General features: G+C 34.1%; 4 protein-coding genes, 1 long non-coding RNA gene and 1 pseudogene across 10 annotated transcripts in view; 4 read left to right on the top strand and 2 right to left on the bottom strand.

The window, feature by feature from the left end:
• LOC142640153 (putative serine/threonine-protein kinase PBL8) overlaps positions 1 to 12,032 on the bottom strand; it is a 12,121-nt gene extending 89 nt beyond the window's left edge. Inside the window, exons 1-4 of the mRNA XM_075814244.1 lie at positions 11,838 to 12,032; positions 11,493 to 11,723; positions 11,076 to 11,159; positions 1 to 445 (exon numbers count right to left, since the gene is read on the bottom strand). The exon at positions 1 to 445 is cut by the window's left edge and continues 89 nt beyond it. Of these exons, the coding sequence (XP_075670359.1) occupies positions 1 to 445; positions 11,076 to 11,159; positions 11,493 to 11,723; positions 11,838 to 12,032 (955 nt within the window). The remainder of the gene's footprint in view (positions 446 to 11,075; positions 11,160 to 11,492; positions 11,724 to 11,837) is intronic.
• Positions 12,033 to 21,656: 9,624 nt separating this feature from the next.
• Positions 21,657 to 23,984, top strand: LOC142640152 (uncharacterized; annotated as a pseudogene).
• A 4,295-nt stretch (positions 23,985 to 28,279) lies between these two features.
• On the bottom strand, positions 28,280 to 32,005 carry LOC142641692 (serine/threonine-protein kinase PCRK1-like). Of its 3 annotated transcripts, none has more exons than XM_075816169.1 (5): positions 31,745 to 32,005; positions 30,406 to 30,811; positions 29,802 to 30,062; positions 29,526 to 29,648; positions 28,280 to 29,199 (listed from the first exon to the last, which is right to left on the bottom strand). In XM_075816169.1, exons 2-5 carry the CDS (start codon positions 30,784 to 30,786, stop codon positions 28,681 to 28,683), a joined length of 1,284 nt encoding a protein of 427 aa, XP_075672284.1. In that variant the 5' UTR covers positions 30,787 to 30,811; positions 31,745 to 32,005; the 3' UTR covers positions 28,280 to 28,680. The 3 variants fall into 3 exon arrangements, with proteins under 3 accessions (XP_075672284.1, XP_075672286.1, XP_075672285.1); XM_075816171.1 differs by lacking the exon at positions 31,745 to 32,005 and adding an exon at positions 31,629 to 31,647; XM_075816170.1 differs by lacking the exon at positions 31,745 to 32,005 and adding an exon at positions 31,376 to 31,614.
• Positions 32,006 to 38,497: 6,492 nt separating this feature from the next.
• Positions 38,498 to 48,484, top strand: LOC142640634 (ABC transporter G family member 24-like). 3 transcript variants are annotated; one of them, XM_075814816.1, is made up of 14 exons: positions 38,498 to 39,207; positions 39,607 to 39,683; positions 40,448 to 40,720; positions 41,054 to 41,117; positions 41,209 to 41,355; positions 41,663 to 41,697; positions 41,938 to 42,011; positions 42,322 to 43,232; positions 43,445 to 43,741; positions 45,122 to 45,616; positions 46,115 to 46,263; positions 46,544 to 46,833; positions 47,510 to 47,643; positions 48,199 to 48,484. In XM_075814816.1, the coding sequence occupies exons 1-14, from the start codon at positions 38,969 to 38,971 to the stop codon at positions 48,353 to 48,355; spliced, it is 3,342 nt and encodes a 1,113-aa protein (XP_075670931.1). In that variant the 5' UTR covers positions 38,498 to 38,968; the 3' UTR covers positions 48,356 to 48,484. The 3 variants fall into 3 exon arrangements, 2 of the variants coding, with proteins under 2 accessions (XP_075670931.1, XP_075670932.1); XR_012845215.1 differs by lacking the exon at positions 48,199 to 48,484 and having other exon boundaries at positions 46,544 to 47,292; XM_075814817.1 differs by lacking the exon at positions 41,938 to 42,011 and having other exon boundaries at positions 41,209 to 41,351.
• Positions 48,485 to 55,019: 6,535 nt separating this feature from the next.
• On the top strand, positions 55,020 to 56,237 carry LOC142640151 (uncharacterized). Its single transcript, XM_075814243.1, has 3 exons — positions 55,020 to 55,232; positions 55,581 to 55,820; positions 55,935 to 56,237. Exons 1-3 carry the CDS (start codon positions 55,020 to 55,022, stop codon positions 56,235 to 56,237), a joined length of 756 nt encoding a protein of 251 aa, XP_075670358.1.
• Positions 56,238 to 64,886: 8,649 nt separating this feature from the next.
• Positions 64,887 to 69,982, top strand: LOC142641188 (uncharacterized). 2 transcript variants are annotated; one of them, XR_012845323.1, is made up of 5 exons: positions 64,887 to 65,462; positions 65,935 to 66,004; positions 67,535 to 67,687; positions 68,418 to 68,483; positions 69,778 to 69,982. It is a non-coding gene; the product is annotated as an uncharacterized LOC142641188 (long non-coding RNA). The 2 variants fall into 2 exon arrangements; XR_012845322.1 differs by lacking the exon at positions 68,418 to 68,483 and having other exon boundaries at positions 64,895 to 65,462.
• The last annotated feature ends 2,107 nt before the right edge of the window (positions 69,983 to 72,089 follow it).

The raw sequence follows: 72,089 nt of genomic DNA, 5'->3' as shown, positions 1-72,089 counted from the left end.
GTCTCTCCATTAAAACAAATTCATTATGAATTTTTTTATATTCTTCCACAATTGGGGCAAGCTCCTTAAGAACTTGACTCATGCTGGGACGCTTTTTTGGGTCTTCCTCCGTGCACTTGCAAGACAATGCCAAAACTCTCATAGCAGAGTTTCTACACCCAGATGTGCCTTTAAGGTTGGGGTCCATAATCTGTGCGAGCTTGGTTTCGTCTCCAGATACAGAAGATTTGATCCACTCCACTAGATTCCTCTCACTCTTAGGCCTATTAACGTCGAAAGCAGGCTTGCCAGTGATTATTTCCAGCAGAATAACACCAAAACTGTATACATTGTCCGTGGATTTGATCTTATTAAGAGGATCAACTTCTGGAGTCGTATAGCCCATGAAACTCCAATCAAGTTGTCCAGCACTTTGAGTACTGTTTTGCATCTCAGTCTCTGCAAACTGTTTCACACATATAGAAAATGTATTAGTTTCAGTTACAAATTTGCACAAGCTTAATGAGTACAATATTTAGTTTAAGGATAATGAGTGTACAATATTTGTTATCTAGATCTTGGTTGAAGTTTCTCAACATAAAATACATATAAAGTAAAGATTATATGGTGCATTCATTTAAGCTATACCAACAGACAATAAAAAAGAGAGGTTGAATATTATATACTACAAAAAATTTGAGTTATAACAGTGGTCTTTTTTGTAGCGCTTACAAAAAATGCTACTAAAGCGGGTTTATAGTAGCAGATTTTCAAATGCTACTATAAATCTCTTTGTAGCAGTGGCTTTTTTGTAACCACTACAATATACTTTGTTTTTTGTAGCGGTCTCTCAACTGCTATAATATACTTTACTTTTTGTGTTTTTATAGGTTTTTTTTAAATACAAAACTACAATAATTTTATTTTTTTTGTAGCAATTTTCCAATAGCTACAATATATTTTATTTTTTGTTCTTCTATAGGTTTTTCCTAAATACAAAACTACAAAGTTTTGTCCTTTTGTTTTTATTATATATATATATATATATATATATATATATATATATATATATATATATATATAAAATCCAATGTAGAAAACTTATCTCCAGAATGTCCATAACTAGAGAAATAATTTTTTAAAATTTTCAAAATGAACAATATACCCCTAGACCTCCAAATTTACAAAATATATTAGGAATGATTAAAATGAACAAAACAAAAATCCCTAAAATCACAAAATAATAAAAATACCCCCCAAAGTATTACTACTATTATCTATTGGTTTAAATTGTGAAGATGTTTATCCTTGGCAATCTTAGTGTGGTGTCAAACACCTATTGAAAATTCCATAATTTCCTAACTCATTTTAGTGGCATATAATATATAAAGTGACATATAATATATATATATATATATATATATATATATATATATATATATATATATGTGTGTGTGTGTGTGTGTGTGTGTGTGGGGGGGGGGTGAACAAACATTTTATTATTTATTCTATGTGATTAGAAAGATTACTAATAGAATAAATATGTTTATTTTGTTATATTAATTATTTTAAGCATAATGAATTTTTAATATCATTGTTCTAATATTTATACGAAAAACAATTGATTTTTTTTATATGTGAGAAACAATTGGTTTGAAATATGATATTTTTGCTCAAATTAAGTTTTTTTTTTTTTTTTTTGCAAAAATTGAAACAATGTCCAACAAAAAGGAGAAAAATAAATTTAGTTACACACAATCAAGAATGTAAAAAAAAAAAAAACAATTAAAGGATATTTGCATTTTTTTTTAGTAGGCATGAAACATGCCTATCTATATTAGCCACTATATCATGCAATTTTCAATTTGTAAACACACACACATATAATAAAATTACTAAACTATACTTACTGTCTTTCTATTTTGTATATAAAATAACTAAATATTACAATTTTTTTATTTGAATAATTATTGAAATAATTTTTTTTATAAATTGATTGTTGGGATGAGAGATTTGAGCCTTGGATGTTTCTGTTGGAAATGTGCCAACCAATTAATTTACAAGATTCTTGGAGAAAACTAATAATAAGAAATGAGAAGAGCATAAATTCCAAGCTATTGGACCATGTATAATGCTATTTATGTATTAGTCTAATAAAAATTTTGAAAATAAAATGGCTCATACACCATGGCAATAGTAGCTGAGAAAATATTATTTTAAATCCACAATTTAAATATCGCAAGTAATAATATTGTTTTAGATCCAAAATAGTCACTAGACACATTACAATAAAAACAATATAGATAGACTGGTACTTAAGCAAGGATAAACTAATTAGGCAAGCTATAATTAAAACTAATGCCATAATATTCTCTTCCTTTGAAAGGATTAATCACCAAGAATCATTCCCTCTCGTGGAAGTGGCTTGATTTCAACATTAAGCCCAACCTGTTTTTTTGCCATATTTATTTAGAAAAATATCCATATAGATAAGTATCAACACAAATCACATATTCATTATACACAAATCCAACAAGAAATTATAGCATATCATCACTAACAGAATTTCTAAGATAAAGAACTGATGTAATGCTCAAAGAACTGTTGTAAGCCTCATCTTTGAGATAAAGAACTGATGTAATGCTTAAAGAGGCTACCTGAAAAGTTTAAAAAGTCAATTGGGTATAGAATAAGTGATCAAGAAGAAAAATAAAATATATTATGCTCATACAATGCACGACTTCTAATTTAATTGAGAAAATATAAAATAAATAAATAAAATTTGACACTTAAAAAACATAAACTTGAACTGTTATAAATAAATAATTTTAAACTTATACTAACATTTTTCTTAAATTTAAGACCCCTACACCTTTGAAGAGTTGTAGAAGACAACTATATATAGTTTATCTATGACATTCAAACATCTAAATTTAGATGTTTATAGACATATAATGTTGTTTCTGTAAAAAAAAGGCATACCATATATTTCAAAAGAAAGAATTGCATACTCGTATATATGACATATATTTCTAATAAAGTACTCAAAAAAAAAAATATATATATATATATATCTAATAAAGGCCTCCACAAATGTATCCAAAAAGAAAACAGAGTGACAGAAATACATACCTATAACAATAATAGATAGGATAGGTAGAAGATACAACATTGTCTTGAGGATTTGGGGGTGATGAGTCTGACTACATAAAAGAAAATAGAGAATGTATAAAATTTTCTATCTAGGAATTATAAGAGAATGTAATTAATGGTGGAGAGAAAAAGTTGATATATGAAGATACAAAGGTAGAGTTTAAAGTTTATATATATTACAAGAAAGTTGAAGTAGCCGTGTGTCAGTGAAAATAAAAAAGAAGTTGATAAACTTCAGTAGATAACCTTCTATCCATCTATCAAAAAAAACTTCTATCCTTTACTAAAAAGAAGCATAATAGATTAACCAAAATAGGGAGAAAAAGTGAAGGGAAAAAATAAAAGAAAAGTATTAGAAATGAATAAACACGAAGGAAAAAATAATTACAAAAAAATATTAGAAACATTTTTTTTTTAATAATCCTCAATATATATATATATATTGGAGAAACACACACACACACACACACATATATATATATATATATATATTAGGCTTTTGTGTCTATCCAAATTGTTTTTTTGGCCTATGAGAAGTCTATTTCTATCCAAAGAAGAGATTGATATATTATTATTAAATTATAAAGTTTTGTGTTTATCAAACTTTATCCAAAGAGGTGATAAAGTAGTAGATGGAATCCTGATAATAACAAATAATTTACAAACTTAAAAATTCTACAATTTGGTGAATTCATTTGGCACAACCACAGCTTTTAAGCCCAACTTTTATTATATAGTATATGATATGATATGATATTGTGAACAAATAAATTTAGCTCTCAAGACTATAAAATAGATGGAAAAAATTGAGTATGTTACCAAATTTATCCAGCTAAGAAAAAAATCCTAAGAATATGAGGAAAATAAATTTATTTTTGAAATCTCCTTTAAAAAAAATAGTGAATAACGAATTTTTTAATAATAAATGAGGGTACAACTATGGTTTTTTGAAATTAAAACCATTTATATTGACCATTATAAAAATATAATAATATTATAATTAGTTATTTTGATTAAAATTACTCATATAAAGTAAATAATAACATAACTATATGAAGGTTGGCAAATTCTATTGTTCAAACTCCATTGTTCTTATTTCCCTTAAAAAAAAATCCATTGACCTCATTGTTGATTTATTGTCATGGGTTTGGACCATAGTGAGGCCAAGTGCAACTAGGAATGACAAAAATTGCCCGACCCGCAAGTACCCGACCCGACCATAATGGGCGGGTTTTACCTGACCTGCAAAGCAAACAGAGCGAGTTTGGGTTTTAAAAACCCAACCCGTAGTGGGTTAGAGTCGGGTGCGAGTATTATGCATACTGACCCTGAACTCGACCCTTATACATATATAATATTAAAAAAAATTTAAAACCCTAACTTTCTCATTTCTCTATTTCACTTCCCTAACCCTAATCACTCTCTCAGTTGACTCCCTCTCCCTCACTCTTACTCTCAGCCGCCTCCCTCTCCCTCACTCTCACTCTCACTTGCTGCTGCCACTCACTCCTCCACCATGCCGCCCACTCTCACTTATTGCCGCCGCCTCCCTCTCCCTAACTCTCAGCTGCCCTCACTCTCACTTTCTTATAAAATCTCAATTGAAGAATGACCCTAATCACCATTTTTGTGATGTATTCACTTGGCAAGGATTGGTACAGTAGAGAGCTTGTGGGGACCTTCATGGGGGTGTTGGATGATTACGATTTGGGTCTTTGTTGGAATGGGCTGAGCCAGAATTTTTTCGCAGAGACACACTATGTTGGGTCTACTGCACTTTCAGCAAATGGGTCACCACGATTGTGGTGGTTTTGATTCGGCCTTGATTGAAAAAATGAGGGTTTTTTTTTTTTTTTTTGAGTTTCCAAGTGTTTTGTGGTTCTGATTTTGGAGTGTTTTAGTGTTTTACTTTTTATTTATTTATTATTTCTTCTTGAACTGTATTTAGGTTTGTGATAGGATTTGTGTTTGAATTTTTTCTTTTGAAAGGAAAATCATAAATTTGAAAGGGAACTCATAAATCTGAAAATCATAAATTAGGAAAACATAAAATTGATTTTTATTTTTATTTTTAAGATTAGGTCATGGATTGGGCCAAGGATTAGGGACTTTAGATTAGGTTCTGAAGCAGCAAGGCAAGGCCCAAAAGGGCGGGTTTTGGGGTTAAAAAAACCCGTTTAGTTAACAGGGCAAGAACGAGTACCAAAATCAATATTTGGAAAGACAATCGGCTCCCACTTTCTCTTGGTCAAAGATTAATCTTTCCACGTTCTATTCTACCCTAGGAAGCACGAACATAGGTACGAGTACAACACACAAGGGCGAAACTAGATATTTTATTTGGGGCAACAACAAGCTCCCACCTTCTCATGGTCAATGAGTAATCTTCCCACGTTATATTCTAGCCTAAGAAGCGCGGACATAGGTACAATTGTGACACATAAGGGCGGAACTAGGAATTTTCCTTTAGGGGGCCGAGCTATAATACCGATACATTACACACACACACACGAGGTTGAAAATAACTTATTATCTTCTAGCTAGACTCTAGTGATTAAATAAATGTTGTTTAGTTTGATATGAGATATGTACCAAAAAAAAAAAAAAACTCGGTATCTTCAAAATATATAGAATAAAACTCAATAATGATATTTCATACAATAATATTCATCTATTATCATATACATAATAAATTCTTAAAATTTTCATTTGCAATATAAATTACTAAGCTATCTATCAAAGTGAATAAAAAAGTTCCAATAAAACCAAAGAAGTCTTCAAATTATAAACCAATGCTTTAAGTGCATTGTTGAGAAAAAAGTGAAATTATTTTTAAAAAAGAAACTAATAAAAAATACATGAATTCTATAATTACTAGGACTGTTACTCTGCTAGTCAATTATTTTTTGTTGTATCATTGTTTGATAACTTAATTTCTTTTTTTTGGGGGGGGGGGGGGAGTGGGGTAGTGCAAATGTAGTTCCACCCCTAATGACACGGCGACACCTAATATAGCATGAAACAATGGGTAAGGCACGGTATGACACCTAAAACGACACGGGTATGACACTTCAAATGAAGTGTCCATACTTCCTAGATTTTACATGTTGAAGCTACAATAGCTGATTTAATTTATTCAACCTCCAATCCACCAAGATGGAAAGAATTTCTCATTAATTCTATTTTCTACCCCTTTTAAGCTTCAGTTATCAAGTCTATCCCTTCGAATGCTAAATACCTCAAGACTCTCTAGTTTGGACGAGTAATAGATCATGATTTTTTTTTTAGGGGTCAAAAATGCATATTCTCAATCATATATAAGAAACTAAACCTCGGACCTGCTCAGAGAGGGCATTATTCTCAATCACTACTTGAATTACACCTCTCTATTACTCTAGGCACCTCGGCCTTAGACTTGGACTTAGCTTAGCATTACACTTAAATTGTTTTCCCACTCTCTATAGAAAATTTATTGTTTGGGCTTGATTTGAAGGACAATGCATCATTGTTCTTAGTGAGCTTGGGCCATCAATCTCTGAGTACTTACAAAAAATATAAAGAAATAATTAAATTTTAAATATAATTTCATTAATTTGTTATTATAAAAATACAAAAATAATAAAGCATATAAAAGCTATTGAAATTATAATTAATCCTTCAGGACTATTGGTTATAATGAGAATGAATAAGTACCTTGCAAGTATACAACATAATGATTAATGCTAAATATATTATTTATAATAAAATGTAATATATAAGATTTTGTATTTTATTGATAGGTGTCATGAACTATTTTAATTTACCAAATTCTTTAAATTGTAATTAATTACTATAGTTTTCCTTTTCTTAACTGAGCCAATAGCTCAACTTATTGGTCATCATTTTGGACACAAAGGATCTTTGATAAGACAGGTTCGAATCCTGGTTGAAAATTTTACAACCTCCTTTTTTTTCTTTTTTCTTTTTTCCATAAACGTGTGTGTTTGTTTAGAAAAAAAAAAAAAAAAAAAAAAAAAAAAAAAAAAAAACTGTTTAAAACTAGACATTCAGCACAAAAAAAAAAGGTGAATTAAAGTGGCAGTGTGGCATACGCATGTGGAAGGGTGAATTAACCCAACGGCTTAGCTTATCTTGTTTTTTTTTTTTTTTTTTAGAAATCCTTTTCTTGGTTTCTAATAGTTTAAGATTTAGCCGCCTCTTTATCTTTAATTCTTTATCTCAAAATTTTAGTTGCCGCTCCCATTAAAAATATTTTTTAGTTGCCGCCATGTTTTTAAAAAAAACCTTTAGCCCCTCATAATCACTTTGATAAAAAATAAAGGAGTTTCTAGTTACCTAAAAAAGCAAAGGAGAATACAAGAAGTTTCTAATCTCATTAAGAACCAATAATAATAATAATAATAATAATAAAATAAAAGCCTCTTGCAGAAGGAAATCAAGGAATCATACCAAGAACCCACGGGTGAGTCTCTCTTTCTTTCTCTATCACATCACCAGTTTTCTTAATCTCTAGTATTTTTTACATTTGAGAGTTTGCTATTTTCTCCAAATCTAATCTCCAGTATTTTTTTTATAGTTTTCTTTTAGAGTTTTCTCCAAATCTAATAGAGTGAAGATTAAATAGTGACTGCATGTGGTTTTTAACTATTACTCCCCAGGTAAACATCATGATTTATATAAAGTATTATGCATTTGTTATTAAATAAATAAATAAAATAGTATATAACATATAAATAAAATAAGCTTATTAAATTTATAAAAATATACAATATATATTATAAAAAATAAAATAATATTAATTAGTTATTTGATTAGATTTTTTATGCATTTCATGATTTGTTGAGACTTAGCATTTTTTGAAGGCGTTGAGACTTAGCATGTATATTAATAAAATGAGTAATGAATGAATTGAGACTTAGCTTTGACTTTGAATATGTGCATGTGATTCTTGATTTTCATGAATCTATACTAATTTAATCTAATATCAGTGAAAATTATTCTTTTTTCCTAATTAATTACTAAAATTTTTTGTAAAAATAAAAAAAAAACCAAAATGTCTTTTTGGGACACCAAAAAATACAATGAACAATTCTAGGAGCCTAATACAACTATTTGGCACACCTAACAACAATTTTTAGACTATGATCATTATCCTCTCACACTAATTTACTCTCAAAATTTTAGTTGGAACCCATTAGTTTTTTTTTTCCATGAATATTATCACAGTTCCATTGGGGACTTTTGTTGGGCACCTATAAAACCTTAAATAATGCATAACTTTGAAGAGAGAGAACATAGGTAAAGATCCAATGCACCATAATAACCAACTGGTATAATATAATAATCTTAATAAATTAAGTGATTTTTAGTTTCAAGAGTTGAGTCATTTAACTAAAATTAAATTTTCCCTCTTTTTAAAAGGTTGTCATTTGTTCATAGAGTTTTTAACAGTATTCTATGGGTAGTGTGCTCTTGCTTTTTCAAACATTAATTTTATTTGCAAACATATGTGAGTAATTATCTATAGTAAATTTTCAAATAAATATGACAATGAAATGGTTTGATTTAGTTGAGGTTGAAAATCAATCCCAACCATGAGGTCCATCACATGACTCATCAACACATAATTAATCATATGACATATCACGACCTGATCATTCACTTGACCCATCAACTAATCAATCAAGGGCTCTATTAGAGACTCACCCTCAAGTTGATGACTATTCATATGGAGAATATATGGAAGTAAAATTTCAAATTACAAGTAGCCATGAATATGATTACTTATGTTTGTAGTCCTTGTAGCATATAACACATTATTATAAGTACGATTGTGTTGTTGACTACTCCTTTTTTTTTTTGTGCATAAACAATGATGCAGGTATATATATGATACTTGGAGTAACAAGTATGTATGACATATGGAGTTTGCCCCTAAAAATAAGGTTAAGTTGTCTTTTGATCATTATTTCCAACCTGCTGAACATGAACGTTGTAGGCTTAGTCAATTTATAAGATTGTTGCAAGGAAGCCACACTTATGTCCTATTAACGTTCTTAGTTGGCGTACAATGCCAAATGACTACAAAGAAAATTGTTGGAATATCATTGAGGTATTAAAATTTTAGTGACATATATTATACTTCTTTCCAGAATTTCAATGCTTCTAACATTTTTTTTTTTTGAAGAAAAAATGCTTCTACATAGTGGTTATGGTTTTTTATATGTATTTGTGTTTCAGTATTGCAAGTTGGATAATCAAGCGTCATACTTTAAAGAGATTGGGTGATTAATGAAGGAATTGGAAGCATGCTTTGAAAGAAAAGCATTTTGATAAGTCAAAAACTGCAACACAAGTAGTGGCTAAGGCTCCAAATATGGTAAATCGTCAAGATTATTCTGAGCTTGTTGACTCTTGGTTTAGAGGTAATACAATAAAAATAATGCATATGAGAAGATATGTATTTGTCATCATTTGACTATATAATTTTTACTAATGCAAATATATGGTTTATTGTATTCCAGGAAATTAAGACAATACATTGGAATATAAAAGGAGACCAAGTTTTATTGCTAGAGTGACTTTTGGCGTACTTCGAAGGGAATATTTATAGTCTTAGTTTTTATTGTAGGTTGTCTACAATTATTTTATCCTTGTCTATCTTAAGTACCAAAAAATATCGTTTATACTTTTATTTGGCTATTTGCGATTCCAAACTTCGAATTGTAAAGTTTTATATCTTCATTTGGATCAATATTATTAACTATTTGCAATAATTTTATTACTTTGAGTTTTGAAATTGTGGATTTTAATAACATTCCAAACATGTTATAGCACCGTTGTATAAAACTGCTGTTAAAGAATATCTAGTAGTAATTCACAAATCTGCTATTAAAAATAATTCATGCTAGAAATAAGAGCTTTATACTAATATTTTTAATTTTGTTTAGCAGCGGTTTATAGAATTGCTGCTAAAGAATCTACAGCAGCAATTACATGACTGCTGGTATAAATAATTAATTCCAAAAGGAAGACCCTATGTACTAGCGGTTTTTTAACTCTCTAGAAGCAGTTCTATGAATTGTTGCTAAATAATTTATAGTAGCAGTTACATAACTATTGGTACAAATAATTAATTCCAAAAGGAAGGGTCGTATGTACTAGTGGTTTTTAATTATCTAGCAACAGTTCATAGAATTGCTGCTAAAGAATCTATAGCAGCAGTTACATAACCGTTGGTATAAATAATTAATTCCAAAAGGTAAGGCTATGTGTACTAGCAGTTTTTAATTCTCTAGTAGCAGTTCTATGAACTGCAGCTATAGATGTTATCTATACCAACGATTCCTAAAACCGCTGCTATAACCTATAGTGACCTATAGCGACGGGAACTTAATAGCGGTTATTCAAATTGTAGCAGTGGTTTAGAAAACTGCTGGTATAGACCTAATTGACTTTTAACAGCAGTTTTTAATAGTTTTAGTAGTGGTTACAACCGCTACTAAAAATCAAGTTTTTTGTAGTATCTTGCTAAAAATAAGTATAAAATATATATATATATATATTTCGAGTCATTCTAAATTAAGAAGTTGGTTGGGACGGGCACTTGCAAATGGAAGGGATATGAGGGGATTGTCCCTTACCAATTCTCTCTATAGGAAATGGATCTATGATTTTAAATGACGTGACATATTGTTAGACATTAAAAATAAAATTTTAACCTTGATATTTCTCAAATTCTTTCAAAATTAATAAGATCTTTATTTATTTTTATATATTGTTTTACAACCACTGAGTTGACATGTTATGATTGATATATAATAAAAGTGTTATTAATTTCTAGCTCCAACATTAATCATATGTTTTTATAATCAATTTCACAGAGAAGAAAAAAAAGTATCATATCAAATAAAAATCAAACTTGCAGATATTTATATACTTACTGTAGCAACTGCCTGGTCAAAAAGTTTGCCTTTCAGATTTTCATCAATGACAATGGAAGAAGATTTGAAACTCCTTAATACTATCTGTTTCAAAAAAGAAAAAATGCATATCATAACTGTTAGGGTTACGATAGGTTAGTGTTGAGAAATCCAAGTCAAAACACAATTTAATGTAATTGTGTTGTAAAGTTTCTTATCGTCCAAGATGAAGTGAAGATTTATTTTGAAGACACAAGTAAACAGCTCATGAATCTGCTGAGAAAAGAGGAAAGTCTGCCCTTCACATGTTAAATGGGCCTTTGAATAATTGACGTAATTAATCTACTTGGGTGATCTTATAATTTAATTGGGGTCAAAATACCACAGTCCAACAAGGAAAACATACACGTATGCTACTAATAATAACAATTGATATACCTGATGATCATGAAAATACGCTAAAGCCCTGGCAGCAGCTTGTACAATAATGAGTCTTTTTACCCAAGACAGTAACAAGTCGGACAGAAAGTAACTAAGGCTCCCAATGCATATACCTTCTCCTACCACAAATCTGACACCCCCTGAAAGGCAATATCCTACCAAGTTTGGAAGGTTTTGGTGCTTCATTGCTGCAATAGTGTTTAATTCTTTCACCCAAGAATGATCACTCTGAAAAATAAAATTATGGGATCGATTCAGATAGATATATGTAAGAAAATAGATGAAAAGTTATACATGTTAAAGATGAAGAAGAAGATGGTGCAAGAAAAAAAAGTTACAAACCTTGGCTTTAAGTACATGTCCTTGAATCTGTTGGATAAGGACGGGTGTACTTTTCCCACTTATTTTGATGGTGCCTCTGTAGAAGGCACCAAATTCACCCTCTCCAATCTTGTAAGAGGATTTGAAACCTTTTGTTGCTTTCTCCAAGTCCGAGAGATTGAATTGAATTAGATTATGACCAGGTGATTGCTCCATTGCACACACAGAATACTTTGGTGATCAAAGAATTGGGAGAGAGATCGACACAGCACAGGCAAGAGAGCAATGTGAAAGAGCGAGTGGTATCTTGAGAGTTATAGTGCAAAGCTTAAGCCCCCCAACAACAAATTCTGTTCAAACTAAGACGTGCTCCCACAAAATCTGTCCACTGCTTGGAAACAGCGTACAAACAAAAAACACGGAGACAGAAGCAAAAGCCCCCATAAATTGAGCTTGTCCAATGGCATTCCAATTTTTTATTTTTTTAAAAGATTGGCTTAAGTAATACCCTCAAACAAAAACAAAAACAAAAACAACGGGGTTAAGTAATACCCTAAAAGGAATATAAAACATTTTAACAAAAACAAGCCATTTTTAATTTTTGTTTTCCTGCACAAGGATCATATATTATCGGTTGGATTTTTTTTACATGAATATAGAGCTAAAACTAAACTATTTTTGAATACTCACTAACCAAAGTTTCAAAAAGATGGAAAAATTATACAGTTCTCGTGGATCACGTCCCTTATATATATACATATTATTTTATATATAAGTATAATTTAATAAAAATATTTAAATTACATAATTATAATATTATTTTATATTAATAAAAAGTTGTTATTAAAATGTTTTTTTTTTTTTAAATACACCGTAACTAGTTTACTAATTTGAACAAATTCAAGATTTTTTTTTATGTACACCCTCATTTCGTGGAACACGTGTAACATGTTACATTAAGTTTAAATTATTATATAAGTTTTGAAATGTAATTTTTTTTCTTTCCTTTCCAAATATAAGTATAATGCCGATATTATTGAAACTTAAATTTTAAGGTAATCTTTTGAATATTTATCATTTTTGTTACTTTTTTTAGGACACATATTTCTAATTAATAATGTCTATTTTTTGGTATTATTTAGCCTAAAACTAAAGAGTTTGACTCAAATAGAATAAAATTTCACACTTTTTAACCCAAAATTTTAAATAAAAAAAACATTTTTTTTTTGGTGCCAAAAACTGAACGGCAACCTACCAAAAGAATTAATTTAAGTCCCAATTAGTTCAAAATGGACTGAAGTGAACTGAATTGACCAAAGTGTACCAAATATACCAAATTGTGGAAAAATGGACCGAATGTACCCAACTAAGTTGAATTTACCCATGTTGTATTTTAATTGTGGAAAAAGTCCGTAATTTTCTTTGGGACGTGTACTAAATTTTAGTGTGATTTCCATGTAAAATTAGTACTAAATATACTATTTGGTGTCTTTTATTGAGCATGTATACCATTAAAGATCACACATGGGTCCATTTAGTTTGTCATATTCGATCGGTCCCTTAAATTTTTTTTATGAAATCATAGATGTTATTTTTTTGAAGATCAGGTCAATTACTTTTTTCTTTCTCAAAAAAAAAAAAAAAAAAATTCAATTAATTTTAATTAATGAGCATGTCAAATTTTCAGAAAAAAAAAAAATGAGCATGTCAAATTTTATTGTGAATTATTAACTCTTGATTGCAATCCAGGTTTACAAGTGAATTAAGGCCTATCCCAATTTGTAGAACAAGCTAGTGACATCAGCCATTCTTATCCAATCCCTAAACCCAAAAGCACCCTATATAAATACCTTTTTTTTTTTTTTTTTCTCATATCATATTCTTCCATTCTCCCATTTCCATTCCCACATCTGGTAAGGCCTTGCCCTTTTGGGTTTTCGACCTCTAACATCTCTAATATCTACCCAAAAATCCCAATAGCCAACATCCCAAAAGTCCAAATTTTTACAAGACTAAGGGTAAGTTTGGTTCAGTCGTTTAGCTTTTTGAAATTGTGCTTTTGAAAAAATGATAGTTTTAAAAAGTGCGGTATGAAATTTGACTATTTAAAAAAACAGTGTAAAAGCTACTAAAAAGTGCTTTTTAAAAAAGATGTGTTTTTTTTTTTTTTTTTTTTTTTTAAATGAGTGTTTGGCTAGCACCTATCAAAATTACGGTTTGAAGTATAAATTACCAAAAATGACTATATATATATATATATGAGTTGGGTTCAAGTTATACCTGACGTAACTTTAAGCAATATTACACCAACCAATAGTTTTTAATTGGATGCAAATATGACAAATCCATCATTAAATTATATTATCTTCGTATATTCTCAATGCTTGCAAAATTTCAAGATGATCAATGATCAATGGGCATGTCATCAATCAATTGTTTAAATTTAAGTTTTTGTAGTTTGAAAAAATGTATAAAAGATTAATTTATGGATCGAACGATAAATTACATCTGATTGACATGAAATTTGGCATGTGTGTTAAGAACATATAAAACATGTAATTCAACAATTGAATTTTCAAAATATGAATTCAATAATAAGTTATTGAATGATGTAACATTACTTAGAGTTATACCAGATGTAATTTGAACTCATATTTTATATATATATATATATATATATATATATATATATATATATATATATAAAAAGAGAATTTCATTTCATTTTTATGGTTTCACCTTCATGAATTTTTTTTCTTAATTTTTTTTTAATGTCATAATTATTTGTCATTACTATGAATGAACTTTTGTCAACAGTAGTTAATTCTTTAATTTTTCGTGAGCACAAATTCAAAAATGATGGTGCAAAAGATGAAAAAATACATACCAATTCATAGTGCATTTATGATTTATCAGCTTGAGTAGTTGATAAAATCAAATAAAATTAGATTTAAAAATAAAATAAAATAATACTACCCACACAATATTTTTACAAAATATTCTTCTTCTTCTTCTTCTTCTTCTTCTTCACTTACCGAAGCCCCTAGCCATGGCTGAATGTTTCCATGAACAACCCGTCACTGCCCTAATACCTTTTGTTAAGAATATAAAGTGAGAGAGAAAAAATGAATAGTCTGTATATTCTGTGTAAATAATAATGTAGAATAGAGAGCCTTATATAGGCTAAGTATGTGTGCAGTACAAGTAATATGAGTAAACTACAAGTACAGTATACTAGGCCAAGCCCAATGGGCTAATCTAGTCTAAGCTATACACTAACATCCCCCATCAAACTCGAGGTGGCAAGGAGGAAGCCAACTGGAGTTTGGATATAAGATCTCAAAGACGACTAGACGGGTGAGTCTTAGTGAAGATATCAGCAAGCTGGTCAGTGGAGGAGATGGAGAATAACTTGAGATTTCCTTTCTTGAGATGCTGACGAGCGATGTGGCAGTCGATCTCAATGTGCTTGGTGTGTTCATAGAAGATATTATTATGAGCAATGTAGATAGAATTACGATTGTCGCAATAAAAAGGAGTGGCAGTGGGCTGTAGAGCATCTATGTTAGCCAAGAGCCACCAAAGCCAGACAAGCTCGCATAGCATATTTGAATAAAAAGATTTAAATTACATATCTAAGATTTTTTTTTTTTTTTTTAAATGTACACTCCCATTTCATGGATCACATGTAACATGTTACACTAAGTTAAATTATTATATAAGTTTTGAATTGTAATTTTTTTTTTCTTTCCTTTCCAAATATAAGTATAATGCCTATATTATTGACACTTGAATTTTAATGTAATATTTTGAATATTTATCATATTTTTTATTTTTTAGGGCACATATTTCTAATTTATAATCTCTATTTTCTTTGTATTATTTAGCCAAAAACTAAAGAGTTTGGCCCAAATAGAATAAAATTAAGGAAAAAAAAAATCATTTTTTTGCTTAAAACTAAAAGCCAACCTACCAAAAGAATTAATTTAAGACCCAATTAGTCCAAAATGGACTAATTGACCGAAGTGGATTGAATTGATTAAAGTGGACCAAATGTACCAAATTGAACCGAAATAGATCAAATGGGACTGAATTAGACCAAATGGACCATATAAGGCCAAAGTGGATCGAATGGGGCTAACGTGGACTAAATGGATAGAATGGAACCAAGTGGACTAAATTGGACCGAACTAGATCGAATTTGACTGAAGCGAACCAAAATGCTATTTTGATGTGACTCAAAAGTAATGTAGTAACAATAAATGCTACACTTCAGTTTTTGATATTATATAGAAGTTGTAACCATTTTTCTCTTGCATTGAATTGATGGCTTACTCCTATGAGCATTTCAAAAGTAGTTGAAAAGGTCGAACCTTAGCTTGGATGTTTTGCAAATCAATGGGAGCAGCATCACTTATTTAATGAAATTACCCGTGTTACATTTTAATTGTGAAAAAAGTAATTTTCAATGGGATGTATACTAAAATTTTAGTGTGATTTCCATGTAAAATTAGTAATAAATATACTATTTGGTCTCTTTTATTGAGCATACCACTAAAGATCACACGTGGGTCCATTTATTTTGTCATATTCAGTCCCTTTAATTTTTTTTTTATTATTATTTATAATGAGATCATAGATGTGATTTATTTGAAGATCAAGTCAATTACTCTTTCATTCTAAAAAAAAAAGTCAATTACTTTTAATTAATGATCATGTCACATTTTATTGTGAATTATTAACTCTTGATTGCAGTCCAAGTTTATTCCATTGCACTAGTGAATTAAGGTCTGTCCCAATTTGTAGAACATGCTATTGACGTCAATCATTCTCATCCAATCCCTAAACCTTAAAGTACCCTATATAAATACCTTTTTTTTCTCGTGTCATGTTCTCCCATTTCCATTCCCATGGCTGGTAAGCCCTTGTCTTTTTGGTTTCCAACCTCCAGCATCCCTAATATCTACCCAAAAATCCCAATAGTCAACATCCCAAAAGTAACCATCAGCTACCTTCCTCAAAGCACCAAATCAACAGCCACTCCACCTTTGAAAAAAGAACCAAAGCTCCCTCTTTTTTTCCATTCTCACCAACACAAAACAACAGCCATTCAAAACAAAACCAAAACCTAGAAAAATCCATCCTTTTACCCCAAAGCCTAAGAGAGAAGAACAATCAGCCCCCTTGGGAGACACAAATCCTAAGAAAAACTCCCTCTACCCCACGGTTGGTGTTGATACCGTATTTTGTTTGGCTCTAAATTTCGATAGAAGTTTTAGCCCTGAAGTAAATGAGTCATGATTTAATGGTTAAACCTCTTTTTCTTTTTGTTGATTTTTATCAATTTTTATGCAGTTGACTAAATTTGATTGAGCTTAAATTGAAATCTAACCATGCAATTAGATTAATTTTGATGCTATATTTAAAACCATGAAGTTCTCTATAATTTGATTGATTAAGGGAAAAAATCAGATTTGATTTGATATCACTTATTAAATGAAATTGCTCGTGTTGAATTTACTTGCGGAAAAAGTACATAATTTTCTATGGAACACGTATTAAAATTTTAGTGTGATTTCCATAAAAAATAGTACTAAATATACCATTAGAATGCAGATGATGTTATCTGAGTTCTCCAAAGCAAACCGTGGTGCTTTGATAAGCACTTGGTGGTCATGAGGAGGTATGATAGTGATATTGTTGTTCGTGATATTCCTTTTAATTAGACTACCTTCTAGGTTTAGGTCCAAAATATGCCGGTTAGATTCATGAACAAAACGGTAGCTGAATCAATTTGTGATACTGTGGGGATAGTGTGTCATTCTACAAGAGGGACTGATAAGGAGGGCGGCAGTTTCATGCGTGTTAAGGTTACTCTGGATGTCTCTCTACCTTGGACGACTAATATCTCTAGAGAATGGCGAGAAACGTTGGGTGAGTTTTAAGTACAAACGGCTACCTAACATTTGTTATTGGTGTGGTTGTTTAGATCATGATGATAAAGACTACTCTCTCTGGATTCGAAGTAAGGGCACACTTTCTCCAGATCAAAAACAATATAGTCAGAGTTTACAAGCAGCTCCATATCAATCTTCTAACAAGCCAGTGATTTATGTCCTTGGTTACTATGAAAATTTTGATACTCCCATTTCAAGAAGGGAGCCTGCCCGGTCCCCAAGGAGGATCCATTGGTTGAAACTGCTTCGGTAGCGGATAACCTTGATATGGCAAGCGATATTCATGATGGTGTCATTACTGAGGACAAGATACTTGCCAAAAATATTGCACAGGCTTGTAGCGAGCCTACAGCTGGCTATGAGTGTTCAGCCAAGCGCACGCCCCATGCAGATCCTTTCCTTCAAGAGAGCGGTGTCCCAGGGATTACTCCCGAAAATCATGGAGATTTTTTGATTGACACGTCCAAAGCTCATACACCAAATTGGGGAGCGAAGCATACGAGTCAATTCGAAGATGGTGATCCTATCCTAATTAAACTTAAGGAAATCGATCGTGATCTTCGAAAATTTGATGATCTGTTGAGCAACTCTGATAAGGCAAAGAGATAGATGGCCAACTTGCCATTACCTAAATCCCACTGATGTGGCAATTGAGATAATGGGGCCCTTTAAGGCAGGCACATACCATTCTACAGGCTTATTAACTGAGCCCACGGTTAAGTTTTGCAAGTCTAATGAGCCAAACTTCTCCATTCCTTCACTCCATCTATGTCCTAGGCCTAGGCTCCCGCTGCAGAATATTTCTAATAATCATGGGCTTTCAAGTGCGATTAAGTCAAAGAAACATGCTAAAGGGATTAAAAGTAAGTACAAAACCCATTTCAAAGAATAAGGAGGCCACAACTTCGGAGTTCACAAGAAAGCGTCCCCAAATTGAAAACTAAGTATACCCAGATACGATCGAAGAGAAGAATTGCTGAAACTGAGGGTGCTCATGGAGAGTCACCCCGTTTCATTGTGTCGGCGGTGGCTACATCCCAGCCACGCCGGTCACCATGAATTGTCTGAGCTGGAACTGTCGTGGGTTTGGGAACCCTTGACGAGTTCTTAAGCTTTCTGATTTGGTTAAAGCAAAAGGACCCAATTTGGTTTTTCTGATGGAAACAAAGAAGAAGAAGGCTTACCTAGAAAGACTGAGATGTCGTTTGGAATTCGACAACATGTTTATTGTTCCCCAAAAAAATTAGAGTGGTGGGCTCGCTTTGTTTTGGATGAATGAGCTGGATTTACACATCTATACATTCTCGCCTCAGCACATTGATACGGTGGTGAACCCAAGAATCTGTGATGCTTGGCGCTTCATCAGCTTTTACTGTGCCCCTGATGTTGCTAACCGGGAAGATTCTTGGTCTCTGCTTCCCCACCTTGGTTCGCAGTTTGAAATGACGTGGGTTTGTATTGGTAACTTTAACGAAATTACAAGACTGGAGGAAAAATCAGGGGGTCCTATCCGCCCAAAGAAACAGATGCAAAGCTTCAAGAATTGTTTGGATTTTTGCGGTCTAAAGGACCTAGGCTTCTCGGGTCTTCCCTTTACCTAGAGCAACAAACGATTCTTTGTGCCTGTAACTTGGGTGAGACTGGATCATGCCACAGCTTCAGCAAATTGGATGATAAAATTTCCATCATCCAGGCTTCACCATTTACCATGTTTTTCCTCTGATCACAAGCCAATTTGGTTATGTTCAGATGACATTCATAAGCGTTTTTTCAGACCTCAAAATTTATTTAGGTTTGAGGCCATGTGGTTGAAAGATGACCAATGTGAAGGGGTAGTTCATTCTGCTTGGGATATGAGCTCTGTGGGGAATCCAATGGAGAGTGTGCTATTAAAGGTTGGGAATTGTCAGGACAAATTGAGTACATGGAATAGAAGGGTATTCGGCAATATAAGGATCTTGTTAGCTCAAAAAAGAAAACAATTGAAGAAAGCCGAGGGGTTGTCGATGGCAAGGAGAAGGCATGAAAGGGTTTAGGCATTGAATGAGGAGATTGATAATCTGATGGATATGGAGGAGTGCATGTGGAATCAGAGAGCAAAGACAGACCGGTTGAAGTATGGGGACCAAAACACAAAGTATTTCCATTGTCAGTCCTCTAAACGAAATAAGAGGAACTTTATTATGGGTCTAGAGAATGAAATTGGGGAATGGATTGAGGAAGAAAATCAATTTGGTGATATGCTCATCAACTATTATTCAGGGCTCTTTTCATCTTCAAATCTTGTGATAAATGGGGTTGAACCAAGGATTTTTGCAAGTATGAATGATGATTTAGATAAGCCTTTCGAAGCCTCTGAAGTACAGTTTTCTCTCAATTAGATGGAGTCTTCTACAACACCTGGCCCCAATGGCTTACTGCCTTTATTCTACAAGTAGTTCTGGACCAAAGTGGGTGCTGAGGTCACTGATGCAATGCTTTCTGTGTTAAATTCGGGTACTATTCCAAACAACTTAAATCACACTCACCTAACCCTTATCCCAAAAGTTCAGAGTCCTAGGCAAGTTACGGATTACAGGCCTATTTGCTTAAGTAATGTCATGTATAAGCTTATTGCTAAAGTTCTTGCAAATCGTTTGAAACCCCTCCTCCCCTAGATAAATCTCTGAAACTCAGAGTGTCTTTATGTCAAAAAGACTTATAACTGATAATTTCCTAATTGCACATGAGACACTTCACTCCCTGAAAGCTAAAAGAACGGGTAAGTTGGGGTATATTACCTTACAACTTGACATGAGCAAGGCATATAACTAGGTTGAATGAGTTTTTCTTGAGAAAATTATGTTAAAGATGGGATTTAGTCAAAGTTTCTTTCACCTCATTTCCATGTGCATTTGATTAGTTGCCTACTCCATTAAGCTAAATGGACAGCCCCATGGTTTCACATGCCATCCTAGGATAGATACATGTCATTTTTCATACATCATCTTACGGTAGACCCATGTTATTTCTCACATGTCATCTTAGGATAAAAACATGTCATATATTCACATGTCACTATGTGGTAGATTATACATGCCATGCATTCACATATGATAGAATTTATTATTATTTCATTTCACATATACATGCATATCACTCAGGGGCGGAGGGAGGAGGGGCCAGGGAGGGCAGGTGCCCCCTGAAATTTCAAATTTTTTCATTAACAATATTGAAATACCATATTTGCCCCCTACACAAAAGACACAAAAAAAAAAAAAAAAACTCAATTAAGTTCATTCACGTTACCTTTCCTTTCCAGCTTTCCTTTTTTTTTTTTTTTTGGACAGAAGTGATAAAACATTTCCAGCTTTCCTAGTAGTAGTAGACTTCTACCCCTATAAGTAGTACAATTCTAATGATCTCTATAACAACTTTGCTACACCTACCCGGATTAGAAGTCAGTAGAACTCTGAAAAAAAAAAAAAAAAAAAAAAGTATATATAATGCAAACAAGGCACGCCTTCCATCACAATGAAAAAAATTTCTTTTCAATCCAGTCTCTTTCTTTGGATCTCAGAGTTGCTGTGCAGTTTTTAAAAGCATTCAAGTTGGGTTTTTAAGTTACATTCAAATATTTATAGGTATGCATACTCTTAATACTTTTGCTTTGATTTATTTATTTATTTAATTTTTTAAAGAATCAAATTATATGTTTAAACTGTTTATATTTAGATGGATCTCTTAATTTGACTATTCTTAACCATAAATTTATAATTCAAATTATATGTTTAAACTATTTGTATTTATAATGATCTCCTCATTTGATTATTCTTAATCATAGATTGTAATTTTTTTCTTTATTTTAATGATATGACATATATATTTGTAGTTAATTGAGATTATGGAGAATCTTGATTATAATAATGAGTCCGGATCAAATCCTAAACGAACTCGTATCGAAGTGGATGTTGCAAATCTTCCCACGGATCCTGGTTTAAGAATAAAAATTTGTAACTATCATCCTAATGAAAGAGATCAAATTAGAAGGCATTATCTACAAAATAAACCTTGTCAACCAGTTGATCATGATTTTCCACAAAGTCAATTTGGCAAAACAAAGCGTCGATTTAATCCAGTGTGGTTCAAAGACTATCCTAGTTGGTTGGAATATAGCATTACGAAAGATGCTGCATATTGTCTATTTTGTTATCTATTTCGACCTGATACCGATGATCAAGGAGGGGGAGACTCATTTGTTACTGAAGGATTCAGAAATTGGAAAAAGAAGGAGAAATTACAGAATCACGTTGGGGACCACAACAGTGCACATAATATAGCTCAAAGAAAACGTGAAGATTTGTTAAACCAGAGACAAAGTATTCAAACAGTTATAAATAAGCAATCGGATGTCGAGAAAAGGGAATATCGAACTCGTTTGAATGCATCAGTGGATTGTATTTATTTTCTACAACGGCAAGGATTAGCATTTCATGGCCATGATGAATCTAAAGACTCCAATAATCAAGGAAATTTCCTTGAATTATTACGGTTTCTTGCAAATCACAATGAAGAAATTAATAAGGCAGTCCTCGAAAATGCTCCTGAAAATCATCAAATGACCTCTCCTGATATCAAAAAAGAAATAGCAAATGCTGCAGCCGTTGAGACAATAAATGCTATTATTAAAGATATTGGAGACTCATTATTTGCTATTATAGTTGATGAATCACGCGATATGTCTACTAAAGAACAAATGGCAATTGCTTTGCGCTATGTGGACAAACTGGGACATGTGAATGAGCGTTTTTTAGGCATTACACATGTTAATAATACATCAGCAGTGACACTAAAGAGTGCAATTGAGGAAGTATTTAATAAAAATAGCTTACGCATTAGTAGATTGCAGGGACAAGGCTACGACGGGGCAAGCAACATGCGAGGTGAGTTAAATGGACTAAAAACTCTTATTTTGAAAGATAATCCTTCTGCCTATTATGTCCATTGCTTTGCACATCAGCTTCAACTAACATTAGTTGCAATAGCAAAAAATCACATCCAGATTGCAACCTTTTTTAACTTGGTTGCAAAGGTATTCAATATTGTTGGAGCATCATGCAAACGTCATGATATTCTTCGTGAAAAACGTAATGCTGAAGTTATAGAAGCACTAAAAAATAATGAAATTTCAACTGGTCGTGGCTTGAATCAAGAAATGAGTCTAAAAAGACCTGGAGATACACGTTGGAGTTCTCATTATGGTGCACTTGTTAATATTATTCACATGTTTTCTTCTGTAATTGATGTGATTGAAACTATTATAGAAGATGGTTTAGATTCTGATCAGAGAGCAGAAGCAAATATCTTAATTGGTTTACTCCAAACATTTGAATTTGTGTTTGATTTACATTTGATGAAAGGTGTGCTTGGCATAAGTAATGAGTTGTCACAGGCATTACAATGAAAAGATCAAGATATTGTGAATGCTATGAAGTTGGTTGACATTTCAAAGCAACGTTTACAGGTCATGAGAGATGATGGGTGGAACTCTTTGCTAGAGGAGGTTTCTGCATTTTGTGAAAAAAATAATATTAATGTTCCTGATATGGATGATTTTTATCAACCTCGGCCACGATGAAAAGCTCAAAACATGAAAAATTCACATCATTATCAAGTGGAGCTTTTTTATACTGTTATAGATATGCAACTTCAGGAACTCAATAGTCGTTTTGAAAATTCTGAATTATTACTTTGTATTGCGTGTTTGAACCCAGATAACTTATTTTCAGCATTCAACAAGGAGAAATTGATTCGGCTTGCTCAGTTTTATTCAAGTGATTTTTCAACAATTCAAGTTTCTTTCTTGGATAACCAACTTGAGACATACATCCATGACATGCGGTCCTTTGAAGAGTTTTCAGCACTTAAAGGAACTGGACAGCTTGCTGAAAAGATGGTAGAAATGAAAAAGAATGTTTCATATCCATTGGTTTACTCATTAGTGACTTTGGCATTGATCTTACCAGTTGCAACAGCTACTGTTGAAAGAGCTTTTTCAGCAATGAACATAATTAAAAATCGATTACGCAATCAAATAGGAGATCAGTGGATGAATGATTGCTTAGTCACATATATTGAGAAAGATATATTCAAGACTATTGAGTGTGAAGAAATCATGCAGCGGTTTCAAAATATGAAAAATCGTCGAGGGCAATTGAGTAAAATAAGCTAGGTGTGAAAAAATAAATTAAAGTTTACATTTTATGTTAGATTCTGTATGACAATTACATTATCATATAGTTGTTTACTTATTTTGTTATTAATATTGATTAATTTTTTTGGATTAATTTTTTACTTCCAATCTTGTCTTTTAATCTTGCCCCCCTGACCTAAATTCCTGGCTCCGCCACTGATATCACTCTTTTAAAATCAAGTGCCAAATATTTCAATTGTTGTTGGTGAGATTTTGAGATTGAATTCAACATGAGATACTGTCCTATTCATGTAGGCGTGGAGTGCCTACTACTTTTCCCACGTGTAACAAAAAATACACAGCGCACACATAACACACTCAGATTCATGCTCACACAATCATAAACCTGAAACCCAAAAACCCACAGATGAATACATTTTGAAACAATCTCCAAACCCCAAATCAGAAAATACCATGACAAACCATACCCAAAAATCCTATCTTTCAAAACCCCAATCCCAATCACAAAAGCAATCAATATACAACATAAAGATAAGAACTTTCGGCCATTGGTCAGAGGAAAAAGCAAATAGAAAAGAGAGAGAGAGAGAGAGAGGGCGGTAGCCACCTTGGTGGTGGCTCTCAGTGGCAGTGGCTGTGGCCTCAGCCTTGGCTGGATCCGAAAGAGAGAAATTTGGTGGTTAGAGGTCGAGAACCACCGTTGCTATGACCGCTTATGCAGTCAGAGCAAGAAGTACATAAATCTAAAAATTATGAATAACGTCCTCATACCATAAATCCAACAAGAAATAGAATCCTGTTGTGAACTAGAAAATCTGTAATGCTAGCAAAAAATACATAAATTTAGAAATTAAGAATAACATCCTCACGTCATAAATCCAACCAGAAAAAAATCTTGTTGTGTAATAATAACGTCCCACACCATAAATTCAAGTAGAATTCAATTGGAAAGGAAAATGATCTCATCAATCTGATGGATGACCTTTTGGATTGAAAGTGTTGATTTGCTTGGTTTCATGCAGTTCTTACCTAAATTGATTAAATCATTTACCATTTTGATTTTTGTATTTCTTGAAAATAATAGATAATTTACGTTTTTTTTTTTTTTAGCCTTCATCTGGCATATGATGTTTTTAGGGTTGTGTCGTTTAGTTGCCAGTTGGAGGATACAAACTCTAAAGCTGGAAATGTTAGTTGTTATTATTCTTTCAAAACCTGTTAAAATAAAGTTAATAATTGTCGTTTCTCAACACAAAAAAAAAAAAAAAGTTAATAATTGTCAATTGTGTTAAGTTAATTTAACACTAATCTATATTTAGTATAATTTGGATAAGCTATATACCTATTTTTAGGTCAGGCTGTGTGTATTCTTTTGTTCCTTCCAACATGCGCTTTCAATGGTAGTCCCACCAAAATCAATGAGTTTAGCATTTTGATCCTAAATATTAAGGGAAATTCAGTTATAATTTTTGGTGGATTAATTAGATAGAAAAGAAAACATTTATTTATATAGGTTTTCTAGTATATAGGTGTTTTTAGGGAGAAATTGGGTTTTTGCTCTTATTTTGAAAAAAATCTAGTAATATGTCTTTATTTTGAAACTATTTAGGTTCCTGTGCCTGTTTTGAAACTCGATTTTCTCAAAATTGAGTTTCAATGTAAAACTTGATTTGTAGAAAATTGAGTATAGGCGATCAAACTTAAAAAAAAAAAAAAAAAATTATGGAACTCGAATTCCACAAATTTTTTTATTTTTTTTTATTTTAAAGTTTGATTTGGCATAACTCAATTTTCTACAAATTGAGTTTCAAAATAAAGACACGAACCTAAATAGTTTCAAAACAAAGACATATTACTAGATTTTTTTCAAAATAAGGGCAAAAACTCAATTTCTCCCTAAAAACACCTATATACTAGAAAACCTATATAAATAAACGTTTTCTTTTCTATCTAAATAAGGGCAAAAACCCAGTTTCTCCCTAAAAACAAAGATATATTGCTAGATTGCAAATCACATTAGGGAATCGGATGCCAGGAGAATCTGGATTCCCCCTCAACCCCCTTCCTATAAAAATGTAGATTCCCTTTAAAATAGGTGGATATCCAAATTCCCTAACATAAAGGAAATTGTATTTTTTTTTATAAATTGACAATTTTAACTATTCTTCCTTATCATTTAAGCAATTGAGATAAAATATAAACAAATCATTAATATCTTTTCCCTTATCTTTATCTCTTCCCACAAAATAACATAAACAACATAGACAACTTTGTTGATATATTCATTAACAAAGTCCTATTTAGGTTTCACGTGTGAAAAAAAAAAAAAAAAAATTGAAGGGGACCCTCTATTATTACCAGGTATTCACTTTTACTGTTGTGTGTGTCGCTCAACAAATTATTAATAGATCTATTTTCATAGAAATTTGTTAATGTATCTCTCCGTATCTCAAATCTTGGTTTTGTTTAGTTGCTAAAAATATAGATTTAGATTGGTAGCTTCATTTGGTTTTTTTTTTGTTGTTGTTGTTGTCGTTTGTTTGTATTTTTTTTTTTTTTTTAGATTAATGGCTTTGTTTTTTTGTTGAAATCAAGAAGCAAGGTGCTGGGCAGAATGCTAGTTCTCTGCATCAAGGACAGAGGTTAGGTGCTAGTGAGAGTGCCTCACAGCATCAAGGGAAGTCTCAAGGTGCAATTATGATAAAGGGCAGTGGCCAATGGTGCAATAAAGAATTGATAGACTTGATTGAAGCTATACCACATGGACTAGAAGCAGTTAAATGATGTACACGTGTAACAATTAGGTAGTTTCAGCTGTAACAACTTTTCCCTCCAAAATAGGGAGTTGGTTATTTTTGTTTTTAGCTTGAATCAGATTGTATATGAAGGTGTAGGAGTAGTGAATTATCATTCATTAGATTGTATTCTTTTCTTGATCAATAAAATCAGTTTTTCTATTTAGAGAGAGTTCAAAATTTTACAAAGTATCAGAGCTTTGAAGCTCCTTCAATGGCGTCCACTGAAACCAATACCTCCTTTGATCCTCTCAACACACAATCCACACACACAGGCTTGAATCCTAACAGTGATTCCAATACTCCTAATCCCTATTTTCTTAGTTCTAGTGAAAATCTATGGAATATTCTTGTTGCTCAGCCTTTGCTTGGGATGAAGAATTACCATTCTTGGTCCAGAGCAATGGTGCTTACTCTCATTGCCAAAAAGAAGATTGGCTTTGTGAAAGGGAAGATTTCGATGTCAAATCTTGATTCACCTTTTGTATGAGAATTGGCAAATTTGCAATACTATGGTTATTTCGTGATTGATCAATTCTATGCACATTGATGTTTCTAGCAGCATCATGAACTGTGAAACAGCAAGGGAAATGTGGATCGAATTGAAGAATTTGTTTTCATAAGGCAATGGACCTAAGATCTACAATCTGCAAAGGGAAATTTCTCATATCTCCCCAAATTAGATGACAGTGACAAAATACTACACCAAATTCAAGCGTTTATGGGATCAATTGTTGAATTATGAATCATTTCCAAAATGTTGTTGTGGTGCAATGAAGATCTTAAGGGCTTCACTTGACAAAGCTTATGTTGTGAGGTTCTTGATGGGATTGAATGAGAATTTTGAGACTCTAACAAGCCAAATTCTCATTCAATCCCATCAAGAACCTCACAACATTAGCTTTGTCACATGAAGCACTCAAGATCGTCATTGCTCCACAACAACATTCTGGAAATGGTTCATAATTTAACAATTGATCCCACAAACACTTGAATTTGGTGTAGTATTTTATCACTGTCATTTGATTTTGGGAGATTTGACAAATTTCCCTTTGCAAACTGTAGATCTTAGGTCCATTGCCTTGTGAAAACAAATTCTCCAATTCGATCGACATTTCCCTTGCTGTTTCAATCAAGTCTATCAATTCTTTATTGCCAGGCCTTTACCTGCTAGAAGAGAATATCTCAGCCCCATCAATTTGTTTTTGTGTAGCTACATCTGTTAATAGTGTTCTTGCTCAGCCAAACATTTGGCATTTTAGATTGGGGCATTTGTCAAATGCCAAGTTGGCTTTGATGAAAGACAATAATGTACCTCATTTCAATGCTAATAAAATGATTCATTGTGAAGTCTTTCCTTGATGCAGAGAACAAGCATTCTGCCTAGCACCTTGCTTCTTGATTTCAACAAACTACGAATGTCTTTTCTAGATCATGACTATCATCTTTTGGTAAAAATGGTGGAAGATAATTTTGTTATGATAATGCGTAATCACTAGAGGAAAAAGCTGTATTGACAAAGATCAAAACACAAGATTTTCGTAGAATTGCCTAAACTGTAACTTATACACAACTAAATAATGCATCCTACCTGAGAAAACTTCCATTAGCAATAAAAGCCATCAGGTGGTCAAATTATTTGTATATGCACTCATCTATGCTGTTAGAAATTTACATTGCACGGTACATAGAGATTGGAATAATTTTACACCAACAAAAAAATTGCAGCCTTGCCAATTATACTTTGCACTCACTCATCTATGTGGATAGAGATTTTACATTTGTATTGCACAATACACAGAGAAAAGAGTAATTTTCACATTCAACCAAAAACAACAGTCTTGCCAGTGGCCTTTGGCCTGAATGGCATATCTGGACTCCTTACGAAAGGAACAGGCTGGCATTGAGAGAAAAAATATTCAAAATGTATTGACAGACTTAGGTCTCCATGTTTGCCAATTCAAACAACCTTTCTCTCCAATAATTGGATCCACAAACCTTCTCGTTAAACGTTCTCTTTTGGATTCTATGAAATCATCTTCTGGAGCCAAAATCTTCATGGGGGGTAGGGGACTTCCAATATCTGTTGTCTCCACAATTCGATTCACCATCTCCAAGACTTCACTCATTTTGGGGCGTGATTTAGACTGCCGCACCAAGCACCTGTTGGCTACAGCAGCTAACTTTTGGGCAGACTTGAGGGAATACTTCCCTTCGAGCCTTGGGTCCAAAATTAGCTCAAACTTTCTTAGATTAGACAGGTGAGGCCTGACCCATTCCAATAGCTTTTGCTCACCCTTGGGGCGGTTCCTATCGAGAGGGCGCCTACCAGTGATGAGTTCATAAAGGAAAACTCCATAGCTCCAGACATCACTTTTTGATGTAAGATGCCCAGTTTGGATGTATTCAGGAGCTGCATATCCAATTGTTCCCACAACCTATATAAAAGTCAGGAAAATTGGTTCTCTATTTCTGTGAACTATCATTAATTAATAGACAGAGATTGCATGAGTCATGGTTTGTTTCCATAATCTTTCCAGCAACAAGACGAATAAGGAATGAAGAAAAAGGTAAAGATAGAAAGTAACAATCTAACATGTTAGACAACAGACTATCCATTCAAGTGCATCTAGTAAGATGATCAACATAACTGACATTTTTCAATTAATACTAACAAACATTTTCAATGTTCCTGATTAATATTAATTTGATAATAATTAGTTAGACATGAGACACCCAACTTGTGCAAGTTTAGTAAACATACCGCTGTTGAGACATGACTTAATCCATCTGAAGGCCCCAGCCTGGCCAATCCAAAGTCTGACAACTTTGCAATCCATTGGTCATCCAACAGTATGTTTGAGGACTTGAAATCCCTAAAGATGATCTATGCCAATAACAAAATTTACAAAAGATCAATAGTTTATAAAGAAAAATGTTTTTAGTCTAGTAGCTTTAATGCATAATTGCCTATCTTTTCTAAATAACTCTTCTAAAATTCAGCGGATCTCTTTCTTAAACTCCAAAGAACACAAAGTACCTGAAAATCCATTCCTTCATGGAGGTATGCTAAGCCACGGGCAGTATCCTGGGCAATTCTCATTCTTGTGCCCCATGGAAGAGGTGTTCGAAACCGGTTTGATAAGTGATCCTGCACGCTCCTGTTGGGCATGTATTCATATATCAACAGCCTCTGGATCCCCCTTTCATCATCCTCAGCACAGTAGCCCAGTAGTTTAACAAGATTTGGATGTTCAACAACCCCTAAAACGTTTACTTCCGTCACCCATTCTTTATGGCCCTGTCAGAAAGATCAACAACAAAAATCACATAGGTATTTTGAACACTATGAAGACAGAGATATAAGAAGAAGACAATAGTAGAGAATATAATTTTATTCTTTCTTTCTAAACTTCACCAGTAAGAAAGCAGATATGTAGTGTTTCTAGCACTCCCTACACAATGCTATTGTGCTCACACTAAAGGTTTTATTCCATTACTCTGTGACACACTTACAGTTACAGATCATATGTAAAAGAATTCTCTGACTTTTCTGTAGCACATAATACTACTTAATATTGTTGCAAAATCAGATATAGCATAAGTATATTTTCACTCAAGTTCAGAAGGAGAAAAAAACATGCCTGCAATCCTCTTCTACTTAGTTGTTTAATGGCAACATCTATTTTTTTATGTGGATCATCTGTGCTCCGGATCACAGCCCTATATACACCACCAAACCCACCCTCTCCAATCATGAGGGCACGGCTGAAATTCTTCGTGGCTGCCTTCAACTCTGAGAATGTGAATTCTCTGAGATTACTTTGTCTTTGAGACAAGATTGCAAATGACTTAGCAGAAGATGCAGTGCTAAATTCTGAGACATTCTGAGAATTAAATTCAGAACCAAATGGCTTCAAATCCAGGTCGGTTGATATGGAAGTGGAAGTGGACCGAACAGAATTAGACTGTATAGCCCTTTGCTCATTATTTTTTTCTTTGTTGGAGAAATTAAAACACTTCATAGTCCCTTTAAAACTGATTGCCTCACTGCAAATGCAACAAGTGTATAATGGTGAGGAAGCAAGGCCAATACAAACAAGGAAAGAAACTACGTTTATATCTATTGCCACCACTAAATCACAAATCCCATGGACTATGAAATTCAAACAGTACCCAAAATTCCTCTTTCACATATTCATTTAGGTTGCATTTTTATTTGAGGATTTGAAGAACAATTGTTAGTATAAATTGCTTGATATTACATATGATGATGTGAGCTTTGGAGATTTTGCTCAAAGTAAAACACTTGTGATATTATGGATTTGAATTGACATCTTACACCTAATCATTTCTGATCCACATATTACTAAAGCTCAAATCCCTACATAAATTTCATCAATACAAAAAGCTCTATCATTTCATACTATATTCAAGTCATTTAAACTAAAATAATGAAAACCAAATCCTTCTCTTTAAATTCTTTCATCTAAACGAACCGTTAGATTATGCCATTATGGTCCTATATTTTACTTAAATGTTTCAATAAAAATTCAACATGAAAACAAGGAATTCAAACAAGCATATTTCATCATTTCTTTTGCAAACTCAAACCTTGTCAAGCCCCCCTATATTCAAACTGAATTTCTCAAACTTCTTCAACTTTCAAGTCCTACACTCTTGAACTATCCTTCAATCTTGTTTTTCAGGAACCCAAGCTCCAATTTTGATCAATCATGCAGAATAACAATACTTTGTTCCACCAAAAGATTGAAGTGCAAAAACGCATACAAAAAAATTAAGAAGATACTTTTAAAGAAACAACCAAAATTTCAAAAACCCAGAATTCCATTTCCATCTAACTCACTTGAATACTCACAATCCAGAGAATTCAATGATTTAGAAAAAGTCAATCTTTGAAATATAAGCATTCAAAAACAGAGAAATGATTAAAGGAGAAACTTCTAAAGAAGAAGACTTTACCTCTACATATAATAATGTCCACTAGATAGAACTAAAGCAACACTTTAGATATCATTCACACAACTACAATTTAGGAGCTTTAAAGAGAGACCCAGAAAGCAAAAAAGAGATTTGAGCGTGTCCAAGGACACGACGAGCTTCCCATAATCTAAGGGAAGTCAATATAAGGCAGCTGGAATTCAGGTTACCAAACAAAAACACCTTCATATATATAATAAACAGAGAGAGTAAAACCTCAAAAAGAATTAATAAAGAGAGAGAGAGGGTGTGTGTGTCTGTTGTGTGAAAAGGTACAATTGTGAAAGCAACAACCGTGTGAGAGATTGATGGCTTTGTCTGAGAGAAAGTCATAGAGCGAGTAATTTATGACGCGGACTGAGTCTGATGAGTTTTTTATTCATTTATTAACAGTAAAAACTAAAAAGATTTTTTTTTTTTTGGAATTTTTCATATGCATGGTGTGTTTTTTTAAAGGTCGTTGGCAGTTGTAATCCATTGTCGAGTTTTGTCTGATTCGGTAAGGGATCACCATCCCCTTCTTATAGTCATGAGACATGATTACATGTGTCTTGTTTCATGTACACTAGCTTATTAAAAGGATTTTTAAATAATAAAAGTATAAGTAAAGCCTTTTTTATTATTGTGAATGAGACTTTTCATTTGATTAGTTTAATTAAAAAATAAAAAATGATAGTGACATATTTTTTATTATATGCTAACACAATTTTATAAATTCTAACAAAAAAAAAGTGTACATGAAATGTACAATAAGATTTTTCATTAAAAGAAAAGAAAAAAACTAATAAAAGTTGTAAACCATTGTCAAGAATTTATGCTTTTTGGGTATAACTGGGCTAGGTTGTTGTAACTCTATTTCTTAAATTGCATAGGGAGTTTTCTAATGTTAAAGTTTTTGTCTTATGTTTGTTTGGACCTATAGTTTGGATTCAATGTATTTTTTTTACTTTATAAATTTGATAGTTATAGTGAATGAAGATTTGAACATTACATGTTTTTATTAGAAATACAAAAAAAAATGTCAATTAAACTACAAATGATTATTATCAATTGAATGTCATAAATTCAAATATTATTATATTTTTTTATTAAAAAAATTGGTTCAATTCAGGTTTGTCCAACCCAAACACAAACCCGAATTCATCGTCCTACTTGGAGCCATTCGTTCCAGAACCTACTCAATCCAAGCAATGTGGCAAGTAGCCGCAAATGTGTTCCTTCAACACTCGACATCAACGGGTTGAGTAACTCCTTTCATTGTCTAAGATCCAAGTCTCTCAATTGGATCATTCTCCTCCTCCTCCTCTCACTGTGACCCATTTTCTTCCCCCTATGCCACCAATTTTCGCAAATCTTGCAAGATATTTGTCAAAGCTAGTGGAGATCTCCACAGATTCGCTAAGATATCCATTAGAACCGATAAGATCAAATCTTGTTCCATTGTTTGTGCATCACACTGGTCACCCACCTTGCCTATCTCGATTTTGATAGAACTAACTAGAGAATTTAAAGGCGAGTGGCGGGTTCATCCCAAACCCAATGTGACTCGACTCGTGAACAGTCCTTGTTAAATTACTCATTTGGTCCTCCAACTAAAGGGTAATATCAATATGGTCCCTAAACTATTAATTATGTCAATTTAATCATTGTCAAGTCTCTCAACTTAGAAAATCTAGTCAAATTTATCCTTGAATCTCCTCTCTGTTTAAATTTTAATGAAATTAGTTAATGTGATAAATGTAAAACACAATAAAAGATTAACATAGAAACTATAAAAAATTTCTAGGGGTAATTACACATAACCCACTTGTAGTTTGGGCGAAAATCACTTTGCCTACCCGTGGTTTGAAAAGTGTCACGTAACCCACCTGAGGTATGTTCCGTTTGTTTTCCGTAACCCACTTCTGTTAAAATCAGGGGTAAATATGTATTTTTACTCAAATTTTATGTCTCTCTCCTCCCAAAACAAAAATGCAAGAGAAACAAGATCAAAAAGTGATATTTGTCTCTCTCTCCATTCTTGAACATGAAGAACATACCCAAAAAAACCACAGAACATGAAGAACCCACCAAAGCCATCACCACCACTACCATTGAAACTACACACACACACACACACACACACACACACAAAACCCACAACACTAGCCACCACCACCGAACCACAACAACCCACAAATCACTAGCCACAACCACCAAGATCCACACCCATTGCCATTGCCAAACCCACCACCGAATCACCAGCCACCACTACCAATCAAACATCATGACCCAAGACCAATCTTCAAAACCAAGAAACAACCAAGAAACCACGACCCAAGACCAATCTTCAAAACCCAAAAACATCGATCAAACCCAAGACCCACAACCCACACGATATAACCATCGATCAAACCAAGAAACCATAGAAACATCAATCTAAACCCAAGACCCACGCGATATAAACCCAAAAATGACCAATCTTCAAGCCATCGTCGTTAGTCTTCTAGCCTTTGCTGTTGCCCTTGCCACTGAGATAGACTTGGCTGAGATGAAAGAGTCGATTACGAAGACATTTGGCAAAATCCAGATCCAACCCAACGCCATGCTCCTCCTCAAAACCTAGACCCAATCCAACATCGTGCTCCTCCTCAAAACCCATACCCAACCAACACAGCCAACTCGTGCTCCTCCATAGTCATCACCCAAACCACTACAACCCAAAGCTACCGACAATCTGAACTAGAGTGTGAGAGATGAGAGAGACATGGACAGAATAGAGAGAGAGGGGGGGGGGGCAGAAAGAGCGTGAGGAATAAATTAATGTATAGAGAAGAAAATAAGTTAATAGTTTAAGTAAAATTTTCCTTTTGTGTTATTTTCTTTTGAGTGTGTTACAAAAATATAGTTTGTGATTCATTGGAGTTCTTGAGATAAGTTTCTAAATTCTTACAAATAACATCTTTTGATCTTATTTTCTCTTGTTTTAGTGTCTTTTTTTTTTTGGGAGGAGAGAGACATAAAATGGGTGTAGAAATACATATTTACCCCTAATTTTAATAGAGGTGGGTTATAGAAAACAAAAAAAAACATACCCCAGGTGGGTTAAGTGACACTTTTCAAACCACAGGTAGGCAAAGTGATTTTTGCCCAAACCACTGGTGGGTTATGTGTAATTACTCCAAATTTCAAAATCAACTCAATTTTAACTATTAAATTTTTTTTATTATACTGTAACTAGCATGTAACCCATGCATATGCATAGATGCATTTAAATTAAACACAATTTTTATCATAAAAATACAAATAATTAGTCAAATTATTAAAAAAAATAGCATGTAATGCATGCATAAGCATGGATACATTTAAAATTAAGCACAATTTTTATCATAAAAATATAAAAATAATTAGTCAATATTTTTTAAAAAAAGTAAACATAATTAGTCACATATTAAAATTCTTACCTAAATTTAATACTACTTATGATAATTTATTTTTCTAATTTTTAATAAGATAGAACGTGTGGTGATTTTTGTTATGTGGTGAATTTTATTTAGCATATGTGATTGAGTTTTTTTATTATAAATTTTATAGTTCATTACTATCAGAATCTTAGCATTTTGTATTTTTTAACTCATTTGACAAAAAGATTAAAAAAAATTAAAGTGAACACATAGCACAAAACTAGCCTAAAACTGAATTCTAATTTAGAATCTAATTAAATTTTCTCTAAGTTTTGACTTTAATTAATTAATTATATATATATATATATATATATATATATATATATATATATATATATATATATATATATATTAGATTCTTTGTGTTTTGCAGAATATTAACTCACTTAATTTTTTTTTAAACTTAAATAGGACACGTAGCGTAAAATTAGATAACAATTGAAATCCAATTTAAAATCTAATTGGATTTTTTTCTCAGTTTTGACTTTAATTATATACTAATGTGTAGCCCTTGTACATATGCACGGGTACAATTAAAAACAATCATAATTATACGGTTCAAATTATACATTTTTTTTAGAAGATGTTCAAATCATACATGATATTAGCTTACACTTTTTTTAAATCATACATTTTTAAAATATGTAATGGTTTCTCATTATCTATATAATAATAATAATAATAATAATAATAATAATAATAATAATAATAATAATAATAGAAAAAGCAGAGAGAAAATTCAATTAAGCTTCAAATTGAAATTTAATTAGAGTTTAATTTTGCGCCATGTGTCTCATCTAATCTAAATTTTAGAATTTTGTCCTAAGTGAGTTAATTTAGTGTAAAAAATGAATTTCAATTAGAGTTTAATTTTATGCCACGTGTCCCATTTAATCTAAATTTTTAAATTTTTATGCCAAATTAATTAATTTAGTGTAGAAAACGATGAGTCTAATATAATAATAAACCATAAAAAACATAATCATATAGCTAAAAAAAAAAATCAAATTCATAAGTCATATATATATATATATTAATAGGTAAAGCTTAGATAAAATTGAATTAGAATTTAAAATTATAATCCAATTTTGCACCATGTGTCTAAATTTATGTGGGAACTACTCCATAATTATCCACTTAAGCTTGTGCCATGTGTCTACTTAAGTTTTTTAATCTTTGTGTCAAGTGAGTTAATGAGTGCACAATACTAAAAATCTAATATTAATAAACTATAAAAAAAACAATCACATTTACTCAATATATAAAAATTACCACATGTTTCTCAAAAAATAAATAAAATAAAAATCACCACATAACAAAAATTACTAAACATTCTATCTTATTAAAAATTAGAAAAAATGATCATAAGTAGTATTAAATTTAGATAAGAATTTTAATATGTGACTAATTAGGTTTACTTTTAAAAAAATTGACTAATTATCTACATTTTATGATAAAAATTGTGTTTAATTTTAAATGTATCTACATGTATGCATGAATGCATGTGTTACATGCTTTAAAAAAAAAAAATTTTGACTAAGTATTTATATTTTTATAATAAAAATTTTGTTTAATTTTAAATGCACTCATGCGTTTGCATAGAGTTACATGCTAATATATATAATATATGTGTGTGTGTGTGTGTTAGAATTTAATTGGTTTTAGATTCTTCGATTTTTGTACCCAATAAATTACTTGCCATAAAAATTAAAAACTTAGATAGACACGTGGCGGAAAATTGGATTCTTATTGAAATTTTATTTAGAATTTAATTGGATATAGACTTTTTAATTTTTACACTCAATAATTCACTTGACACAAAATTAAAAATTAAATGGAACATGTGGCGCAAAATTGAAAATCCAATTAAAATCTAATTGAATTTTTTTGAGTTTTTTTTTTTTTTCTTCTATATATAAATGGTAACGTAGCTGTACTCATTTTCTGACGGGTTACATTGGATAAGCCCTCTAACACCATTAACATGGGGTTGTCTTGGTTAAGTATACGACATGTTTTTTGTTTGTTTACATCCGACCTTATAAACCTTACAAACAGGTAGGTCCAGAAGAATAGCGGCAAACAAATTGATACTTTGTAATCCATAACTATATTATAAAACTTTTTTTTTTTTTTTTTTGTTGAGAAAATTATTATAAAACAAATTAATGATTAGTTTATCCGGAGGGGACCCAAAAAAAAAAAAAAAAAAAATTAAAGATTACATATGGACTGTAAGTCTGTCAGTGGATTTGTCTTTAGGTCTCAACTTTAATTAATTGGTTTCAAGTTCTTCAAATTTGGGCAAATCTTGCTCACCTTTGATATGATTCATATGAATGCCACTTTTTTTTGTTTTATTTTTTATTTTCTTGCTCTGGGCTTAACTTTTCCTTCTACGTGCCACTTTTTCTCCTCTTTTTAAAACCTGCCTTTCCTCACCTCTCTGCTTTTCTAAGATTTGCAAACAACATTTAATTCTCATTACAACGGCAAGAAATGATACGAATATAAATATTCTGTATTATTTTTTTGTATTTTATTTTATATTTTACAAATTATAACTTGTTATACATTTATTTATTTCATTTTAAATTTTGATTATTTTATAAGAAAAATTAAAGGAATATATGACAAATTATGATTGGTAGAACATAATGTGTAATACAAATCGTGTATAAAGTGGAACATAAAGTGAAATACAAAAAGTGGTACAAAATAAAATACAAATTTTTTGTATCACTTTTTGTGTTCCACTTTATATTCCACCAACCACAACTAATCATATATTTATTTTTATGGTCCTAAAAATTACACAATCTCTCTTTGTTATCCAACCTTTTATCTTCTTTTATTTTGTGCAAGGTCAGAAAAGAAAATTCATATTTTTTTTTTCAAACTTGTTTAGATAGTAAGTTGTAATTGGTACATTATTTTTTCATGAATCAATTCATCCCTAGCATTACTTATAATATACATCAATCACAATGTACTACCTTAATAAATATCAACAAAAAAAAAAAAAAATTGTTGTGACATATTATTATCTTTGACATCCTTTCTTTTATTCACTTATCCTATATCTTATTTCAATCAAACTAAGGAGTCTTTTATTTATTTATTTATTTTAATATATCTCCAACTGGCATCTGCACATGAAAGAATCCTAGTCCTACACACAAAGTTTTAATTAGTTTATAGGTGAAACTTTAAATTTACTTCTTCCATGTATATTGTTCATGTTCCAAGTTCCAACAATTAATAAAACAAGAATACCAAACATGTCTGAAACTGAAAGCCGGCAAGGCAAGTCGTTAGGACGTGGTTTCTCTACTTGGTCCCACCATACTCTCTTCACTTCTGCTTCTCTCTCTCTCTCTCTCTCTCTCTCTCTCTCTCTCTCAGGCTCCTCTAACTATTCTCTTCTCTTTTCTTGGTATAACTATTCTCTCTCTGTCTCTCTCGGGCTCTTAACTATTCTCATTTCCGTGTAACACTCCCTTTGTTTCACATTGACAATTGAAACATTGAAACCCCCACAGTCACATACCATTACTGGTCCCCACAGCCCCCAGAAAGTACGCCAAAGACCAAACTTGCCAAAACCCAAGTTCGGTTCATCTCTGGATCTCTCCACAACACAAAAAAAAAAAAAAAACCTCACATTCTGCAGACTCAATTACCCTTTTATGAGCTCAGAATCTTTGTCAGTTTCTTTATTTCAAAACTTACTTCCAATCCCCATATATCTTCCATTGTCCAAATGAGCTTAAAGAACCTCAAAGTTTTTAACTTGAGGACAATTCTCACTTCAGCTGCTTTAGTTTTAAGTTTGGTACACTTGGTCCAATGCCAAGATGTGAGTGACTACAACAATAACCAATTTGATAACCCTGCAGTTCTTCCTCTTATCACACAGGTCGTTTACAGTCAAATTTCCAATCTGACTGCTGTTATTGGTCAGGATATTGGCAGCCAGTCCAGCTTCTGCATGAAGGATTGGTGAGTGATCCCACTTTGTCTGCTCAAAAAAAAAAAAAATGTATGGAAAGAATAGAAAATTGGATTTTGAATCTTATTTTATTGATTTCGTTTGTTATGAAAAGTCAGCTCAATTTAAGTAAATGGGTGAATTTGGTGAGCTAAATGAAGTTCTTGCTATTAATAGTACTTTGGATTCAATTGCTAGATTAGTAGTTGCTTATTGAAGCTTAAGCTGATTGAGAATGGTGTAATTTTGTCTATTCATGCGTTTAAGATCGACATTTTAATTTCCTTTCTTTAGTTACTAAATTATTGCCATATACGTTTGTTTGAATCCCATTATCTTTTTATTTGTTTACCCGTGCAAAAGGGTTGAGTTTATTTGATATCATCTTGAAGCTTAGCTTATTGTTTCAGGAATGCTGACTGGGATCGAGCCTTTAACTTTTCAAATAACTTGGATTTCTTAGCTTCTTGCATCCAGAAGACTAATGGTATAAGTTCTTTTGATTAGAAAGAAAATGATAATGCTACTCATTTGGTCAATAAGAAAATCCTGGAAAAAAACTGTAGCTTAGGATTTTGATCTTTTAATATCTATTTTGCTGAATAACATACAACCATATGACTGAGTTCAAATGACCTTTTCATTTAATGGGGAGATCAGTACGACATTAATCATGTGCTGTTGATGTTTGCATCCTTTTTTTTTTACCTCAGTATTTTCGGCAACCAATTGTGATGTTCAACAATCAGCCAGGAGCTGCATGTTGTTAGTGAACCAATGTAAAAACTGTGAAAGAGTAATGATTTAGTGGTCATTCATGCCTGATTATTGGGTTGCTAGATAGATGTATATTTTATTTTCTTTTCTTGTGAAAATACAGTAATTGTATGGCACATTGAGTTCAACATAACTATCATTTTGTTACTTCAACGAATACTTACTTATTAGGAAAAGATTTCCATGGTTCACACTAATTCATTTCCTGTATGTTAAGAATGCGAGTCAATTTACACACCATCAATTTCTTCTAGCTACCAATTAGTAAGCTACTACTGGTACTGCCACTGTCCTCCTGATATTGCATTGCTTCAGCAAGTTGTAAGAAGGAGGGTCTTAGAAATTTTTTCTCCATAAATCTGACCAACAATGAATTTTTTGTCCTTGCTGACTTTTCTCAATCTACTTGAAATTTTTTTTAGGTTAAAATCTCTATAGCTTCATCTATTCATGGTGGTTTTCAATCTCCTACAGGTGACATTACACGTCGCTTGTGTTCAGTAGCAGAATTGAAGTTTTACTTCAATAGTTTCTTTGAAAGATCTGGGAGTACCAATTACTTGAAACCTAATAAGAACTGTAATTTAACCTCATGGGTAGAAGGCTGTGAGCCAGGATGGGCTTGTAGTGTTGGCTCAAATCAGAAGGTTAACTTAAATGATTCAAAGGTCATCCCCGCAAGAACACTCAACTGTCAGGCTTGTTGTGAGGGTTTCTTCTGCCCTCATGGTATTACCTGCATGATACGTAAGTATTTGAGAATCCTGTATCTGCTTTCTTTCTATAAAAACCTGGAGGAACTTCTAATTGAGAACACTTAAAATGTCAATTGGCTTGTAGACATCAATTGCCATAATAAATTTGTGATACCAAGTTATTAAAATAGGAGGCCACATATTAATGTTACAGTTGGGATACCAAGTTAATAAGGTCAACCATTTCCCTCCTTGAAGTGTAAAATGTTCTTGATCTCTCCTAGGAATCAAGTAGTACTCATATATGTATACTTTTTTTTCCTTGGTTAAAAGATGCCTCTGATGTTTGTTCTGATTGTTGGCATTTGATATCATGGTCTTGAAGCTTGCCCATTAGGTTCCTATTGTCCCCTTGCAACTCTCAACAAAACTACTGGTGTATGTGAACCGTAAGTTCCACTTCCAGTCCTAAACATCACTTCATTTATGGTATGGTTTATGTGCATACAGAAAATATGAAGATGTTATATGTTTCTGCAGATATCTATACCAATTACCTCCAGGGAATCCAAACCATACTTGTGGAGGAGCAAATATTTGGGCTGATGTTGGTAGTAGCAGTGAGTTATTCTGTTCAGCTGGATCATATTGTCCAAGTACCACCAGCAGACAGACTTGCACTAGTGGGTATAAAAAATTTTCTCATTATTGGTCACTTAGCAACCTTCTCTAATGTTTTGCTTGTCGCAACCTTGTACTTTATTTGAATAGTGTTTTAACTTGATATGTAAGAGTGAAAGAGTGCTTTCATTGTTATGGACTTAGAAGCCTTCGTATCTTAATGCATGTATTTATTTTATTTGGAGCTATTAGAGCATGATCTACTTTTGGGGGAATGTGAGCTGAAGCAAATAGAACTTCTATCTTTCTATAATTGTCTTTCTTGCCTCTGTGATTATTTCCTAATGCTGTCATTTTTTCCGTGGAACTTTAGACATTACTGCAGGATGGGTTCTACATCTGAGAGAAGTAAGTTTTTTTCCTTTCCCCCACCCCCTCCCCCTTTCAACTAAATTTCTGAAAAAGTTTCACATAATATGTAGCAATGTCTACATGCCTTTGTGTAATATATTGTTTTGTATACAATTAATTTTCAAAATTTATATGTTTGCTAGTTTCAATGTTCCTATGCCTGTATATTTTTGGAGTTCAATTTCACTGTTCTTCTGGGTATGAAGTGCATTTAACTATTTACCAACCACCTTGCAGGCTGCTTTAAGTTGACTTCTTCTAATCCAAACACTGCAAACCAAAATATTCAAGCATATGGAATAATGTTGTTAGTAAGTTGCTCCCTTTACTTCTGAACCATAAACTTGATAAATGATCTTGCCTGGCTCCATCTCTCAGCATCTTCAATTATTCTTGAAGCAAACTATGCAAGTCTTAATGCTAATATCCCAGAAACTCTGAGAAAATTATCAGTTTCAATTTGCATTTTATTGACTTTCTATACAATCAGCAGATTTTGATTCTGTGTTACATAATAAGAAGTGTGATCCTGCCTCCCCCCATTAACCCATGGTTAACATCAGGCCAAAAATAAAAGAAAATTTGTTAGTAGTGACTGATGTAATTCAATTGCTTTTGCAGGCTGCTTTAAGTACTCTGCTACTCATCCTTTACAACTGTTCTGACCAAGTTCTAACCGCTAGGGAAAGGAGACTAGCCAAATCCAGAGAAGCAGCAGCCAGAAGTGCAAGGGAGACAACAAAAGCACGTCAGAGGTGGAGATCAGCAAAAGATGCTGCAAAGAAGCATGCAAGAGGATTGCAAGCTCATCTAGCACACACATTTTCTTGTAAAAAAGATGCAAAGGATCCCGAGAAACATAAGATTTTGGATCGAGTTAAATCTGACATAGATGATGATCCATTGCCACCTCCACATCCAAGTATGTCGGCTACCCATCTACCCTCAAGAGAAAATAAAAAGGAACCCAGTGAGCTCATGCAGATAATGCATGAAATTGAAGATGACCCTGATAATTATCAAGGTATAAGTATTGGAACTGGGGATATGAGTTCTCATGTAAATGTGCCAAAGGGAAAACAAACTCATACCCAAATTTTCGAGTATGCATACGCTCAACTTGAGAAAGAGAGAGCTCAGCAGCAAGATAACGAGAAACTTACCTTCTTAGGAATAGTTAAATTGGCTACTCATCCAGAAACCAGGAAAAGGCCTCTGATTGAGATTTCTTTCAAAGATATTACCCTTACCTTCAAAGCAAAAAATAAGCATCTATTGAGATGTGTTACTGGGAAAATTAAGCCTGGCCGCATTACTGCTGTCATGGGTCCATCTAGGGCTGGAAAAACAACATTTCTTTCTGCTGTAGCAGGAAAGGCAATTGGATGCAGGATGACTGGTTTAATTCATATAAATGGAATGAACGATTCAATCCACTCATATAAGAAAATCATTGGTTTTGTGCCACAAGATGATATTGTACATGGAAACTTGACAGTGGAAGAGAATCTTTGGTTCAGTGCAAAGTGCAGGTACACCCCATTTCCTCCTTGCAGATTCCTACTGCTTATCTTGTATGCTCCATATATTGTGGCCATCATCTTCACTTGACTGATGGAGGTTTGGTGCCAAAGTTTATCATCAACATGCCATAGATGAAAAGTTTGGAACCTAAAATCCGTATTCATTTTTCTTTTTCAATTCTAAATCATCAATTATCTTTGATCTGACTTTTTTTGTGTAGACTACCCACTTACTTGTCAAAACTGGATAAAGTTCTAGTTGTTGAAAGAGTTATCGAGTTCCTGGGGCTTCAGACAGTGCGGGCATCATTGGTTGGAACAGTGGAAAAGCGAGGAATATCTGGGGGCCAGAGAAAGAGAGTAAATGTTGGATTGGAAATGGTCATGGAACCTTCACTATTGATCTTAGATGAACCCACATCTGGTTTGGACAGTGCATCATCTCAGCAACTTCTTAGAGCGCTTCGACGTGAAGCACTTGAAGGGGTAAATATCTGTATGGTGGTTCACCAACCAAGGTAACTTCTGTAACCACAAGTCTGCATATTTTGAAAATCTCTTTCAATCTTTCATCTTCTTATTGTTTCTTTTCTGTTATGTCACTTGTATTTTCCGTGTGATTACCAAAATATTTTACTATAAGTTGGTACAAGACTAAAAAGGCATCTTTGGTGACTAAAGTAGGGGACTTTTGGTATGATTTTTTACTATTAACTATAAATGATTATTTATCCAGCATAATAGGAAGTAATTCTAGTTTTTTATGTGTTACATGTTGAGTTTTAAGATTGGTCTAACATTCCAGCTAGTGAGATGTACATAGAGATAAATAATACTGAAAGCTGGTCTAGTGCTTTTTAACTCAAATTTCTAGGATTGGTTTATGTTATCACGCATAAAGCAATATGCACAGCAAGATTTACAGGTACCTAGCTATAAACAGTGACAACTACATATAGACCGGGGGGCCATGGCCCCCCAGGCCTTTTGATTTTTTTTTTTTTTTAAAACTATTATACGCTACTATATTTGTCTCCCCCCTCCAAATTGAACTCAAAATTTAAATAATAATACTATGGACACAACTTTTTCCACAACAAATTTCACAATTGTTGAAGTGGTCAAATGTAATTGGTGGAGAAAAAATGGTGGCTCCATGAGTAAGATGACTCAAAAAGTTCAGGTTTTAAGAATTTGGGTGCTACCATGTTGTCTAGCTTCGCCGAATATTTATTGTAACTATGGAGCAAACATTTACTATCATGCATGTTACCAAAACTAGGTTTTGCTACAAAATAAAAAAATATTTTGCACATTATATATATATATATATATATATATATATATATATATATATATATATATATATATATATAGATGATATTCTAATAGATGCTTTCATTTTGTACATAAAAAGGGAAACTGTTGTGAGATTTAGTACACAAATTAGTCATCGATGAATTTAATGATACAAAATGAAGGTTGAATTCCATTTTGAAATATAAAAAATGATCAAGTTGAAATATATTAAAAACAATTATTTGTATATTTTATTTTGTTAATACTAAAGGGATACTAGTTCTATTTTTTAAGTATTACTTTAGCTTTAAATTTCATGTATTTTCTTAATCTTGAATGGTCAAAAAAAATTTATTCATATTTTGGTCCCCTTTTAAGTTAAATATCTGGTTTCATCCCTGCCTATATAGGATCTGAACCTATAAATTTTCTTTGAATGCTTATCAGATCCTATATAGGCTTGGCTAATTCTTATGAGCTATAATTTTGATTAAGAAAGACATCATAAATCTCATCTTAGATTCTATGGAATATTTTAAGTTTGATTTTAATTTTGCTTTTCTTCTGTCATTTATTAATGGGTGAAATTTCTGCTTCAGCTATGCCTTGTTCAAGATGTTTGATGATTTGATACTTCTGGCAAAAGGTGGTCTTACTGCCTATCATGGACCAGTGAAGAAAGTTGAAGAATACCTTGCCGGCCTTGGGATCAATGTCCCAGAGCGAGTAAATCCTCCAGACTATTTCATTGACATTTTGGAGGGTATAGTGATGCCAGGTGGCAGCTCAGGAGTAAGTCATGAAGATCTTCCTGTCTGTTGGATGCTTCATAATGGGTATTCAATACCCCCTGATATGAAGCAGAAAGCTGCAAGACTTGCTAGGTCTTCAATGGATGTAATTCCAGCTAATGAACTCAATCTTGCTGGTGCTGGAACGGTGGAAAATTCTTTTGCTGGAGAGTTGTGGCAAGGAATGAAAAGCAATGTGGAGCTGCAGCGGGATAAGATACGACATAATTTTTTGAAGTCCAAGGACTTAACAAGGAGGAGAACTCCAGGTGTATTGCAGCAATACAGATACTTTCTTGGAAGGTAAATAATTATAGGTTTTAGATCCCCTCAAGTATCACATTTTTCAGATAATTTTTTTACTGAAATCTACAAGATGGTTAACATTCCCAAATTCCCATTTATTCTCATGTACTCATCATCAGAATAATAATTTTTCTTTTAAGTTATGGATCATAATATGACTTTTCAAAAGAATTTGTTTGGCTCTTGAAATAGGTCAATAACTAGGAAGGAGAGGAAAAAGTGATAAGTATGTTCTTTCTTATGCGTCTTCAAACAAATATTTTTGAAGACCAAATGGAGGTATAAGGTGTGGTCATGTGACTCCAAAATTTTTTTGGTTATTCTAGTGTCATAGTTCTTTAAAACATAATGACATCCTATTTTTGTCCCCCCATTTTAGGACATTTTATAAAATAACATGAATGTTTTGAGGCTCCGGTCTACTGATCAGTTCAATACTGCAGTCTTTTCGTTAGTTGCTGAAGCTTGATCTTCTATATGCCCACGGCATTTCAGGGTTGGTAAGCAGCGATTACGGGAAACTAGAATACTGGCAATGGATTATCTAATCTTATTACTTGCTGGAGCTTGCTTAGGATCACTTGTTAAAGTGAGCGATCAAACCTTTGGTGCAGCTGCTTATACTTATACCATAATTGCAGTTTGTAAGTCCAAATATTCTGTTAGCCACTTCATAAGGCTTTCTTTGAACTTGCTTTGTTGATTTATACACACAAAAATCTTAATAGGAGTAAGAGATACTTGCTTCCAGAGAAATTTGAGTTATTGTTTCTTGTTAAAACAACAAACTGTATTCTTCTTTATACAGACTAAAATCTATAGAGGAACAATCGGTAACATGTCAGATTTATCTTTAGTGAATCTAAATGATATGCATAAGCACAAAGGTTACTTCCTTACTGTGATCCTTATTACTGATTTCAGCTCTTCTATGCAAAATTGCGGCTTTGAGATCATTCTCCCTGGACAAATTACACTACTGGAGAGAGAGTGCTTCTGGCATGAGCAGCTTGGCTTATTTTCTCTCTAAGGATACAATTGACCATTTTAATACAGTGATCAAGCCTGCTGTATATCTCTCTATGTTTTATTTTTTCACGAACCCAAGATCTACCTTTGCAGATAATTACTTTGTCTTGTTCTGCCTTGTGTATTGTGTAACTGGTATAGCCTATGTGTTGGCCATAGTTTTTGAACCTGGTACAGCCCAGCTGGTAAGTAACAGAAGCACACATTAAAGAAATGACAGAATTTTCCCCTAAACTGGTTTGGAGGAAAGTTCCTCCATCCCACTACATGGCAACTGAAAAGACTATCCACATGTATTTTTGATCACATGACTTGTTTAAAAATTTTAATGAATGATGTGATTCCATACATGTGGATGATCTTATAAAATGCTGTATATGGATTTGAGGCGATTCCTCCAAACCAGGTTTGGAGGAAAATTTTGTTTGGAGGAAAATTTTGTCTGCAAAGAAAAGGGAAAAATTTGGCTTCAAACATTTGTGGAGCTATCTTGCTTCAACCCATGCTTACACACAGGACTACCCCTCTTCCCGAAAGTTTCGCAGGGACTACTTTACAATGGTGGACAACTACCTGTAGGGGGTTTACTGCACAAGGCCCCTGCAGAGGAAAAACTTTATCTCAGCGATGCTTATCGTGATGTGGTGATTAAAGAAACCATTCATGTGTAGTTTTAGTCACATTACTTTTTTAATGAGTCATATGACTTGTATAATACACATGGATAATCTTTATAAATCGCCACATAATAGCTCGGAAAAGATAGCTCCAAACATGTTTTGAGCCAAGGAAAATATCAGCTTACCAATTTAAATTTTTTTAAACTACTTGTTTTCACTGACAAGGCACTGTTTCTTGCAGTGGTCAGTTCTTCTTCCAGTTGTTTTGACCCTCATCGCCACACAGCCAAGAGATAGTGAATTTATGAAGATTTTAACTAATCTATGCTACCCTCAGTGGGCTTTGGAGGGATTCATCATTGCAAATGCTGAAAGGTAAGGCAAAATTATCCTTCCTCCAAAGAGAGTAATTTTTTTTTTTTACAATAAGTGGTGGTGGGGGATGTGAACCCCAGGTTCCCCAATAGAGAGAACTGAGCTATGCCATTGAGTTATATGGCTCTTAGACTGAACAAAGTAACTTACATATGTGTGTGATGAACATGTTGCGCCCATTATACATGCAACATGCGTAACCAAACTAATCTGCAAATTAAAGTCCAAGTTTCAAACTCTCCATATCAAGAAAACATGGATTAACTGGCTGGACTCTTTAACTCAAAAAATTCAACACACATCTTCTGTGGGTTTTGATTTTCTTTATATCAGACCTGGGATACAATTAAATATTCATGTTTGTGGATATACCCCTTGGATTGAGGTTTAATTTGCTCAAATCTGGGAAAACCCATTTTTGCCTATCATGAGCTGGATCCCGAATCAAGATACTTGAACGGCCATTAGATTATATATGATTTCTAATCCCCCCCCCCCCCCCCCCCCCTAAACGATTACAGTTTCCCTGATGTTGTATTATCTTTTGCACTACAGGTATTATGGAGTGTGGCTGATAACTAGGTGTGGTTCGCTTCTAAAAAGTGGTTATAACCTTCATCATTGGAGTCTATGTTTAGCCATCCTTATCCTTATTGGAATTTTTAGTCGTGTGATAGCATTTTTTTGTATGCTGATCTTCCAAAAGAAGTGAGATCAGACTTACTGACATTCTTTTTCCATACTACATACACACAAACCACATTTTATGCTACTTTGAGAGGATTGTATCACTGTAACATGTCGTGAAAATGATATAAAGGTTCATTAAAGTTCTCAGTTTTATCTGCTGGCTAACACAGGCTGAATCATGTAAAAGTTGTTTGACTAGATCATGTTGTATATCATAGGATTTAATGGTGCAAACTTTTGATGAGGATTGGTTGGCGTCTCTAGGGGAGAGGTATCTGTGAGAGGTTGTGCATTTAAATTCAGTTTTGTTTCTGATTTATTGTTTGTAGAAATACTGGTTTCACTTCCTCCCCTCACACAAAAGTGGGTAGGGCTATTCAAAACAGTTTAAGGCCTAATGCAAGTTATGCAACATTTATTGGTGGTGCCTTTCATATTTTTTTGAAGAGGGTGGTGCCTTTTATATTTAAAATGCATTATAATTGTTTTTTTTTTCTTAGTTTAAAGTTCACTATTCTTATTGAAATGAAAAATTACTAATTAATTTATGGTATGATAATAATAAATTAGATTTTAAAACGTAAAAGCACCTTTTTTTTTTTTTTTTTTGAGAATAAAAACGTAAAACCACCTAACAACGTCAACTTGCCTAAACAAAGACAAATTTTAAAGCATGGTATTACTCTAATTTATCTAACACAACTCGATGAAGTTATACTTACCAAATCAAAACTAATTTCATATAATAATAATAATAATAATAATAATAATAATAATAATAATAAATAAATAAATAAATAAATATAAAATGTCAAGGTTTAGGCATAAAATTTAACCCCCCAAAAAAAAACAATCTTTTATGCTTTTTTTTAAAATAATAATAATTTCCTTTGGGTAATTGAGGTGATCCATGATAAAGGATAGGAAAGCTAGAATCTAATTTTCGATTGGAATATTAGTATGGATAGAAATAGAGATGGTTTGGCATGTGATCGAATGGGAGGTTTGATAACTAAAGTTGACGATTTACTATGCGGGAGATGCATATTTACGAAAATTGAAACATGAACTTGTTATCGGCAATTGCTCATCATTGATAACTCAACACATTTACAACAATTCTTTATAAACAATTTAAAATTTATAGTGGGTTGGATTTCTGTTGGTCCACAATATTGGGGTCTTATTGGAGTGAGAAAAGGAATAAACAACTCATCTATATTTTATATATATTTAAAAGCTGAAGCGTAGCATTTATTGTTACTACGCTCCTATTGAGCCACATCAACGGCTATGTTATTATTTCTAACTAGTCACTAACCTGTGTAATGCACGGACGAGTTGAACAAAAGTTATAAATTTTCACTTATAAAAGTTACAACTTAAGAGGAAAAATAAAATACTAACACCAAAAGTAAAACTTTAACACCAATAATGCTGTTAGGGAGAAAAGACAAATAAATGTACCAAATATTGAGTAAAGATTGCTTTAGTTATCTAGCTTAAATAGTAGAACTATTTAAAAAAAAAAAAAAACTCATTTGGACACTTTTAAGCCAATAAACAAAACAAGCCCTTGTCACGCACACAAACGCGAGAAATTTGGAGAGAATAGATGTTGAAATATATGAATATAAAAAAGAAGAAGAGATACCAATTGAAAGGCCAAAAAGAGCATTAATCGAGTAAAAATGCAAATTGATCATATATATGAAAAAAATAATAAAGGGTGAGGCATTAAATTCAAACTGAAGATGGGCTACTAATAACATATTTCATCATTTAAATTCAAGTTCAAATCTATAAAGATGTATTTCATGCCTCTTAGCCGACCTTTTCTTTACATACTAACAATAAAAAAATAAAAAAAACAAAGTTATAAATCAAAGTTTACAATTGTTTTATGTGTTAGTTTTTTTTATTATAAATTATTATAGTTTCTTGATTACACCTAGCATCATTGTATATGAACGCTAAAATACAAATATATTTGTAACAGATTAATAATGAAATATGTCTGGTATTCCATAGCAAAAGTGATTCTCATCAAGATTTGAAATCATGAAAAACAAATAAACTAACAACAAATATTCAAAAGATTTTCTTTCCTTTTCAAATTAGTGGTGAAGGGAAAAATAAAACTACAGCTCCCCAATCTCTCTCTCTCTCTCTCTCTCTCTCTCTCTCTCTCTCTCTCTCTCTCTCTCTCTATATATATATATATATATATATATATATATATATATATATTAGTATTATATATGATGAGGATGATTTTACAATTAGCTCCTGACGCTTTAAAAAGGCGACGGGGATAACGAGATCGTCAGCTCTGCTCATTAAACCACCTTCCTTTGACGTCCGTGGCTCTGCCTTATATCTGACAGCATTAGGCTAAAGGGAGCAAGCTGACGAGATCAAGCTGAAGGTTGTGAACTGACGACCCTTGTGGAACCAGCGATGTAAGCTGACGACCTTAAGAAGGAAAAAGCTAACGGAGGAAAAAGCTGAAGAGGGTACGCAAACCTCCGTCCATAACCTTGCTTGCCCTCCACGCATACGTGTATAAAGAAAGTTCTTGCGCTACACGCTTGACCCTAATTAAAGAGACTCCTATAAGGAAAAGTGCTCTAGGAGATACGCAAAATCCACAAGTTACTCTCCTAGAAGGAAAGAACTTCTTGACTAAGGCGCAAATCTCGGCTCTACACTATTATAAATACCCCAAAGCCCTTATAAATCAAGGTACGCATAATACACCTCAACTTTAGCACTTTAGAGTTGTGAATAAGAGATTTTCTTTAACTTGACCGTCGGAAGATATTTGGCCGGTACCACACCGGTACTCTTCTTAAGGTCTTCAACTTTTGTGTTGTGTAGTTTCTTCATCGAGAGCACGTGAGGACTGTGTGGCTTACTGACGATTTTTGGCATCATCAGATGGCGCCGTCTGTAGGAACTTTAGCAACTTATAAAGCCGTGCTATCGCTTCCCAGACAAAGAGTTGCATGGTACTCACTCGTTCGATGGCGACCACTAACAACGTTTAAGGAGACGAACCACAAATGATGGCACTTGAGAGGCAAGTCCAAACTCTGGCCGCTGCCGTGGAACGCCTCACCAAGCAGAACCAAGATTTGGAAGAACAATTGCGTCAAAGAAACACAGGCGCTAACACCCAGGAAGAAGACCAAGAAGAAACCAGCGCGGAAAGAAGGAACTAGGAAGGGCCGGAAGGCAGCAACGCCCCCAGCAGGTCAGAACGACAAGACACGAACCGATCGTCTGTCACCGATACTGTCCCATCTCACATAGTCGCTGAGATGCAGATGATGAAGGAACAAATGGACTGCATGATGAACACCCTCAAAGGACGGGTGTCCAACGATCTTGATGATCTAGTCCAGCGAACTGACTCGCCCTTCACAGCATCAGTTAGTTCGTTCCCTCTTCCATAAAAATTTTGCATGCCGCAAGTAGAAAGCTACAATAGGTCCAAGGACCCACTAGATCATTTGGAGTCCTTCAAGACCCTAATGCACCTTCAGGGGGTGCCAGACGCGATCATGTGCAAAGCCTTCCCCACAACGCTGAAAGGGCCGACAAGGATCTAGTTCAGTAGGCTGACGCCCAACTCCATTGGTACCTTCAAGGAGTTAAGCGCCTAATTCACCTCGCACTTCATTGGAGGGCACAAGTATAAGAAATCCACCGCATGCCTGATGAACATCAAGCAGCGAGAAGACAAGACGCTGAGGTCTTATATAGCTCGTTTTAACAAAGAGGCTTTCGATCGACGAAGCAGATGACAAGATACTCGTAGCAGCGTTCACCAATAGGCTACGGAAGGGTAAGTTCTTATTTTCCCTATATAAGAATGACCCGAAGACCATGTCAGATGTGCTTTATAGGGCGACCAAGTACATGAACGCAGAAGACGCATTGTTGGCTCGAGAAGAGAAGCCCAAAAAAAGGGAAAGACAGGAAGACACGCGATCAGATAGAGGGCGAAAGAAGGCTAGAACTGAGGAACGACGGGACGATCGACGCTACAGACCACCCGCGGGGAGATTCATGAGCTTCACCCCGCTGACCGCCCCTATCGACCAGGTACTGATGCAGATCAAAGATGAGGGAGATCCCAATAAGAGGCCAAGGGACAAATATTACCGCTTTCATCGAGATCATGGCCACGACACAGCTGATTGCTACAACCTAAAGCAACAAATAAAAGCTCTCATTAGACAAGGAAGGCTGCAGAGGTTCGTTAGCAAGGAGGAAACAGACCCGCCACAAGATCAAGCTCCTCAACGGGAGAACGAGCGCCCCAAACAACCCCTAGGAGATATAAGGATGATTGTAGGGGGCACCGCGGCTGTTGGGTCATCGAAGAAAGCCCGAAAGACATACCTCAGGATGGTTTAGAACATCCAGCTAATGGGTTGCGTACCCAAAATGTCGCGGATTGACAATCCCTTCATTGGATTCTCAGAAGAAGATGCACGACGTCTTCACCACCCCCATTATGACGCGCTCGTCGTCACCATATAGGCAGGAGACTACAACATGCACCGAGTCCTTGTCGACAACGGCAGCTCGGTGGACATCCTCTACTACCCCGCATTCCAACAGATGGGGATTGATAAAGAGTGGCTAGTTCTGACTAACGCCCCGCTTGTCGGCTTTGGAGGAACGAGGGTATTTCCCTTTGGTGTCGTCACTTTGGCGGTAACCGTTGGAGACTACCCTCAGTAGATCACAAAGAATGTAGCATTCCTCATAGTCGATTGCTCATCAGCCTACAATGCCATCATAGGACGTCCCACCCTCAACTCATGGAAGGCTGTAACCTCAACCTACCATTTGATGATAAAATTTCCTACTGATTATGGAGTAGGAGAATTGAGAGGAGATCAGGTGGCTGCACGCGAATGTTATGTAGCTATGATGGAGATGGATGAGCACCTCCAGGCCATGAGCATAGAAGAACGTCGAGCAGTGACGAAGCTCGTCTAGAGACTCGAAGAAGTACCTCTTGACGACTCCTAATCGGAGCGGACAACCAAGATCGACACCCTTGCAGACCCGACGGTACGTCAAGCATTTGCGACCTTCCTCAAGGAAAATCGGGACGTGTTCGCTTGGAGCCATGAAGACATGCTAGGAATTGACTCGTCGGTCATGGTGCATAGGTTGAATGTGTCACCATCCTTTCCGCCCGTCCACCAAAAGAAAAGAGTTTTCGCCCAAGAGAGAGATCGGGCTGTGGCAGAAGAAGTCCGCAAGCTACAAAAGGTGGGATTCATTAGGGAAGTTTACTACTCTGATTGGTTGGCGAACGTCGTAATGGTCAAAAAGACCAATGGAAAATGGAGAATATGTGTCGACTTCATAGACCTAAACAAAGCATGCCCTAAAGATAGCTATCCCCTCCCGCGGGTCAACCTCTTGGTGGACTCTACGACTCAGCACCAGCTGTTGAGCTTCATGGACGCATTTTCTGGATACAACCAAATCCAAATGGACAAAGCTGATCAGGAGAAGACGACTTCGTTCGTAACAAGCCAAGGCCATTTTCGTTACAAAGTCATGCCCTTCGGCTTGAAAAATGCTAGTGCAACATACCAAAGGCTCATGAACAAGATGTTTGAACAACAGATTGGGAGAAACGTCCAAGTATATGTCGATGACATGCTAGTGAAAAGCCGAAGGGAAGAAGATCACTTGGGGGATCTCAAGGAAACCTTCGATACTCTTCGCTCCTACAACATGAAGCTTAATCTAGGCAAGTGTGCCTTCGGACTGACGGCGGGAAAGTTCTTAGGATACATGGTGTCCCAAAAAGGTATTGAGGCTAACCCGGACAAGATTCAGGCTATAATGGAAATGGCACCTCCTAAATTGTGAAGGAAGTGCAAAGCCTTAATGGCAAGGTCGTCGTGCTTAATAGGTTCGTATCCAGGGCAACGGATAAATGTCTGCCATTCTTCCGCACATTGAAGAAGTCTTTTGAGTGGACGACCGAATGTCAACAAGCGTTTGAAGACCTGAAGGCCTACCTCTCTTCACCACCACTACTAAATCCATCACAACCAGGAGAAAAACTGTTCCTCTATTTGTCCATCTCTCCGGCCGCCGTCAGTGCGGCTTTAGTCAGATAAGACGACAAGGTGCAAAGGCCCGTATACTATGCCAGCCGAGCACTTCATGGCACAGAAGGAAAATTCCCACCGATGGAAAAGCTCGCCTTCGCTCTAGTCACGGCAGCTTGCAAGCTCAAGCTGTACTTTCAAGCCCATACCATAGTTGTCCTAACCGACAAGCCCTTACGACGAGCGATGAGCAACCCAGAAGCCACAGGACGCATGGCCTTATGGGCAATAAAGCTAAGCAAGTTTGACATAAAATATCGCCCACACACCGCCATCAAGGGACAAGCGGTCGCTGACTTTATTGCGGAGTTCACCAATGTAGAAGGCCAGAGGGCAAAGTATCTCTAATGGAGTGTGTTCACGGACGGATCGTCAAACAAGAAGGCCGGTGGAGCAGGGGTCGTACTTCAGTCTCCAGAGGGCGACAAGATCGAATGCGTGGTTCGACTTGATTTTCCTACGACTAACAACGAGGTGGAATACGAAGCCCTCATAGCAGATTTGGATCTAGCCAAAGCCGTAGAAGCCGCAAACATGGGGATCCATTGCGACTCTCAAGTCGTCACTAATCAGGTAAACGACGACTATGAATGTAAGGGAGAAAGGATGAAGAAGTATTTGGAGCAAGCAAAGAGGAGGGTGAATGAGCTGCAGGCAAGAGTTGTTCAAATCCCAAGGGGAGAAAATGAGCAAGCCGATCGCCTTGCTAAAGCCACATCAACAGAATATACGACCACTCCCGACAAGGTACTATCCTTTATTCAGGTCTCACCACTAATAGACGTCATCGACGGTACAGGAGATAGGATCCGAAAGCAATTGGACCACTACTTTAGCTTCTTACCTGAGAGACGACACCGTGCCTAAAGGGAAGGAAGCCGCAAGGAAGCTAAAGGTCCAGGCAGCACGATTTGTCTTGATAAGAGATGTTTGTACATAAGGGGTTTCTCCATGTCATACCTGAGATGCTTAGGACCCGAAGAAGCAGATTATGTAATGAGAGAAGTACACGAGGGGATCTACGGCAATCATTCAGGGTCACGGTCATTAGTACATAAATTAATTCGGGCTGGATATTATTGGCCAACTATGCAGAAAGACACCCAGATGTATGTCAAAGCTTGCGACAAGTGCCAAAGATTCAGCAGCATTACCAGGCAACCGACGGAAGAGCTGACCCCAATAACAGCTCCATGGCTATTCGCCCAATGGGGACTAGACATCATGGGCCTATTCCTAATCGCAGCGAGGCAGCTGAAGTTTCTAATAGTCGGCATCGACTACTTCACCAAATGGGTAGAAGCTGATGCCCTAGCCACAATTACTGAGAAGAACGTACGGAGTTTTGTTTGGAGGAACATCATTTGCAGGTACGGAATTCCAAGGGTCTTGATCTCGGACAATGGTAAGCAATTTGACAATGACTCCTTCTGAGACATCTGCTCACAGTTAGGAATCAAGAACCATTACTCTTCCCCTGCCCATCCCCAAGCCAACGGACAAGTTGAGGTCACGAACAGATCCTTGCTTCAGATAATCAAGACTCGGCTTGAGGGGGCAAAGGGTATATGGCCAGAAGAGCTACCTAGTGTACTATGGGCATACAGGACGATAGTAAGGACTTCTACGGGAGAAACTCCATTTCGGCTAACATTCGGGAGCGAAGTAGTCATCCCAGCTGAGATTGGACTCACGAACTACAGGGTGGGCAATCATGACGAGGGAAGAAATGACGAAGCCATACGCCTATAGCTTGATCTAGCTGATGAGGTTAGGGCGACGGTTGAACAGAGACTCGCACGATACTAGGACCTCATGGCCAAACATTACAACTCCCGAGTCAAACATAGAGACTTCAAAGTAGGAGACCTCGTCTTGAGGAAAGTGATGGGCGCCGCCAGAGATCCCGCATAAGGAAAGCTTGGCCCAAATTGGGAAGGACCTTACAAAATAACGTCATGGCTAAGGAAGGGCACCTACCACTTAGAGACACTCAACGGGCAGAAGCTACGCCACCCATGGAATGCCGAGCACCTCAGGAAGTACTACCTGTAGAAGATACCATGAAGAACACTACTCTTTATTTCCAATTTATTTCTTTTAACCATTTTTCTTAGTTTATTTTTGCCTACAATACATTTTAAGCCCAAAGGGCTGAGGTTTATTCTTGTTGGAACAATTTTCTACTTATGCATTCATCATAATAAAAGGAGTTTATTTAGAAACGACTAATATATTTATTATGTTAGCCAGTAGACAACATTATCAAGTCCACAAGGTGGACAAGTCCTAAAGCCCTCAAAACGGACAGAGTATTCAGTTCGTCAAATGGACGACCTCATCCTTTAGTCCAATTATCTTCTAGTCCAAGTGGATGACGCTGTAATTAAGTCTACAAAGTAGGCGAAGCCACCACCAAGTCCGCAAGATGGACAAACCTACACCATAGGCGACCTCATTGTCCACGAAGTGGACGAGGCTACTGCTCAGTCAGCAAAGTGAACGACCCTACTGCTAAGAACGAAGGGCAGATAAGCCCGTCTAAAAAAAATGGACGGGTTTATCATCTACAAAGTAGACAAGGTTAACCAAGTCCAAACACAAAGTGGACGAGTTTGGCCACTGCAAAGTCCACAAAGTGGACAAATTTATCACAAAGTCTACAAAGTAGATGACCTTATTTCCACAATGTGCGAAATCTACTATTTAAGTCCAGGAAACAAACGAGTTCAATATAACGGCTGGTACATTACCAAACCCACAAAAGTTAAACTTATTAGGATCTATAAAATGGACGAGCAGTCAGCTAAAAGAAAGCCAATGTCATTATCCATAAAAGCTGACGGTCCCATGGCGAGGCAATCTGCTAAAAGAAAGCCGACGGGGCCATAAAGTGGTCGGGCCTAAGCTCACATAGTCCACCAAGTGGACGGCCTTATCTTTTAGCCCTAGTAGATGGCGTTATCACCAAGTCCACAAGGTGGACGAAATCAATAGCAAGTCCACAAAATGAATGGCTGCACAAGGTGGACAAGCACATTATCAAAGCAGACGAGTTCAGTATAACGTCCATTAACTAGACGAGCTCGTTACAAAAACTTAAAAATGAATAAGTTTATAGAGCGGGCGACTAGTCAACTAAAAGAAAGTTGATGTCCCCATCCACAAGTTTACGAGTTGAAATCAATAGGAAGACGAGCCTAAGGAAAACATAGACAGACAACTTCAGACTATTTCACCAAACACCCTAGCATACGAATACAAGAAAAACACAAGCAATGCATATATATTGAAAGTGACGAGCACAAAAAATTACAAATAAAGTAGTATTTGTTACAAGTAGAACCCAAAAAACGAGCTTCAAAACATTATGCAAATTACAAAAGGAAAATGCTTAAATTCATGAAGCTGGAGGGTCTTGAGAATTCCTGTCACCCTTAGCAAGGATAGGCTGAACGTTTAGAGTAGAAGGGTCTTCAGCATTGAGGTCAGCGCCCTGAGGGTTTGCTGACGGGGTCAAGGTAATGGACTTATCTACGGCTGGCTATGCAAGAACGATGCTATCATCTTTCTGGCTCACCTCATGTTTGTTAGTGCCGTCACTTTCTTCACAAACAGTGTCGCCCCCCGGAGTTGACGGTAGAGGCTCGTCTATAGTGATCTTGGATAAATCCAAGTTGGGGTAAGCAAACTTGGCCTGTTTCAAACAGTCCTCAAATCCATCACCATAGTACACGGCACAAGTGTCTATAAAGGACTGTGAGTCCTTGAACTCCGTCACAGCATTGTCTCTGGCCGTCTCCACCTGACTTAAAAGAGCCTTCAGTTCCTTTTCTGCCGTCAGCTTGGCTTCCTGTTCCAATTTCCTCTGACGACCTTCCTCAGCCAGCTGTTCCTTTAACTCCTTCACTTCCTTACCAAGAATACGGGAAGCCTCCGTGTATTGCTCTTGCCCGTCAACCAGGTTCTTGACTCGTGTGTGCAGACGGGTAATCACCCTTCCTTAACAACACACCTATCTTGCAACGCCTTCATTCAAACCATAGCCTACATGACACAAAACAGTGTCAACTTACTAAAACTCGTCTAAAATCAACATAAGGAAAGAAGCATACTCGAGCAAGGTCAAACAGGCCCAACGCCCCCAGTTCTTCCGTAGCCCTCTCAACATAGGGGTCCATCTCTTCACTCTTTAAGATAGACTCCACCACCTCTACGGCGTAGTCCTTATGGGTGAGAAAACGACGGTCAGGCCCTTGGCTGACGGGACTAGATCCCGTCATTAGCCCTTTGCCTGCCCCATAGGCAGACTTAGGAGGCGACGACCTTTTACGGGGTTTATCCGTTGGTGTAATAACTACTTTCTTCCTAGAGCGAAGGTCCGTCTCGTCAGCCTTCCTCTTGGCTCCTACTTTCCCGACAGACTTCGGGACTGACGACGGTGTCGCCTCCCCTTTAGCCTTCTTCTCCTCTTCCTTCTTCTTCGCAGCAGCAGCAGCCCGTATTCTTTGCTTGGCAGCCTCCATTTCTGCAAAAGGAAGAAAGTGAAGGTTAGAAAAGAAACGACATAAGGGAGCAGGCGGAAGAAATTGGAAAATTCTCACATCGACGGGAGAAAGCGTTTAGCTTGCAAGCTTCTTCCGTCGGCTCTGGATCACCACAGTATAAATGTAAAGCGTCAAGTGTGATCAAGTCTCAACACTTCCGATCATCGAAAGAGATAGCCATCACTTGATGGATGAAATCCTCTTGTTCCGAGGTAATACGTGGACGAACGTTAGCTGAAAAGAAGAGCAGACGAGGTTAGGAGTCAAACAAATGAACCAAGTAAAGAAGTAGACGAGATCAACCTGAGTCCCTGAAATATGCCCAAGTGTTATCAAAACCATGAGGCATCGACTCCCACTCCTTTTGACGGCATTCCAAGTTCGTCCCCTCTACGAAAAAGTATCTGCCCTTCCACTTCCTATTTGAATCAGGCATATCTGATACCAACTTTAACTCCTTCTTCCTCACTGCAAAATGATATATCCCCTTTGACGAGGAGATATGCTAGGGAAGGTAGCACCAAAAGAACTCGTCTAGGGTTAACTGACGGTGTCCACCACTTAAACGACCGCATAGGTCCCTTGCGGATCGACGACTGTTCACTCGTCGCCTCTCTAGACATCTGACTACCTACAAGTGACGGATTCATTCTAAGAACCTAAGACGACGGCCTCGCTATAGAAACTAAGCTATAAAGACAAAAATAAAATGTAAAAAACGAAAGAGAACTTACAAGTGAAACTTTGGCAAGAGACACTCCTGTGAAAAGTGACGGCGTGAAAAGTGACGAACTTGTAAGATTGACGGACAAAGGGGATCAGAAAGTGACAGTCTCTCCCTCTCAATATCAGCAAAGGGTAAAAAGTTGGAAATGAAAGAAGAAGTGTAATATTTATAGGCAAAGGGGACACGGAAGACGAAGCAACACGCTCGTCCAGATGTGGAGCCAATCAACACGTGCCCCGTGTTCTAGCATTTAAAGGAGGCTCGAGTTACCAAGCATGAGTGACCTTTCGGCAATGTTAACTCCATGAACCCGTCAGCTTTAACTGACAGGGTCACGGAGTAGGGGGCAATTGATGAGGATGATTTTACAATTAGCTCTTGACGCTTTAAAAAGGCGACGGGGATAACGAGATCGTCAGCTCTGCTCATTAAACCACCTTCCTTTGAAGTCCGTGGCTCTGCCTTATATCTTACGGCATTAGGCTAAAGGGAGCAAGCTGACGAGAACAAGCTGAATGGGTGCCCTCTACATGAGGTATTTGTAAATGGGTGCCCTTCAAAAACTTCAAGAGCTGTTTTTTTATATTCTGTTTTGTTGGACTGCCTTGGTTTTGGGGGTTTGGGTTCATAATTTCCTCTGATTTTCATCGATTATTCGTTAAAGTTTTGGTCTTTTTGTGATTGGATTCTTTGTTATTGATTTATATTGCTCAATTTTTTCAACTAATTGAATTTTGGGTTCCTTAGGCCAGGTTTATATGCAATTCAAGTTTCATTAGTTATTCAAAAAAAAAAATCAGCTTTTATTAGCTATTAATCTTGGATTACTTTTTGAAAAAGAAAAAAAAAAAAAAAGGAAATAGATTACTCAGTAACAATGCATTATAGATAAGAGTGTGTAAAATTAGAATATATTTTCCTTCTTCACTCGAAGTTTCTATGCGTTCATGAGTATGCAACGTGATTGGAATGAAAGTCCAATGCGTATGTAATGTTTTGCCTAAGCCTAATGCGTTATAGGCTTCCTCTCTCAACTGATATAGGCTTTCAAACATTAGCACTCTCTATGTCTAATGCATTATAGAAACTTACGTTTAGAATTTTTTTTGCCTTTGCTAAGTTCTTTCAATTATCTTATGTTCGAATGGGAGGTTTGATAACTCAATTCTTCATATGTTTTAATAATGATCAATGCTACAATATACACCAACCACTACCCCCTTTTGGTGCGATGGTCACTCTACAAGTATAAGTGCTTGTGGGGTGTGGGGGGCAAGGGACAGGGTTCAAGTTTCCAGGAGGGAACTTCACACACATATACACTTAGATTAAGCTAGAGTAGAAATTCTATCTTGTATAAAAAAAAAAAAAAAAAAATATATATATATATATATATATCTTATGTGAAATAAAGAAAATGTTTTGTACAGAAAATATTGTTAATGCTCAATACAATTTCTTCCCATTCTTGGTGTATTGTTTCCGAAAATTTAGGTGCATTCTTTTTGTAAACACATGGGCTTACTACTCTTTTGGGAAATTATAGCAGCATTTTTATTTTCATTATCGGCATCACATTTGAATAAACTATCTAAATATTATAATAATGATAATCAAAGTCTTTTCTAAAATGGTTCATAAATATAAAAGTCATATGACTATATGAGTATATTTTCTATTGTTTTAATTAAATTAAATGACAATCAACTGCCTCCACCATTATATTAGGAAAAAAACGTTTTAGGTTTTAAGTTTTTATTATTAATTATTATCAACAAATCACAATAATTATTCAAATAATAGTTACATTCTTACTATATATGAAAATATATAGTCCACAATTATGAGAGTAATATTCAACAACACAAAAATTTACACCATGATTTATCTTCTTTTAACATTTCTACTTCTTTTTTTATTATTTTATTCTTATTATGTCAATTTGAATTCATTGTTTAATTTTTGTAAAATCCATGTTTACTCTACACTATATTTAATTATGAAGTTTCTAGGGTATGCTATATATTTGGTGGCTGATTCAAATGATATCTTGACAAAATTTTGTTCGAATAATTTGATAATTTGTGTTATATTTCTTTGATTTTTTTTATAGTAATGGCAGTTAATTAATTTATGCACTTTCCTAGTTAGAGTTTGATTAGTTTTAAGTTTAAATTTTGTATTATTATGTTTAATTGTTGATTATTGATTTAATTAAGTGAATGTAATGGTTGGTTTTTTTTAGCAAAGTAATAGTTGATTTTATTGCATTGTAAACATTTTAATGTCCTCTATATGGTCATCTTTATTTTATTTTTTTACTCCTCTTGACCACTTCTTTATTTTCCATTTTTTCTAGAGAAGACTTTATTTTGCAAAAATTAAACAATGAAAAGTTAAAACAAAAATATTGTCTATACATATTCACTTTGGGTGGTTTTAATAGCTAATAAACACATTCGAATACATAGCCATGATTGTAGTTTGATATAAATTCAAAATCTCACTTCCAAAATAACTAAATATTGTGTAAGAAAAAAAGTGTAATGATCATACGCCTGTAATGCATTGTTTATGCCAACAAAGAGCCATTGATTGCGTCTGGACCATGCAACTCTTTGTCTTAGGAGTGGTGATGTGGCTAATCACTCGGTTCCCACAGACGGCGCCACTGATGATGTACAAAAATAGTTAATGAGCTTATCACCCACTAGCACTCCAATGGGGTGCCTGTGAAACAAGGAAAAAAGAAACAAAAAAAAGCACCGGTGGAGTGCTGGCCAAAGACCCTCTGAAGGTTAAGCCAATCAAAGAATAATCACCAATGACTCAATAGTGTGAGAGCTAAGGATTTTCTGAGTACCTTAGGCAAGAGGAGCCTAGGTGCTTATATAGTGGTGTAAGACTAACTGGGATCCCATGGATATTGGATTTTTCCTTGTATGGAGGATATGTAGTTTAATGTTTCGAGATCTAGGGGTTTTCTTTCCCATATTGGGAGGATACAAGCGTGTAGAAGGGTCTTTGGATGTGTTGTGCAAGTTATTGCCAAGTAGGGATTTATAAGTGGTGTGCACGTAAAGGCTTGTGGGACCCACAGATCAACTGTCAGGTCAGGGGCATCAGTTCGTCGAGCTTGTATCTTTGTCCATGGGGTCATCTGCTCCATAAGCAGGGTTTCTCATTATTCATCGGTGTGGTCCCACTTCCATCCATCGGCACAAGCCTAGTCTTGCTCATTGCCTACTGAAGTAGTTGCCTGATAGCACCTTCAGAAACGCTAGGTTGAATCGTCAGGGCCCTACTGGAGGGAGGTATAGCCCAAAGGGCGATAGGTTTCAAAGACGTATGGTCGAACAAAAATACTCTTATCATCATATATACGTAACAATTATAATCTTAAGTTTTATTCTAACTAGTCGCTAACCCGTGCGATGCACGAGAAAATTACTGAAAATGAAATCTAATGAATGCTAAGCAATTATGCAAAATACCAATTAAATTAAAAGACAAATATTAGTGAATGTTGTTATCCTTCGCTATTTGCGTTACATCTAGAGTATCATATCTAAGTTACTACAATACTACTTGTAGTAACTAAAGCTCACAATATAAGTATATTACATGAGGCCAAAACTTATATTATCTTCAAGCTCCCCTTAGCCTTACAGAATCCCTAACAAAATTTCTTTTGTATTGAATTTGATTTCAGAAGACTTATTCAAAATTATTTGAATTAAACCTTACAAATTAGAAAGAAAAAAAAATATTACAACATTATAGCTGATTAATATACAAATAAATTACCAATTTAACATGATAAATCTCTATTAGTAATTTAGAAAGCAAAAAGTAACAAAATTAAAGTTGTTACCCATTTAACGTAAAACTTTTCATATTCTAAAGCTGTCAAACACCTATTAACAAATAGCTATTGATATAAAATATTCAATAATTCCTTCAATACCGCAAGTTGTTCATGCTGTAAAAAAATTGAGAGGATAACACAGCAAGCATCTTCAACTCTTTCTTGCTTGGATCCTACAAAGCAATATATATATATATATATATATATATATATATATATATATATATATAGAGAGAGAGAGAGAGAGAGAGAGAGAGAGAGAGAGAGAGAGCCAATTATGGTAGTGTTGGAGGCAAAGCAAAATATTAAAAAAAAAACTGAAAAAGCAAGCGGTTTCGCTAGCATACTAGCTAGTTAATTTATATCAAAAGATATATAAAAGGTTTGTCAAGATGATCAAGTTTAGCAATGAAGAAGACGCAACAGCTATTGATGAGGCTAATCTCTAATTTAAACTTGTGATAATGATGAAGATGCAACAACTATTAATTCTGCAGATCTAGCATAATCTTATTTTGATTCAACTACAACAAAAATGATGATAATTGCCATAAAAAAATTATATAAAAAAAGAGCCTTTTATGATATAGCACATCAAGGGGAATAAATAATAAACAAACCTATGAACTAAACAAATTTCAAACACGTATAAATAGAAGTAGAACACCCACTAAAGTGTTTCATTTCCTTAAACAATGTGGCTCAAGTCACAGCAAGCCCTGAAATGAAAAATTATGAAGATAAAAAAGACATTGTGACACTTCACAACAAAGGTTGGGTAATAATGATAATATTTACTCACTCCATCCCAATTTTTTTATTTAATTCAACCATTACTCCAAAATAAAGTAGAATGATTAATCGATTATGTATACCTTTCCAACTAGACTCCAAAGGAAATTGTAAAATGATAGCTTTATTTTTTTCCCATGTATGCCACATTCCATATGATACATATATTAGGAAACTCATTCTTTTTAGAGATATCCAATTTAATCTAATACTATATATAAAAGCAGAAGCCTTTTAACGAAGTGTTGACACGTTTGGAAAAAAAAAACACTTTAAAAACTGACCCGTATGTAACTTTAAGTTTAAAGACCTGCACGGTGCAACGTTTCGGGAGAGTCTTAAAAACCCAACCCGCTTATTAAAAAAAAAAAAAAAACATAAAAACCCAAAACAGACCTACACTGCAGACAGAAAAGGAGAACTGAGAAAGAGAATGATAGAGAAAGAACTTCGGTCTACGTAGATGGTTTGATTCTCTTTCTTTGGATGCTTTTGTTCCAAATTATCCCTCTATATCTTTTTTGTTGGTAACATTAGGGATTTTGCCCTTGATTTACTGTGGTTAAAAGTCAAAATTCACCTTGGATTATTTAAAATCTGAATGTATTAGGCAAACAACTTAATTTTTAATATGCAATATGTTTCATAAAATTACTGATCGGTCTTTTGTCTTATTCTAGAATTCTTAATCCATGTTGCCAATTAAATTGTGAAAAGGTTGTTTCGTACGCATCTAAAAACTCTAATTTCTTTTTTTGAATGGGTTTAGATTTGATTCATTTTTGTTTTGGGTTTTTGGGTTTTCTATCAAAATGTTTGTTTCCTCAATTTTAGATATTTGCTTTTGTTTTGCTTTGGTTTTTTAAAATTACAGAAATCACTAAATCATTGAAATTAATTAAGTGTAAGATTGAAATCATTGGGTATTTCCATTTCTAACATTTATTTTCATTCTTCAATCTTATTTTAGGCTTTTCCTGCTAGAACAACACGCACCAAATAGAGTCCGTAAGGCATACAGAGATAAGCGTATACCGTAACAGGTAAAGTTATTTTTTTTTTTTTTTTTTTTTCGTTTTCAAATTTGGGGATTGAATATGATTTAGGTTTGAATTTCTTGGTTGGATTGGTTTAGATTTAGTTATAGTTAGTTTTGGTTCTGAGTTAGGCTTCTATTAGCATGCCTCTGATAGGTAATTTGGCCGGTTGTTTATTTTTTACATTTTAAATTATTTTTGTGTTAGTTTTGGCTTGAATTAGATTGGTTTGATTTTGAGTGATCATTTACGGAATTCATTGTATTTTTTTCTCAAAAAAAAAAAAATGTTGTCTACAATTCCATCTTATCCTACTTTTCTGCTCCTTCCCTGTAACCAGAAAGGTTCCATTCTTAATTTCTGATCTTACATAGTTTATGCCTTATTATTCTTTCTATAACATTCACTGTTGTTTATATAATTATATTCCATCTTCTTAATAACTTCCCTTTCTATTTTGTCTTTTCTCCAATTGCAGAATACTGCTTTCTATGCCAGATAAAGCCATTGTGTTTTCTGCAAAAGGAATTACTCAATCAAGGTTAAAGGTTTGGCTACCTGTTACCCTAATCTCCCATTTATTTTTTCAATTTCTTAAGTTCTGTTTTGTCGATTATTGTATTGGTTAGATTTTTTTTTTTTGGCCAATTTTTGTTAGATTTGTACTTTTTTCATTTGCCCCTAAAATTTGAATTGATTTATGTTTTGTTGATAATTTTATTTTGATTAGATTTGGTTTTTATTTGGCAGTTTTTTTGTTAGATTTTTTTTCCTGCCTCTGAATTTTGAATTCATTTAATTCTAGCATTAAAAATGCGAGAAATGATATGTCCACAACATTTTTACAACAAATCCTACGTGGCAGGTTGTTACTGGTTATTATTGTTGGGGCAAAAAAGTAATCTTAGTGTTAGATTCAAATTTGAACCTATAACAACTAACCACCTATGATTTGTTGTAAAATTGTTGTAAAAATGTTGTGGACGTAGCACCTCTCTAAAAATGCTTCAAAATGATGCACATTTCAGGTCCAAGAATTAATGCAGTTTTCACTGTTTCTGGATTTCCATTTTTTTTTTTGCCACCTTTGAAGCAAAATCTTTCCAGATCAGGATCTGTACCAGTAGGTTTATTGTTAGTGACTTTAAACTCGATGCTTTATAAAAGTTCACACTTTTGAATCTCTTGATTAGATAAATAAATGAATATGAATGCTGCTTAAAGAAAACACACACATTGTTTACATAAACTTTAGGTAAATGGTATAGCTTTTTATACGAGAAATTCGTAAATGAGTATGGATTAAAAAAAATAATTGTTAAGTTGTTACTGTTATCCCTTGAATCCTTTGTATAATTGATACCTGCCTTTGTAATTAATATTTAGGATATAACAGCCTTACAACTCTTTGGTAACAAAGGCATTCTTTCTGTTTGGTGGAAAGTGAAGCCCTTTTGGCATTTGTAGCATTGTGTTGTGGTTATATGTTTAATATTCAATTGTAGAAGCATTAAAATAACTTTTTGCAATTGAAGATGCTATTACTTTACAATTTGATTAACAATTTAGTAATGAAAACAATTACCACCAGTTATTGATGGCACTACAAAACTTGAGTAGACTTTGCCCTTTCTGTTTTTAGCAAAAATCCTGCCTCTTAGTCTTCAATTATATCAGAATCATCTATGTTATGAGTCAATTTCTGTTTCTACTTTGTTTCTTGAGGAAATAAAAGCAGGAATTTCTTTTATTAATTTGATTAATGTATATATCTTCATCAATATTCTTAATGTGACTCACTTATCAAAGAAAAAAAAATTTAAGGCTTTTTAAAACAAAATAAATTCATGCCCGGTCATCATTTGCTTTTGAACTCTAATTTCAGTGTAGGTGTGAGGAAGAATGAAGGGTATTATTCATTTGATGGCGAATTTCTATTTGGACTCATTAGAGAAATTTGTCATTTGTAAATTTCATAAATTAGTTTAGTTGCTGTAATTTCTTTTTTAATCTCCACTAATTTCCTCATTTTTGGTTATATGTTTTCATTCTTTGGGTTTTCTAACTTTGCCTAATAGAACCACAAAATTATAAGATTTGGGGAGAAATAAAAAGAAGTAGCTTCTTCTTCTTTTGGAATTTCTTGAATTGGAGGTATTTCAATTTGGCACAGGAGCATACTAGAGTAAGATGAAAAGTCAAGATGGTGTTGAACAACCTTGAGAAGACATGTAAGAACCTACAACTTATTAATATTTTATGTAAAATCAATTTTTGACAGGTTCAAAAATCTGCACCTATTACAAAGAATAAAATTTTAATCTGGTGTAACATCAATATTTTTCTTGAACACTATTTTCCAGTTAGATTCCTACTTGAGTCTTTTTTTGTTCTTGATTTAGTTTTGGTTGATTGGATGAGGTTTGATCCTTTAGTAATTTCAGATTTTGTTTGTTTGTGCAAGAGAATCCTCTTCTGTAAGTAGATCAATCGTATTTATGACGTTATATAGCTATTTGTTATTTATTTGGAAATTGTTTTGTGGTGGTTGCATTTTGGAGTTGGTTAACTGAATCTTATTTACTAATATAATGTCAGAAGTGCCTTTTCTCCGCATGTTATTTGGTCTTCACATTATGTGGGAGGCATGTCTTTATATAAAAGAAGCTAGATTACTTATGAAACCAATGCTTTCTCAGCGTCCTAATTTTTCACAATGTCTGTCAATGTCACATTAAGATTATAAGCGCTGCAACATTGTTTTTTTTTTTTTTTTTTACCTTGATGACCAAAAGTGAAGTGCAAATCCACTGTGTAATAAAGAGGAAAAATTAGAAGAACTAACCTGGGATTTTGCTTTCAATGATTTAAAGTCGGTGTGTAATGTGATCCTTAATAGCCATGTACTCTTTGTAAGCCTTTTGTTATTTCGGTTATTGAATTACTAACATTCTATTGTAGGTTTAGACAAATGGCTATCTACTTAAGTTGGTTTCAGAGTTTAAGAAAACAATGATCTTATATAAGGTGAATATTTCTCTATTTATTATTGTTATTTCAAACATTTTTCAAATGAATTTATGTTGGTTTGTGGTTGGTAAACTTTGGGTAGTTGTGGATTTGTGTTTGGGTGTTGAGACATTTGTTTTTTGCAATGATATGACCATTTTGGGGCTTAGTCTGGTGTTTCAATTCACTAAGAAATTATATACATTTGTGCATCCTATTCATTTGAAAAAATGTTATGGAAATCAGTTACATCAATATAGACTAACTGCATGAATTCAACATTTTTTGTAACAAAAAATTTGTTTATTGCTTTTTTGTAACTTTGGGGCATTTGCATCTCATAAACAATTAAAAGAGTGGTTAAACTTTACATATGTTGCAGCCTATTAGAGGGTTTCTGACTATTAGAGGAACTTTCATTCATATTTCCCACACACCCCCTCAAACTTCCAAGCCTTGGCTTCACATTTTCATCATTTTTGTTTCTCTGTTGCTCTTTTCTTTTTTCTTTTTTCGATCTTATAAAATTTGGGGAATTTAAAACATGATACTTTATTGTTTGTCAGATTGGAGACAATAAGGGTTTTTATTTTAACTTTTTCATCAGACTTCCAATTCTATGTATTTATTGAAATGTCTTTCAATGACCTCATTTTAGTGGGCAAGAAAATGAGTACAAACTACATTTAATGCTTACCATAAAAATGATTTTTTTTTTCTTAAGCTCATATTGCAAGTTACAATAGTATAAATGCCCAAATGAATTCTCCAACTAACATTGTCTGAATTCTCTTTTAGATTGTAGATTGATACTAAAATTGTTGAACTCATTTAATTCTCCTTTGTAGTACATCACTACCACAAATGATTTACAATTTTTTTTATTATTATTATTTTTTTATGGTAGTAGGTAGACGCCTTACAATTGGTAAACAACTGAACATACATATACATTAGCCTTATCAATTTTAGCATCTTCTATTTGGGTTTTTACCAAGTTCTTCTTTTTTTTACTCTTTGATCTTCCATGGAAATTCGACAACACCTAATTAAAAGATAAGAAAATTATGACTATATTCTATTAGAAACTTTCCTATGTTTTTTTTTATTAGACTTTGTTTTATAAGTAAAATTTTTATTTAGAAATTTTTATTAGACATGTTTAAAGGAAAAAGAAATGATAAGAGCTATCTAATACTCATTCATGTGATCTAGATTTTAGATGGTAGAACTAATTTCACATTTGCATGTGATCTTCATTTGGAATCAATTTAACATTAACATTTTGTTCTGAATCTTTTGATATGTCTAGGTATGCAAAAAGATCCTCAATGGCTTGGTTGCTTACAACATTAGACCCATAAAGACTTTTAAGAGATAAAACATGAAGTCCATAAACAAAGGGTTAAACTATTTGACTTTCAGTTTATTTTAGGATTTTAAATGTTATTTTGGGCTATGAATCTAAATTTTAACGATGTTATGAAGAAAGGTATTTGTTTTTTCTTCTGCTGTAAGTTTAATTTTTTCCAGTTATTCAAATTGTGTTAATATATATTATTATGATGAAGTATTATTTACTTTTGATGATGTTATTTAAAAAAGAAAAGTACATTGATGATGCTATAAACAAGCAACCAACACAATTATAAAAATCCCGTGCATTTGCACGGGTTATAAGCTAGTTTTAATTAATGTTAGCTTCCTGAGGAGTTTCTCTTTCTCTCATTCTGCAAGACAAGGTAATGTTATTGCACATGCAAGACTTTCTTTTCCTTTTTTAGTTTGGATGGGGACTGTTCCATCAGATGTTGATGCTTTTCTTTTTGCTGATTTTCTAGCTTCTAAAATCAAATTCAAGCGTAGTCTTTTTCCTCCAAAAAAAAAAAAAATCACTAAACACATAAAGAAACAGAAAATTGTGTCTTGTGACTTCTTTTGTTGTTCTTTTAATGATAAAAATGATAAACTTACCTTAATAGAGACGTAAAACACCATGAACTTCTTCTGGCATATGCTTATGCAAATTTGCAATAGTATAATTGATTGAATGCTCTACATCATATCATCAAGAATATATCCAATTTAATTTTTTTCACTTGAGCTGGATTAATACATAATATTGCATACTAAACCAAATTAAACAACTTCAACACCGCCAAAATTATAAGGACAATGAAGTGCTAAATTTTTTGCTTTCTATTTCTTTGTTGTATATCTAATGCTTTGCCAAGACCCGAAATTTCTCTTTTAAAGGACATAAGTTTTGTTCTACATAGACACTTATAGCAAAGGATATTCATACTAGCTAGTTCATGAGAATATCATCAACCCCAATTATTATTAGTATTTGGGAATATCAACAGTTCTTCAAATTCAAAATATATTGGGAATTAGTACAATTTAATTTCCATCAAACTATATATTCATGTTGGAACATATATTGAGTTTGTAAAAACTGAGCAAACCTACCTTAAACAGAGGCCCAAGAAGGCCAACATCAAGAACTTCTAATATGTAACTATCAATTTTTGTGGGATTCACCACGCTAAAGAACTTAATAACATATCACCAGTAAATTTTAATTATTTCGAACTACCCAAAAAAAAAAAAAAAGAGAGCAATAAAAATTCTCACCAATAGCTGTGAGTTGCAATACAAATTCTGGTCACCAACAGCCACTACAAAACACGCGGGTCTATAGCCGCGTTTTATTTAGCCGCATTTGCAAAAACATGGCTATAGATACCCTATAGCCCCGTTTGTTATAAATGCAGCTAAAATTATGAACCTATAGCCACATTTCATAAAACGCAGCTATAGGACAATTCTGTAGCTGCGTTTTTTGTGTTTGCAGCTGCATTTTATCAGGTAAGGACTATGGCCGCGTTTGAAAAATGCGGCCATAGGTACACATTTGCAAAAATGCGGCTATAGACCCCTTAGGCCTATAGTCACGGGTTTTAGGCCACGATTGTAAACGCAACCTAAAAAAAGCGACTATAGGCCAAATCATCCTATAGCCACGTTTTTATGTGCTATAACCGCGTTTTAAAAACGTGGCTATAGGACTTTTTTTTGTAATGAGTGGTGACTTGCAATAAGAATTTCTGGTAAGTCACGCCATGCTTGAGTTATACTAATGCATCAACAATACAAATTCCCAATGTCAACGATACTCAACATGAACTGTTCAACCTCTCTTATTAAACAATATCTACATAAACTATTCAGCCTTTCTCACTTGTAGTTTCTGCTTCAGTAGACAATTCTTTTCCAATGTCTAGGATACTCTACATATCATCCACTTTGAAGCCAAATGTTATTTTGGTTACCTAAACTATTCCGCCAACAATGGAATCTCCTTCCAAAGTAATATGTGTGTAATCGCTTTATTTATATCTATGTGATGGCCAAGAGTACAATCAAAGCTAATAAAAGGAATTTTAAATCGATTTCAATGATGTAGGAAGGATTCAATTAAATGAGGAGACTAAGAAAGAAGGAGAAGTATCATGTTCTGAGTATAGCATTGAATTTTAAACACTATAATTCAATTTGCTAACTATTAAACACCTTAGCAAATTGAATTTTTGCAGGCATAGATTACACAATTCAATTGAA

Source organism: Castanea sativa, chromosome 6 (genome assembly GCF_040712315.1).
Source record: "Castanea sativa cultivar Marrone di Chiusa Pesio chromosome 6, ASM4071231v1".
Classification (NCBI taxonomy): domain Eukaryota; kingdom Viridiplantae; phylum Streptophyta; class Magnoliopsida; order Fagales; family Fagaceae; genus Castanea; species Castanea sativa.
Note: the sequence above shows the minus strand (reverse complement) of the source record. Positions and strands in the feature narration are given on the sequence as shown.

Bases quoted from the DNA above. Each gene is read 5' to 3' on its own strand.
- LOC142641692 (XM_075816169.1), bottom strand. From the start codon at position 30,786: ATGAAGTGTTTTAATTTCTCCAACAAAGAAAAAAATAATGAGCAAAGG. The intron at 30,063-30,405 runs GCATGTTTTTTT...TCTTTCTGACAG, and splicing joins TAAGTAGAAGAGGATTGCAG to GGCCATAAAGAATGGGTGAC. The intron at 29,200-29,525 runs GTATGTTTACTA...ACTTTTATATAG, and splicing joins TAAGTCATGTCTCAACAGCG to GTTGTGGGAACAATTGGATA.
- LOC142640634 (XM_075814816.1), top strand. From the start codon at position 38,969: ATGAGCTTAAAGAACCTCAAAGTTTTTAACTTGAGGACAATTCTCACT. The intron at 41,118-41,208 runs GTAAGTTCCACT...ATGTTTCTGCAG, and splicing joins ACTACTGGTGTATGTGAACC to ATATCTATACCAATTACCTC. The intron at 46,264-46,543 runs GTAAGTCCAAAT...TACTGATTTCAG, and splicing joins TTATACCATAATTGCAGTTT to CTCTTCTATGCAAAATTGCG.
- LOC142640151 (XM_075814243.1), top strand. From the start codon at position 55,020: ATGGGGATCCATTGCGACTCTCAAGTCGTCACTAATCAGGTAAACGAC. The intron at 55,233-55,580 runs GTACTATCCTTT...CCAACTATGCAG, and splicing joins ATACGACCACTCCCGACAAG to AAAGACACCCAGATGTATGT. The intron at 55,821-55,934 runs GTACGGAGTTTT...ATCTGCTCACAG, and splicing joins CCACAATTACTGAGAAGAAC to TTAGGAATCAAGAACCATTA.